We start from the raw sequence: 72,089 nt of genomic DNA on the forward strand, positions 1-72,089 counted from the left end.
AAAATTCGTGCGGGTTGTCACAATATTGAAGAGTTGATTTTATTGTTCCTACAGCTAGAAATTTTAATAAATTATTCTTACCAAAATTCTAGTTTAAGAATCATGGGATAAAAATGGTGGAAAATAAAGATTAGATCATTACTCACAATCGACAATTTTCGTATCCGTAATCAAAAAAATTCTATTAGCCTCCGTTTTTGAAATTGTACCTAACCGTTATAAAAAAAACCGTTATAAGAAAAAAGCATTTTATAACGGTAATATTTCAAAAACGAAGGCTAATGGAATTTTTCTAATTGCGGATTCGAGTTCAACAACCCAAAAACCTCTAGAAAAGTATATTTTGGTTCTTGTGGCAAAAAAATGTTTAATTTGGTTGGCCAATGCTGTTTCTGAGTCAAAGACCGCTAATTTTCAACGGATTTCAGCTATGTGAGAACAGATTCTAGCCTAGTTCTGTGATCATTCCTTCGGCTATCTGGATACTTTTTTTAAGGAAAGTTGGTGGTGCTTTCTTAAAAGCTGCTTTCTTCTAACCAAGCGATCTCTCTCCTTTCATTCAGAATGTCTCTTCGGAGTCTGGTAGGCAGACCTATTTCCTTTTTGACCTCGTTCCTCAAAGGAAGTTTGAAGCTGACTCAAGAACTTTTCGGTAGTGCTTGTAAACATTTTTCCAAGCTAATCTCCAAGCAAGATTTTAGAAATATAATGAATTGATCTTTCTACAATCTACATATAAACGGAGAAAAATATAATCCGTTCTTCCATCACACGCTTTAACAGTTTGCCAAACTTCATGGGTATCGCCATGATTTTTTTCAGGCAACTGTTACTACTTAGTAACTTATTTTTTTTACAACTTCCGCTTCTATCTAATCTGCTACAGCACACGTTTTTGTATCATTTTTTAATAAACGAAACTTATAGCCTTTAAGATGCGTGCTGATAATTCACAAAACAATCAGATAAAAAGTTCACAAAAATAAAAACCCTCTTCATCACCCTGAACAAAAACGAAAGTTCAATAATTTCCATCTGCTCTATTCACTTCTCGGAATTACCTCATTTGTTTCCCCCCCCTTCTTCCATCACTTGCACCAACTTTTGTATTCAATCCTCTACAATTCCAAATCGAAAACTACGGAAACAAACCCTCATTGTGTTGTGCTTGCTACTGCTGCACTCTCTCATATAAATACTCTTCGAGAGAAGGAGTGCAGATAGAGCCCTTTTATTTGTGCATTAGATTTTCTTTTTGCGTTCAACCACTATCCCAGCCTGTTTGCCTCTCTGACATGCTTCCCAAACACAAAATAATGAAGAAGAGGCAAGAGCAAAGGCAGAAACTCCTTGGCCTCTAATGCCAATTTAGGGGTGAACCGATACAAGACCCTTAAGCCCACAAAGGCCTGGCAAATTTTGTTTGACCCGAAATTTGTGTGTGTGTGTGCACACGCAAAAAGTTTTCATCTTTCCCATCTCTCAGCTCTCAAGCTGGCTGGCTGGCTGGGCTGTTGTCTGATATGCCTGGCTTCTTCTCAAGAAAAACACCCCAAAAACAGAGCCCACCCTTGTACAATTTTTCCCACCGATCCGAAACCCCTTTAATGCTTCAACGAACAGACGTATGTAGAGAAAGAAAGGGGTTTTCACTCTTACCGTGTGGCCAGGCCTCGTCACCGTCATCGTCTCCGCAACAATTGGTATCATTTTTGGATTTTTTGGACAGCTCTTTCTCTCTATCTGGGGTTTTGGCCCCAGATGGCGGTAGCGACTGGAACCGTATTTTGGTGCTGCTTGGTGGTGTGGCCAGCGACCAAACCATGAAGGTGAGTCACTCTCTCGGTTTGTACTTGTGGCCAGATTCTGGAAGTTCTGGCTTATTCTTTGGGGTTGCAACTGCTGTTCTTTCAGCCAGGATTTTCAAGCCTCCTTTCATGTGTGTGCTCTATAGATCCGGTCCGGGCTCCTCTCCGGTTCGGTCAAAAGGTGCCTCTATTGCTTGGTTGGTAATGCATTGACTGGTTTAACACACTTGGTTAGCCAGAATGGAAACATAGCATAGAGTCGAGTCGAGTTGGAACTTGGGACTTTGTGGAACTGGGAGCCTTTAAAATAAGATTAACCTAGGACTTGATGTTCGATATATGGTTTTTGGACCTTTGCCACTGTCATCATCATCAACGTAGTCAGTATAACCAACCAACACCGCACCGCATCGACTCTATATATACCAATATACCAATGTGTCGGTTGGTTTTCTAGGCCTAATCAAGAGGGTTGATTTGTTTGATTGAATTATCCGGTCGAGTTGTTTAAAGCTATGTAGAATCATCAAAGGAATTTTGTACAAACAGACACATGAGGAAGGGGGTAGGGATTTCCTGGGCTTTGCTTTCATCATCAATCGTCGTCGTCGGGTCGTTGTGATGCGGTAAAGAAGTGCAGGGGCTTTGGGAGAGTGTGCTCTATTTGTACGCAAGTTGAATCAACTTTTGGGTACACACAATGTGACCATATGGTTCAGGGATTTGAATAAGAGCAGTTGTTTGGGGTTGGTTTTGTGCGATATGTGAGTTTTGGCGAACTTCTACTACTTCTACTTCTCCAGCATAGAGATATTGTTATATTTGGTTAGATGAACTCTAATGCGGTTGTCCGGAGGTACTGTTGTTGAGTATAGCTGAGCTGCTATAGCTATATGATGGTAGTTGCCAGCCGAGTATGTTGTATATGCGGTGGGAAATGATAAGTTGATGACAGTTGTTTCGGATTGAATAGATTTGCTGATGGATGCGATTGTTGCAGCTCAGAACAGCTTTAATCAGATTGCCCAAGCACAAGTTTATTGAGAGATCAACACTTCTGATGTGGAAATATTGTGTAAACATTAAGGGCAATATAAATCCTCTCTCGGTGATTCTGTTTTCATGCCCTCTTTCCGTTGTTTAAACATAGTTTTTGTATGTATGGAATGGTGAGGGTTTTAAGTGTGTGTGTGGAATTTAATTTGTGGGAATTTTATATCCGGAATTGAGTTTTTATTTCAAATAAAAGAAATTGTAAAGAATTGAACAAGGAAGTAAGGACTTCTACAAGAAGGTACAACCTAAAAAAAAAATTAACACGAGCAAATGATTGAATTTAGATTTGATTCAGACTTCGATAAAGTTTCTATAAGTCTTAAAATGGAAGTATATCAGCTCTTGGTAGGCGGATACAATTTTCTATAGGTTTTTTTTTCGATTTATAGTAAAACTGTCTTTGGTCCGAAAACGGTTTCAGCATTTAAATGAAGACATTTTTGTGGGGTACCTAAAATACGAAAATAAAATTCTTTATCTTTACACTCATTAAGCTAGCGACATGTGTGTCGGGAGCCTCAAAAAACCCTTAACTAGGCCTTATAGCTGATTTCAAGCTCCTTTTTGTATCCTACCTTCAAGTGGTAATGCAGAAACAGTAAAACACCACCGAAGAAACGCTAAACTACACCGATTAAATAGAAGACCAAGAAATTTTGTTCCTGGTCCCTTTAGTTAACAACTATGTAGCTAATAAAATGTAACCAAGATAAACAACATTGGCCTTATCAGCTATAAGACCTTCAAGAGAAACAAAACAGAAGGCAAACCTGGAACTGTTTGTTGATTAGACATTATTATGTTTAATCAACAAACTTTTTCTTGTACCAGCGAAGTAATAATGTCACGAGCACCAACTAAATAAATCCCTCACAACCATCAGTATCTCCAACAAATACTTTGCAAAGTTATAAACTTAAGGCACGAACTCTAAATCCTAAGTCCATTCGTCTCCAGATCTGTGGGGTACCTATTGACAGAGATCAAGGAAAAAGCTAAAAAGTAAAACTTTTTCGAAGGCCATTTTCAACCAAATTCAGAAGCAAAAACAAAATGCTTGCAAAAGTTATATCCAGTCTATCAGAAGACTGCTATGTTCAGAAACAAAAATCAAGCAAGTAATTTCGCTCCAGAAGAAATAAAGACATTCTTTACAGAAGCCACCCAAAGTCCCTATTCCGAAAAATTATCACAAAAACTTCTCTGAGCTTAGGCCGCGCAGTGCGGTATTTTGACGTGGTCATAAATCAAATTTTTCAATTTTGCCCCCCAGGATTAAGCTTATGTCCCATAACAGGTAGATCACCAGGCTACTTTTGAGTGAAATCTATCTATAAATTGCTCAACCCAGTTCGCGACACCATCAGTTGCAACTCGCACTATTTGGGTAAACACAATTTTGTCTGCGATTTTTATTAAAAAAAGTGACTTTTCTAAAAAAAAGTGATTTTAGTGAAAAATTTTGATATAAATATTGACAATTAAGGTATTTATTGTATTCTAAAAAAAAATTAATTGTATATGCAACTCTATTTTTTCATACGAATGGGTTGAAGTACACACTTAAAAAAATTGCATTTTTTCGTTGTTTTTTTTTTTTTTAACATTAGTGTTTTGAAATAGCAAAACACGCCGCAACATGTTCTAACCTATATATTATTTAACTGCTAGATATTAAGAACAATAGATATTGCATTTCAAGAGTTTACCCGAGTTTACCACCCCGGAAACAAGGACCCTTTGAAAAAAAAAACTCCTCAAAAAGACCCTTAGTAATAGATTTTTATATTATTATTATTCTATTGAATGTATTATATTAATGAGAAAATTTCTATAGGAATACCTTTAAAAATACGTTCAGAAATAGTACTTCAAATTTTAAAAGAATCAGTGTAGTAGTTTTGAAGTTATGAGGCTTTGAAAACGTTAGTTGTGGGAAGAACGATTTAAAGTTTTGAACTCTGGAATAAAACATTCGTAAGCGAAATATTAAAATACTCATAACTTGGACAATTTGGCTCCAATCGTCCTAAAATGTTGACATAATATTCTTGAAATAAATGCATTCAGATAAAAATTAAAAAAAAAAATGAAAATAAAAAATTTTAATGCAAATTACAATAAAAAAACAGGGTATCCCAGGAAAAAAGTATGTTTCAGTTTTTATTTTTTTTTAATTTTTTTGGAACTTTGTTATTTATTAGAATGAATTCTTTAGTATTTGACTTAAAACTACCAGGTTATTAAATAATGAAAAAAAAAGGTCCATGATATTGCTAAATTTAATACAGAATCAATTAATTAACGAAAAAAAATGTTTGTTTTCTAAATTTAATCTTTAAAACTTAATTTCTCTAAAACTACTCAATGTAGGACTGAATACGTGCATTTTTTGATTTTTAATAATTTTTTTCACATCTAATCAGGAGGTAAGCACTTAATTGGGTTTTACTATACCAAGAAAATGAAAAATTTTCCTTCTAAATAACTTTTTAGTCATTTGATACCTATTGGATGTGAAAAATGTGCCCAAATATTTTTGGCCAGGTTTTAGACCGAAAAACTGCACTATGAGCCGGCCGGCACTGACCCGCAGTTTGGATTCCGTGACATCGAAAATGCTCTCGACAGTGTTAGGATACAAGGACTGATTCAGAATCTCTGTCTACTTCAATTTTCCGATAGTCTAATTGGACAAAATTAGAAGCATCGACATCCACTCGGCTGTCTCAAGTCAAGCCATAATTTAGTATCCTTGGACCTTGGAATACGTTGGGTAAAATTTTTCAGAAATTTTATTTTTTTGTGAAACTGTTTTTTTCAATACTTCCTATGCATTTTCCCTGAATCCATTATCAGATTATAATACATAATTGCATGCGCCAAGTTATTTTTTGCATGCACATACCGTTATTATATGTATGTAGACATTTGTATAGGCTTACTTTCAATATAAGGAAGACTGTATTAACCACTATAATCTACCCCCATTCAGTTAATTATTATCTGTGTGCGGGGAGCCAATGATCCCATTCCCCATACAACAATAACTCATCGTTGTCGAAGCCTTTGACTGTGCGTGTGGGCAAAATTAATTCCACGCATTCCATAAATAGTCAACTCATGACGATGCACCCAAAAACTTATATAGGCAGGAGCCGTTCGCCGCCACCGCTACTGCCGCCGCCGACATAATTATGCAGCGGCTTCGGTTTGATTTAATGCCTGAATTCTAGAATTAATATTCTGCCACTGGGAATTTATGGCACGGTGTGCGGAGGATAACTCGAACCACTTTAGGGACGAGACGAGAGGTGCAATCTCATATTCGCCAGTTATACATAAATATTTTGTGTTGCCTGTGAAATTCCAATTGCAAAGTGATTGGATGGTATTTGCGCGACGCGACGCAACGTGGCAAAGTAATATTCCACACTTTAGGCCAGAAATTTTCTGAAATTCTCTCTGAATTGACTAGCTCGCTGCTAGTAAACAACTATATACACCTTCCATTCGGTAACGAAACAAGGATATTCCACGCATCCCTTTTAAAGAAAATCTACAAATATTTGTTTTTTATTACGCGCTTTTGGATGGTGAAAGTTGGAAGAAGAGGTAAGTCTTATTTCGAAGATTGCTGATGGGAGTTAAAATCAGACTTTGTTTATTCAAAGAAAAGGCTGTCAAGGGGACATATCTTGATGATCTTTGGGTTAAAAGACACCCCAAAGGTAAACACTTTTAATTTCCCATAGCAAAAAGGCCAACGGCGGCGGCGGGCTATAGAAAATAATACAAAAAAAAACGTTAGGTATTGTCAAGAGTATAAATCCACAGATCAAATAAATATACGCACTGTGATTCATTTTCTCAATTGATGATTTCATTTCGATAAAACGATTGTAATTCTTTTTTTCTATTTGTGCGTTTGTATATGTTTTTAAATCGATGTCAACCCTTATAATATGGGATTCGGTTAAAAGGGGAGTGATTTACTTATGGGATTATTCAATCCATGGGAATAACCTCGAGCAGAAAGTTGATTTTTATTTGCATTGCGTAGCATTGAATTTCATTCTGCAACAAAGGTATACAAGGCTTGATAGTTGAAATGACAGGGAAACTAAGAATAGATAAAGGATTCAAAAGGTCTTGTAGCAAAATCGAAACTATATTATCAAACATCATAAGTTCATAATTTGCTTATGGATTTGATAACAGTTTGTTGGCTCAAAAAACATAGGCAATTCTTACGATTTTTAAAAATGTTCCAACTTCCATGTCTAAAACGAACTAAATGTAGGGGTCGTTGCAATTGTTCTTTAAGTTCTTAGACTTGCCTCTCTTTCATGAAGCGCAACGGTGTAGTCGACCGATACCAACTTGTATATGTACCAAAAATCAGCCTTTTACAAATTTCCCGTTGTTTGACTATTTTTCGTCTATTCTTACTTCATTATGGTGTGAAAAAACTGTATGTATGATTATTTCATGAAAAAAATGATCAACTTATTTTATTAGAATTTTCAGAAGTATCAAAAATCTAGGTCTAGGTACTTTTTTAGTTTTAAGATATTCCATAAAAAAATGTTACGTATACGCCACAGTGACTAACTGTGAAACAAGTCAAATTTTCTTGAACATTCCCAGTCAACTAAATATATACATAAATATAGACCTCAGACCTCTTAATTACCAATATCGCAACAAAACAATGTAGTTTAGTGTTTCCCAACTAGTCCATAGAAAAATCATAAGCAAATTATAAAAAGAAATTTAACAAATATTAAAGCCGTTTAAGAGCAAAAATTTTCAAATTACGAAACACGTTTTTTAATGGTCTTAATCTCTAAATTATGTACACCATTTGATTTCTTTTGAAAATTGTTAGAGTCGTTTAAAAAAAAAAAAAAATAATGTTTGTATGTATGTAGGTTAGGGTGGTCCACTTTTTTGGTTTTTACATTTCCGTTGTTCCCCACTCAAAAATTGGTTGAATATGTGTTTTGTATTACACACGTGAAATTTCAGCTTTTTAGGTGAAGTGTAAGTGGGCGCTCAACAGGCTCAAAGTTTTTGCTCAGATGCTGGTATAGCTGGGTCCTCATGCCTAGTAATTAACTCCTGTTTTGATTTATTAAGTGAATTAAGTTATGATGTGGTAAAGTTTTTCATAAAAAACCAATAGTTAAGTGATATTTTCACAGATAATAATTTTTGTTCATTTAAATTCGTCTTTAAGTATTTTTTGCTTAAAGTTATCAAAACAGAATTAATCAATGAAATACGAGCTAATGACTCAAAATCAAAGAAACGTGAAAATCATTTACTTGGTTGTTGGGAACATGCGTGTTTATCATGTTTAATCCAAATTGCAACCTCAAGCCAAGTCCTAATACGATATAATCAGATATTAAGGGTAAGGTAAGGGTAACAAAGTCTAATATTCCAAAGCTGATGAGCGCCCTCTTCCTTTTAGTTTTGAAGGCTAAAACTTTCAGCATATGTTGGTATTGATGTCTGTAGCAAAATAATGGGTGGGGAACTAATGAATTATATGTTTTATTTTTTTGCCTTATAACGTGGACCACACTAATGTAGGTACAAATTTTAAAAAATTTTTTCTAAAAAAAAAATTGGTTCACATATTTAAGGGGTAATCACACTTTGTGAAACACTTAATCGAGTGTCATTTTCATCGGCGCACCCACGGAAATATTGATGATTTAACTGGACGAAATTTGTGATGTTCTTTTATGCTTATTTAAATATTTAACCACGTGCTTATAATGTTTACTCAACTAAAAATAAGTAAAATTAATTTAATAATGTACCGTTATTTACTTTTTTACTTAAAGTATAACTTTTTGAATCTTATATATATTTTAAAGAACAGCCTCTTACAAGTAAGTTCTCAGGTTTTTGGTAATTTTTATATATATAATTTAATAATTATAACGCATTAAATAAGATCTATCAAATTAATTAGAAAATTTATAGGCTACAAAAAAAAAAAACCCCATATTACATATTAAAAAAAACAACATATTACATTTTTTGAGTTATGAATGGTGCAACAAAGTTACCTTTTCTTTATAGTATAGGGAAAATTTAAAATTTAAATATAATGCAATTTGTCCCTAATGCATTGCATGATACATTTACAATAGTAATAGTATTGCGATGTCTTTTGTTTTTAATTAAATACAGCGAAACGTCCATAGTGTTATATTTTTACCAATTTCATTAAATGGCCGCCAAATGTCCAAAATGGCCATTATTACTTGCGATATAGGTACTATATATCAAGTTATGCATTCGTACAAAAATAAAATGCACGACTGGGTCGCACGAACTTGCTCTTAGAGTTCAAGTTGCTTAAATATTTAAGACTTTTTATATAGAAACTTGGGAAATGTAGGTACATATATAAAAAAAAAAAAAAAAAACAAAACAAAACAAAAATTCATTTTTCAAAAAAATAAAACAATATCTGAAATCAAATCGCCCCATTAAACAAGTATGCAATTTTATTTGATATATTAAGGTGCATTTTTAGAAAAAAAATTTTCAAAATCGTTAGAGCCGTTTTTTAAAAAACTAATTTTTTATAAATAATTTTTTGAAAAAAAAGTTTAAAAATAAAACTGGTATGCCATTTTGTAGAAATAACTAACCAACATCTAAAAACAAAATTTCAAAAAAATTCAATGTCCCGTTTTCGAAAATTTGATTTTTCAAAAAAAAAAATTTCAAAGTTTTTTTAAAAATCCAAAAATTATTTTTTTCAAAATTTTATTTTTGGCTTATATTAAAATTGTATAAATGCTTTTTTATAAAAAAATTCGTTGAAATACAATAAGTAGTTTTGCAGAAAATCCGATTTGAAAAAAGCGGTCCTATGGCAGGTTCCGTTAATAATGATTTTCAAAAAAAAATTTTTTTCTTCAAAAGATAGATCTTGTTTAAAAACTAACATTTGAATTTTTTTAACAAAATCGTTGGAGCCGTTTTCGTGAAATTAAACTTTTCCGAAATTTTTGTATGACAGGTACCGTTATTTTTGGTCCAAAAAAATTAATTCCAAAAACAGACTGACAGACTGACAGACTGACAGACTGACAGACTGACAGACTGACAGACTGACAGACTGACAGACTGACAGACTGACAGACTGACAGACTGACAGACTGACAGACTGACAGACTGACAGACTGACAGACTGACAGACTGACAGACTGACAGACTGACAGACTGACAGACTGACAGACTGACAGACTGACAGACTGACAGACTGACAGACTGACAGACTGACAGACTGACAGACTGACAGACTGACAGACTGACAGACTGACAGACTGACAGACTGACAGACTGACAGACTGACAGACTGACAGACTGACAGACTGACAGACTGACAGACTGACAGACTGACAGACTGACAGACTGACAGACTGACAGACTGACAGACTGACAGACTGACAGACTGACAGACAGACGGACAGACGGACTTCCGGGACCCACTTTTTTCGCATTGTCTATCATCGTAATGTCATGGAAAAATGTTATCTCAACTTTTTTTTTTGTACGAATGCATAACATGATATATAGTACCTATATCGCAAGTAAAAAAGGTGGAGATAACATTTTTCCATGACATTACGATGGTAGAGAATGCCAAAAAAGTGGGTCCCGGAAGTCCGTCTGTCTGTCTGTCTTACTGTCTGTAAACGAAGCTACAGCCTAAACGGATAGACCAATTGATGTCAAACTTGGTATGTAGCTTTATTTAGCGACTCTCCAGAGGCGTTTTTGGAATTAATTTTTTTGGACCAAAAATAACGGTACTTGTCATGTACCGATTTTAGTAAAATTGCAATATCTCAAAAACGGCTCCAACGATTTTGTTTAAAAAATTCAAATGTTAGTTTTAAGCTAAGGTCTATCTTCTAATGAAAAAATTTTTGTTTGAAAATCATTATTAACGGTACCTGCCATAGAACCGTTTTTTTTTTCAAACCCGATTATCTTCGAAACCGCTTATTCGATTTCAACGCAACATTTTGTGAAGAAGCATTTATATAATTTAAATATAAACCAAAAATAAAATTTCCAAAAAAATAATTTTTGGATTTTTAAAAAAATTTTGAAAATTTTTTTTGAAAAATCAAATTTTCGAAAACGTGACATTGAATATTTTTGAAATTTAGTTTTTAGATGTTGATTAGTGATTTCTACAAAATGGCATACCAATTTTATTTTAAAACTTTTTTTCCAAAAAATTATTTATAAAAGATTAGTTTTTAAAAAACGGCTCTAACGATTTTGAAAAAAAATTTTTTTTTTAAATGCATCTTAATATATCAATCAAAACTGCATACTTGTTTTGGAGGGCAATTTGATTTCAGATTTTATTTTATTTTTTTAAAAAACGAATTTTATTTTTTTTTTCAAATTTCTATATAAAAAGTCTTAAAAATTTAAGCAACTTCAACTCTTAGAGCAAGTTCGTGCGACCCAGTCGTGCATTTTATTTTGAAATGGCGGTGTAGTTCAGGATGATCGTAAACTCCTGTGATTTCATGGGGCGACCAACTTACTCCAAAATTTTATAACCGATCGGCACAAATTTTTTGTGTAGCTTAACAATTCCCTAGAAAAATAAATAGAATTTTTTTTTTGAAATATTAAAATTTAACGATTTTATGGTCTTTTTTTCACCGAATTCTGTTTTTGGAATAAATGAAATTTTTTCAAACTAATGCCAATTCTTTAAAAATCAATGAATCAAAAAACTACGTACTTCACTAGGGAATAGTATTGTTAATCTTCATAAAAAAATTTCAGCCAGGCCCGTAGCCAGGATTTTGTTTCGGAGGGGCTTGGTTCAAAATCTGGTGAACAATTTTGTTATCAGATCTTTTTTCGGGTTATGGTCAAAATTCTGCCAGGGCTCTTTAAAATTCTGTTTTTCAAAATTCTGCTTTTCATTATTCTGTTTTACAAAATTCTGTAGATGAATTTTTATGTATCAAGAAAGGTTGAAGACGGTTTTTTTTTTAAGTCCTCATCTTGAGTATTCTTTTCATACTAACATCATCAGAAGAATGTTGATTTTGAAAATTACGATGAAAATGGGCTGTTATTAAAACTTAAAGGCGTCACTATAACCTGAAATTCGTTTTTCTGCCAAAAACGACGGAAGTAAAGAGAAAACCCTCAATCAAAGAATAAGAAAAAAAAAACCTGTACAAGACCCCGAAATCTTACAGTAATATCATTATTACTTAAAACGCGATAAAAAAAATGTCAAACTTTTTAAATAAGAACACAAATATTTTGTAATAAATAAACAAAGCCTCTATATTCGAACAAAAATGTATCAAAACAAAAACAAAATCGGTTAACTTTCCGTTAACTTCGCAAGATTCTAAGAAATAATAACCAAACATAATTGTTTTTATCTTCAAAAAAATTACACCTTTTTTATTTATCTTTTTTGACTGACAACGTCAGAAAAATAAGAATGATAAATTTGAGAAAGATGCACGCGACTGAGTGCATAAAAATGTCTCTTAACTTATCTATCTGATGGTTATGACGAAAGAACAACAGAAATTCCCACACATCAGATAGTTGCGTAATTATTCTGTTATCATTATACGGATTGTTATCAAACCTAGATTCCGTTTTCTGATTCACTATAAAAACACTCGTCAGAATCTGATTTTGGAAGAATAAGAAAATTTTATCATTCGTAACCGGCTTTTAAGATGTTAAAGTCTTTTGTTATTTTTACGCTGACTTTTTGGTGGTTGATAATTGGAGGATTTTCTACCACAGACTATTGCATGAAAAATCTTTGTTCGTCAGGACGAAAACATATTGCTTGTAACAATACTGGAGTAAGTTTGTTTTTCACCTGACATTTTTTTGAAAAATTACAAATTAAAAATTCCTAAATTTTTAGGATTTTGCTCCTGCATGTCCTGAAAATCAAACCGAAATGGTTCCCATGACACAATCACTCATCGACATGATCCTCGATAGTCACAATAGCAAGCGTGAAATACTTGCCAGTGGGAATCTTCCAGGTTTCGAGCCGGCAGCAAAAATGTATGAAATGGGTTGGAGTGATGAATTAGCTTATCTTGCATCTCTCAATGCTAAAAGATGTCTTTTTGCTCACGATTATTGTCACAATACAGAAGATATCAAATCGAGTGGTCAGAATTTGGCAAAAATGTGGTGGAAAGGACATTCTTTTACGGACGATGAAATAATTTCCACTCGAATTGATACATGGTGGGCGGAGTATAAAATTACTAATATGTCACAATTACAAGCATATCCTAGATTTACAGAGTAAGTTACATGAAATTTGTATCATTTTGAACCATTGTTCATGTGTATTTTCTTTTTAGAAAAATGATTGGCCATTTTACAGTGATGACAGCTGAAAAAAATAAATTAGCTGGATGCGCTGCTATAACCTATCCCGAAAATGGTATGTCTTCGATGACACTTTGTTGTAATTATGCGGCAACAAATTTCATTGGACAACCAATGTATACGCCAGGGCCAACTGCTTCAATGTGTACGTCGGGAACAAGTTCAGTGTATCCTTCATTATGCGTTTAGTGGTAACTTAAAGTGGATTTTATTATTATCTAAAAACTATAATGATTCCTTCTTAAAATATAGTCAAATGAACAATAAATACATATTTATTAATTGAAAAAAAAATTTTGAAAAGGGTTTTTTGTGAGGGTTATTTTTTTTTTCTGAAATGTTTGTTTTTATACCTTTACATATATGTACCTATTTTGTAGTTTTAAAAGTTTAGTTTTACATTCAAAACTATAATGGCTGCTTTTTCTATCTGACAAAAATCATGATTCTTTTTTAACGGAGTCAGCATTGCGCATACGATATTCAAATGCTGATTATTATAACCGTTCCATTTTTTCAAATAGAACAATTGCAATAATGGTGTTATTATTCTCTTTTATTTTGACGTGATAACGTTTTATAAATTGGTGAATCATGGCAGCATTAACGAGAAAGTGACGCCATTTTCTTCCGTTCCACCTGAAATTTTTAGCAGCGCGGCATACATTTCAATTCAAAACCAAAAATAAACTATTGGAGATACAAAATCTTCTATAACTTATTTGAAAGACAATAACCTAAAGGAATAGGGGTAAAACAAAATTGAAAAAGTGACTTTTTTCGATACAAATTGTGGAAAATTTCAAAAAACCAAGTTATAATTGGTTTTTTATACCTAACTTAAAAATGTATTAGAGCTTTGACAAAGTATATAGGAATATAGGTAGAGAAATTTTATTTTCACGTGATAACGTCTTATAAATCGATGAACCATGGCAGCCACCACAAAAAAGTGACACCATTTTCTATCGTTATATTCTTGCACTTTCGCAGTGCGGTAAAAAATGTCAATTCAAAATTAAAAATAAATAAATAAATTTTGTAGGTATAGCTTATTTGAAAGATAATAACTTAAAGCTTAATCCAAATGAAGGATTTCTAAAAATTCCGTCATTTAATAGGGTAAACAGGGGTAAAACGGAAAGATGAAATTTGGGCTAAAATCTAAACGCAAAGTTGTAGAGCGTTGATTTTTTTTTGCTATAGATAGATGAGACTAATTTAAGAATAACTGCATTTAAGAAAAAATTCTTAAAAATTTTGAAACTTAGCTATAAGGTTTTGTTTGAACGTTGTACACGTGTTGGGGCTATGACAAAATGATGATTTTGGGTATTGAAAATTTTGTTTGACAATTCTAAAGGTGCCAAGTTAAAGATGAGGGAAAAAAAATTAGGAGTCTGATACGGATCTTTTTCCAACACTCTGCGTTTCCAAAATATGAATTTTTGAAAAACTCCTTGTTTTTTACGATTATTTTTAGGTAGTTTTTGATTTTTATCTTTGTTTTGAGAGTTCAATTTCAAACTTATAGGACATTTTGGTTTTGGCCTTATGCATACATGTGCAAATTTTTGGAATCGTTAAGTGAGTTTTGACTGAATAACGGAAGAATTAAATTTAAAAAAAAAACGCGTTGTTTTACCGTTTTTAACCGATTTTCATCGTTTTTTATTTTTATCTTTTTTTCTTTAATAGATACAGGAATAAAGTATATGGAGTAATGATAGACCATGACCACGACTAAATGTGTGCGAAGTTTCAATTTGGAGATAACGGTAAAATAAAATCTTAGAATTCAACAGGTTATAACTTTTGACAAAGAGCAGATAAAAATTTTATTAAACTTTTATGAGCATCCTGATACAATTACCTTTCATTTGGTACATCACACATAACGGTAGACTAACTACAAGCTACACAATGTTAAATCAAGAAACTTGCGAAAAACCTCAAAACACCAGTGGAGATCTGTTGCCCCCCGAACAGCCACAAGTGTGGCAAGTACCGTAATCTCATTCTGGAAATTCGACATGGTTGACTTTAAAAAATTCTAACTTCTCTTGTAAGCATCATTTGAAAGGTGAAATAATAAGCTTTCACATGGTTAATTTGTTTACAGATTGTCAAACAAAAAAATTGATTCCATAGCCTGAGAACATAAAAATAAATGTTTTTTTGCTTTTTTTAATGAAATTTGATCGAGTTCAAAAAATTCTAGCTCTTTTTGTAGATGTTTCATAGACCTGATCGATATATTATATATTTTGTGCTAAGACAATAAGCTTTCAGATGGTATAAAATTTTTATAGGTTGTTAGGGAAAAAAATAGAATTAAGATAAAAGATAAAAATTCATGTTATTTTTTCTTTTAAATTATGATTGTTTAAAATAAGTTAACGTTTCAATTGACTCATTTTAAACAAAAGCACACAACCTGTTTTCTGACGACGTTATCACGTAAAATCGTCGTCCGTAAACCGGCTTTACTTCATTCAAAAGATAATAAAAAAGGGGTCTATTTCAGTTTTTTTTAGTCTCTGCGTTTCGAAATATGAATTTTAAAAAAAACACCTACTTTTTTAGAGGTATTTTTAACAATTTTTTTGAGCGGTCAAAGAATCTCAAACATAAAGGACATATACATAGATTATGACCATGCGCATGAGCATGTGCAAAAAATTGGTAATCTAAAATGATTTTTGACTGAATAACGGGAAAAACAAAAACAAGGAGATCTGTTTCCCATGACCAGCCACCAGTGTGGGAAGTACCGTAATCTCAGTTTGAAATTTCGACATGGGGCATCGTAGAAATATGACTGAAGCTTCATTTATGAAAGGAAAAATAATAAGCTTTGAGAATATTTAAAATTTATTATAGGTTGTCATAGAAAAAAATTGATTTAGGTAATAGTGTGAGAAGATAAAAAAAATTGATATTTTGCTTTTTTCTTCAAAAATGATTGTTTTCAATAAATTATTTATATACTTTTTATGCATTGTAAAAATTTAAGTATGGTTTTTTTCTTTAGAAGAATAACTAAACTTTTTAATGGTGTAATTTGTTTGCAAGCTTTTTTATATAAAATAATTGATATAATGAGAAAAAATGAAAAAACGTATTTGTTTTTTTTAACTTTTTCTTTAAGATTTTGATTGGATTTATAAAGTTATTCCGTTTTTCTACAAAACATACAGATTTATTATCCTTTTTTTAACAAAAGTACACAAAACACAAAGGTTGTATTAAAAACTTCGACAAAATTTTTAACCATGTAATTAAGGCTAAAGAATCTAAGCAGAGATTTGATCTTCTTTCTTAACTCTACGAAGTCGATCTGAAATAATTATCTAATTTTTCTTTTTAGGATCATTTCAAAGGCCTGATTTTTACTGAATACCAAAATGTAGGTAGTTGTAGTTGAATTTATTCAGCAAAAGATTGTTGATATTTCTTCTTAATGTATTTTCCGAATATGAAATCGGAGGTTTTCATCTTCCAAAACCTCTATCTTCTTTCTATAACTCTTTTGAATGCTTATTATTTATCCAGACTCTTCACAGGTGTAGTTTTTAAGTTCTGGGTATTTAGATCAAACGACTCTGACGTAGATTGCTTTTCTTTAGAAACTACTTTTGTGCGAAGACAATATTGTATTTTCCAATTCCCCCTTCGTTCTGACTCAGATGCTGAACAAAATTTTGAAAAATTTCCATTTCATAATACGAAAAATACCCGTGTCGTACTGAATAACTGTTTATTATGTTTTTAGAGCAATTAGAAGACTATTTGTACCTAATGTCTAAAACTTGAACTAATATTTACTTATTAAAAGTCATATGGGTGGTATATTTAACCTTTTTTTCGGGTTTATTTATGGAACAAAAGACTTTCATTCTCCGAAAACAAACTTTGACGTCATTGCTAAAGTACATAGAAGGTTTTGAATAAACGAAATATTTAAAAAAAAATATTTCATTATAAATATAAGGTTTTGCAACTGGAATAATTAAAACAGAAGTCATTAAACAGTTGAATCAGAATGAAGTCAGTTGAATTATTAGTATTTTGCATTGGATTTGTAGGTCTTGTAGCTATTTCTCAAGTTACAGCAGCTACTGATTATTGTGATAAAGCACTTTGTGGAAAAGCCGAGCACATTGCTTGCAACAATACTGGGGTAAGATTGAAAGTTTTATCGAAAAAAGTGAAAAAAAAGTACAACTTTGGAAGAAAATTGAAAAAAAAATCTATTACATTTTTTTTAAATTAACATTTTTTTCTTTTAGGAATTTGCAACAACATGTTCGTCGGACAAAAAACTTATCAAAATTTCACCCGATTTTCGAAGAGCTATGGTAAAACAACACAATAAGCTCAGAAATCAACTAGCTAGTGGTGATATGAAACCCTTTGAACCATCTCCAAGAATGGCTTCAATGCAATGGAATAACGAATTAGCTGATCTTGCTGAATTAAACGTTAAAACTTGCAAATTCGCTCATGATGCATGCCATAATACTAAAAACTTTAGCACTTCTGGACAAAATATTGCTATAACTTGGTCAAGTGATCCAATAGAATCTCAAGCAGAATCTATAATATTGTCGATGATTGATTCTTGGTGGGCAGAAAAAAATGAGACATCAATGAAGGAAATTAATAGCTATCCGGAAAATTTCGAGTTCGTATTTATATTGATAATTTTTGGAGTTGCTTTTTTAAATTTAAATTTGTTGGTTTATTTTTAGACATGTTATTGGTCATTTTACGGTGATGGCTGTTGAAGAAAATAACAGAATGGGTTGTGCTGCTTCTTCTTACAGAGACCCAGAGCAAGAAAATTGGTTTACGATTTTATACACATGCAACTACGCAAAGACGAATATTTTTGATCGTTCAATTTATTCAACTGGCAAAAGTGCAAGTAAGTGCACAAGTGGAGTAAATCCAAATTTTAAGTCATTGTGTGCACAAAAAGAAGTATATGGAAAATAAACTATGTAAAACGGAAATAAGAAAATGCTCGACTACAAAAAAAAATGTTGGTAAATGAAAATAAAAAAATATTTAAAAAAAAAAGCTAAAATTCGTTCTTCAATTAAAAAAAAAAAAAAACAAATCTATAAATGAAATTGAGCTCCAAGAAAAGTATGCAGTTTAAATTAATAGTTAGAGACGTTTTATTAAAAACTATTTTTTGAAATAATTTTTTGAAAAAAAGTTTTAAAATAAAAATGGTATGTTATTTTATGGAAATTATTAATCAAAATTCGAAAAAGAATTCAATTCAAAAAATCGATTTTTCAAAACAAAAATTTTCAAAGTTTGTTTTTTAAACCCAAATATTATTTTTTTTCAAAATTTTGTTTTAGATTTATATTAAGGCAATATATATTGAACCATTTATTTGGGAAAAGTCAAAAATAAAACAAAAAAAAAAAACGTTTAATACCGTTAATAAATTTTGAAAAAAAAAAAAATTCACTAAGGGATAGAACTTGTCGCAAAAATAATGCTTCAATTTTGCGATGAAAATCCTAGGAGCCGTTTTTGAGAAAATTTAGTTTTTCCAAAATTGTTATATGAAATGTATTGTTGTTTTTGGTCTATAAAAATCAATTCCAAAACAATATACAAATTTAGCTGAATTTCTGTCAAAAAAGTGCTCGATTTTGATTTTAGGTATATAATTTTCCATTTTTAATGAAAACAATTCAAAAAATTTGAAAAGTAGATTTACTCTGACACGAAATGTGCGAAGTATTAAAAAAACATATAAGTATGTCTTCACGTTTCGAAGATAAAAACGCATTCTGAAGTTGTTATTATCTTAAACAAACAAACGCACAATTTATCAAGTAAAAAAATATGTATGCATATTGCGCCAACAATTTTGTTGAATGTCACTACTGTCGTAACAATAGGATTAACATAAAAAATTGATTAATTTAATAAAGCCAACTCGTGTTGTACACAAACTAAGCGATTTAATTTGTTCAAATAGTTCTACGCAATAGAGGTAAATTTAGGTTAAATAAATAAGAAAAATAAAACAAAATTCATAGCTTCTGAATTATTTTTTTTTTAATTTTTTCAAACTGAATACACATTCAATCTTTAACTGCGCTATTATTAACAATTTTGATTAAGTCGTTTTATAAATTTTTCAAGATTAAAAGTAAAAGGCTTACCTAAAAAACCATAAAAAATATTTTTTTGTTCAGTGTATGTTAAATTGTTGATTTATCACTGTGTTTTTTTTTTTTTTTTGCCCAAGGTTAGCTAAGACTTAACCACCATTTACTTTCGTCGCACCATTTTATATTTGTTGTTACTTTCGAAATAAGTTTGAATACTAAGCATGTAGCTTTTTTAAGTGCTCATATGGCAAACCAAAAATAATAATCAATGATTTTAACTCTTGACAAAATATTTGTAAGTGATTTTTAAGGTGAAATAATACAATAATCAACTTATTCTTCTTAACAGGAATGTTATATGAACTACATTCAATCAAGTTAGAATTCTAAGTCAAATAAATAACATTTGAGGCGCAGTGCCCACACCAGTCTATTTACTTTTTCTAAATTAAAAAAATATAAAAGGTCACTGTGGTGTATACGTACTATAATTTTATTTTTTTTTTGAGGTGAATAAAAAATAATGTTTCTATAATTTGTAAACTAAGGGTAGGATAGGGAAAATAATAGTTGTGCTATTCTGGGCTTATTTTGGACAGACAAACGACGGTTTTAACAAACGATTTTTTCAGGGGGTAAGAAATTATTTTTTTTTTTCGGTTTCTGATAGAAACAAAATTTTTCACTGTATCATTTGAAGAAATGGTGGAATAAAGAAAAAACAAAATTGGGCCGAAATTCAATTCACTTAATCGAAAATGTAGTGCAAAACTTATGTTTAAGTTCTCCGATTAAGTTTAGTATACTTTTTGACTGATAACCGTGACGAAACTTCGATTTTTAGCAGGAATATGCCAGAATCCATAAAATCCATAGAGAAACAATTTTTTGGTTGGAAATAAATTCTATTAATTTAATGAATTGGCCAGCATGCTCCCGCGATGTAAACCTTATTGAAATTCTTTGGAGAGTCCTCGTTAGGAAAAAAAAAAATCAATTTCAAATCAAATTTTAATAGTTTCCATTTTTCATTTATTTTTATTACCGGTTTAAGTCATGGGTTATACTCTTGAAACACTTGAATTTTAGTATTTTTTTGTTATTGAGAATTTAAAATACACTTGTTAAGTTTTCAAAATTAATTTGTTGTTTAAATAAGTTGCCTTGACTTATGCTTTTACTTCCTATAGTTTTTTTTTGTTTAGCCGAGATAAAAATTTACAATTTTTGAATTGGGTTATTTTTGTAGCGGATCTAGTTTGGATTAAAAAACACGAGCTGATAGAAAAATTTAACATATTCAAAACATCTAGAAAAGTATTGATTTGTTCCTGAAACAAAACCAGTGTAAATTAGGGCAATGCTTAAAAAGTACACGACAAAAAATCGATGAATTAGATTTTATAATGAGAATAACTCGAAAACGCGAGCTTAAAGGAAATTTTTAACTTTTAATTTGATTTCAGCATCTCAAAATCCTTGTGAAAAGTTCATCAAACTTCACATTAAACAAAACCCGTGTTGCCCAGTGTTATCATTTTATAAAGGCCCAATTTATATAATCACACTCAATTAATTTTAAAGTAGCAATTTAAAAAAAATTTTAAAATTTGTATGCTATTTAACAGATTGTTAATTTTTTTTTTAATGGTGACTTTAGATATAATAACAATAAATAAATAAATTGGAATAAAAAAAAAACTATGTTTTAAGTTTTCTGCATTTCTTTATTGTCCATTTAACACAAATATTCTTAAGCAATTTTTATTTAATATACTTCCTTTTCAGAACATAATCCCTTAAAACTTGGATTTACTCCAGCCTTACATCCACTAGCGGTCTTACCAGAAGTATAAATTGTACCGTTTATGATATTTGTTTTTGCATAATTGCATGTAAACAAAAATGCAAACCAATCATCCATAGCTGGATCATTGAAATATGAAGCAGCACATCCAACTCTATCATTGCCTTGAACAGCCATAACTGTGTAATGACCAATCATATGTCTAAAAAAAAATTAAAATATATTGTAAAATTGTACTTAAAAGATCACAATTTACATACTTTGGAAATTCAGGATACTTTTTAATATCAGTCATGGATGCATCTTTCTTTTCTGTCCACCAAGTTTGCAAGCATGATTTTACCATATTTTGTTGAGTATCGGTGTGTGGTTGATCGGATGCCAATTCGCAAATATTTTGTCCGGATGATTTGTACTTGAAGGTATTATGGCATTCATCATGGGCAAATAAGCAACGTTTTACGTTATCACCAGCGGATAGAGCTAGTTCATCATCCCATTGCATTGTAGCCATTCTTGGACATGTATCGTAGCCGGTAATTTTGCCACTGGCTAAATCGTTTCTTAATGCATTGTGTCCTTTTACTATAGCTTTTTTGTCATCAGCTGTGAAAGTTGCAAGTTTGGCAGTTTTCTTACAGATATCTGAAAATTTCTAGAAAAAAAATTATAAGTTTTGGTATTTGTTTGAAATTTTATAAAATTGGTTGTTGGCAACACTTTTTGTTAAAAGATATTTTAAGATCTTTAAATATTTAAGCAATTTCAACTTACCCCAGTGGCATTGCAAGAAATGTGCTTAGCATTTCCACAAAGAGCCTTATCACAATAATTGACAGCAGCTACAAAACCAACAAATCCAATAAGGACAACTAATAACTTGACTGAGATCATACTGATTCAACTGTTAAAGTATTTTTGTTATCATTTCAGCTTAAAAACCTACTATTTATTCTGAAATTTTAAATTAAAATTCTTCATCTTTCTAAGATGTTTGAACATTTGACACAGTAATTTCAAACGTCAAACGCCTTAATGTTTGCATAGATTTGTTTGGTGAAAGACAAAACATTCTTTTGTTTTCATAGAAAAAATAGTCCACATTCTAATAAAGAATATTAAATATTTGTTAACACGCTTCGTTTAAAAATTAACTTTCTTTAATTCACTTATTGGAAAAGAATTATAAAAATATGTTTATAGTACTTATTTTTGTACACGCTTAAAATGTTATAATCAATGTTGATATAAGTGCTAAGAGAAGAGTAGTTATCTAACTTCTATGGTAAACAGTTTAAATGTGCCAATTCAGGGTGAGTCACTCAAAATAATTTTTTTTTAAATTGAGGAACTTAAAAAACACAAAGGGGAATGCTATGCAATATTCTGAAGTTCAAATATTGGAAGTAGGTACTATTAGGTAAAAAAAAACTAGCCAAAACAGGGATTTTGAATCGGACACAATCCCAAAATTCTGTATCCCGAAAACACAGAATCATGAAAAATCCAAATCCAGGATCCCGAAATTCCGAAAGAAACAATGCTGAAAACCCAAAATTAGGAAAACCCAAAAGCCAGAAAGGCCAGACTTTAATCTTAGGCTTATTTTATCGAAATCCCGAAAAATTTTATAAAATTAAAAATCGGCGCAAACTTGCTATTTTATATAATTTTTCTTGAGATTCGCATTTTTGATTTTCTGTATTTTAGGTTTTCGGAATTTTGGGATTTCTGGATTTTCGGGATTATGGGCTTTCGGGTTTTTGGATTTCTGGATTTCGGATTTTCTGGATTTTTTTGATTCTGGGTAGGACACGATATTTTTGGAGGACGAGGACATATTTGGGTTTCAACTATGAAAAGAGCAAAAGGTACCATTTTTACATGTTTCACTCGATGGATTTAGAGGCATTTTTTTTTTAGTGCATTTTTTTCGACATTGGGTGTTAACTTTGGATTTTTTTTGAAAATCTCAAAAAAAAATTGTTACATGAATTAAAACAATATGATAAAGCAATGCTCTCAAAAAGACGTTTTTGTGATTAATACAATAGATTAAATTGTCTTATTTAGGAAAATTAGAAGAAAATATCCCAACTAGCTTTTTAAGTAAAATATATTCAATCGATAATGCTTATTTTATTAAACTAATGAACTAATATTAAAAAAATACCTTTTTTATTTACGAAAATATATTTAAAATAAAATGCACGATTAGGGTCGCACGTACTTGCTCTTGTGCTTAAAGTAACTCAAATGTAAAAGCTTTTTAAAATTTGATACATATTTTCAAGAAAAAAAAAAAAAATATAAAAATAACATCTTTTTTTAAATATAATTTTTTATATATACCTACATACAAATTTTCTAACATTTTTCAAAAAAAAAAAGTTGGTATGCCATTTTGAAGAAATAAATTAATTTACAAATAAAAACGAAATTTCAAAATTTTTCACAAAACCCGTTTTGAAAAAATTGATATTTCAAAAAAAATGTTTGAAATATTTTTAAAAAATCCAAAAATGTGCTTTTTGAAAATAGCCCAGTCATTTTAGTCATTTTTAAGCCCAATCTGCGGAAAAATTCCTACTGGGCTGCATTTTGGTATACAGCTTAATGACGGCTTTGTTATGAAGATGTGAAAAATCGACATTGATATCGTGTCCGCGTTAAGAGTTATAGGGGTCAAAAGGTCACAAAAACTATTTTTTCACGACTTTCAGCAAAACGGTAAGTCTTATCAAAAAATTTTCAATGCAAGAATTGTAGACCAGATTATTACCTATATATAAAAAGTGTCATGACACTTTTTTTCCTAAGACCCACCGTTTCTTAGGTATAACGATTCAAAAAGTTGAAGTTTAGTTGTAATCGTCATAATCCTATTCCTGAAAAAAAACTCCTAACTGAAAAGTTCCTGAAATTTCATTATTTTTTTAGCTTGAATTTCGTTCCTCAACTGTTAAGAATATGGGGAAACCAAAAAAAAATGGAAATTTTCGCCATTTTTCCGATTGAGGCCCTTCTCCCGAAACCATTTCCCTGGGAATTTTTGATTAGAATATGTCTGAAAATATACAGGGTGTGCAATAGAGAATGGACAACCCTAAAACGGCTTATAGCTACACTTATGATTGTTCTAAAAACAGATAGAAAAAAGTTCTATCGCAACCAGTTCATAAAATATGGACTTTTTTTCGTTCAGTGTATTTTAAATTTTATCATCTTATGTTTTCGTTCACTACAACCACGAATGAATGAATTTTATTTATTTCTTTTTTTAATAATTTTCTACAATAATTGGATGAGTACATAAAAGCTTTAAAAATTTCATAGCTATTGCACATTTTCGTAAAAAAAATTTTGAAATCTGTTTTTTGATGCAAAATGTAAAAAAAGTATTTTATGAAAAATTTTAAACACCTGTGGTATAAAATAAATCTATAGAAACCTAGGTGGCCAACTTTCTTAAAAATATTCTGGTATAAGGAGAATATTTTTAAGAAAGATGGCCACCTAGGTTTCTATAGATTTATTTTATACCACAGGTGTTTAAAATTTTTCATAAAATACTTTTTTTACATTTTGCATCAAAAAACAGATTTCAAAATTTTTTTTACGAAAATGTGCAATAGCTATGAAATTTTTAAAGCTTTTATGTACTCATCCAATTATTGTAGAAAATTATAAAAAAAAGAAATAAATAAAATTCATTAATTCGTGGTTGTAGTGAACGAAAACATAAGATGATAAAATTTAAAATACACTGAACGAAAAAAAGTCCATATTTTATGAACTGGTTGCGATAGAACTTTTTTCTATCTGTTTTTAGAACAATCATAAGTGTAGCTATAAGCCGTTTTAGGGTTGTCCATTCTCTATTGCACACCCTGTATATTTTCAGACATATTCTAATCAAAAATTCCCAGGGAAATGGTTTCGGGAGAAGGGCCTCAATCGGAAAAATGGCGAAAATTTCCATTTTTTTTTGGTTTCCCCATATTCTTAACAGTTGAGGAACGAAATTCAAGCTAAAAAAATAATGAAATTTCAGGAACTTTTCAGTTAGGAGTTTTTTTTTCAGGAATAGGATTATGACGATTACAACTAAACTTCAACTTTTTGAATCGTTATACCTAAGAAACGGTGGGTCTTAGGAAAAAAAGTATCATGACACTTTTTATATATAATAATCTGGTCTACAATTCTTGCATTGAAAATTTTTTGATAAGACTTACCGTTTTGCTGAAAATCGTGAAAAACCAGTTTTTGTGACCTTTTGACCCCTATAACTCTTAACGCGGACACGATATCAATGTCGATTTTTCACATCTTCATAACAAAGCCGTCATTAAGCTGTATACCAAAATTCAGCCCAGTAGGAATTTTTCCGCAGATAAAACCTAAAATTACTGGACTAAAATTTTCTAAAATTTTAAAACGACCTTTACTTTAATGCTTTTGTATAAAAATTTTCGTACCAGGTACCTACTGATAGTTTTGGTCCTAAAAAAAAATTCAATTTTTCCTCTAGTAAATCACCCAAAACTGTTAACTTTTTTTCAGTTTTTTTAAAGTCCGAAGAAAAGCAAAACTATTCCAACAGTGAGACGTTTTACCCGTTTAACTAGAATGAAGCTATTCTGACTGTGTGGATAGCTCGTTATCTTTCGGAAAAGTCCATCGAAGGGGTCCGAATAAATCACTTAACACTGTACAAGCCATTTTGATAGTGATTTTGTGCTATTGTTTCAAACCAAATTGTAAACCAAAAAGGTACATAAAATAAATGAATTTGTACATTAAATGAATTCAAAAATGCAGGGCAAATGAGCCAAAGTACAGATTAATTAAATTAAAGAATCTCTTTATGAAAAAAAATCATAAGGGAATGAATCTTTCATTAAACTAAAGATAAAGTTCTTAATTAATTCTGTTCATAAAGTTATTCTAAAATTTTCAAATATATGCACATATTTTAGTAAATGCTTCTTAGATTTAAATGATTTAGACCCGTTTGCTGAATCGAAACTTAAGCATTTAAGTTCTACATAAATCCTTATGTGACAGTTTATGTTCAACATAAATTATTTAAGTTTCGATTCAGCAAATGGCCCTTAATGATCAAATTCAAATTAATTTAATGATTTTTTTTTCAAGTTTAATTTTTTGAAAAAAAAAAAAAATTAAATAACATGTTTTTTAAATTTTATGAAAAAAATCAATAAATTTATGAATTATTCCTATAATTTTGTATAGTAATAATTTTCTTTAAAAATTAAGTAAAATGTTTTTTAAATTTAATGAAAAAAATATTGGATCTATGAATTATTTTTAAAATTTTTCATAAAATTTAAAAAGTATTTTTTCTTTAAAATGTATGTATAGCATTCACAGAGTAGCAGAGTAGCAGCTCTTCTTTGCAGTTTACAAGGTGAACCTATTCTATTGTCAAGCAGTGTATTTTTTTCATGATTTCAGTTATATTTATACTGAAACAGATACATATGTCCCTAAGCATTTTCTGTTTGAACATCTGATCTCATTATGAAACGCAAAAAACCCTTATTATTTGTATAGTTTAATTTTCGAAACATTCTTCTGCTTTCTAAGTAAAACTAGAACACACGATTAAAAAAAAAATTACACACATTTACATACACATACCATACATACTGTGAATATTTCTGTGGTAATAAGTTAAAAGAGCTTATGTCGACATAAGTGAAAAACGATTTTATTTGCTTAACATGTTCACCTTTTGTTCAGCTTTGTTTTAGTCTGGGTCTCATTTCTCTACGCAAAATATAAACCGTTAAATTAAAAAAAAATCATAATAGCTTAAGTCTTTTTGGACAAAAACTGCATTTGCAAAATAGCTTATGTATAAAATCGTCAAAATCTTAAAAATAATAAACTTTTTTAAATAAGCTTAAGTCATGACATAAGCTACTATGACAATTTGAATTCAAATATATTCATCGCTTAGGTCAACATGAGCTATTTTAAACTTGTGGTCGAGTGAACCATTTGTGTTCTTATGTCGACTCAAGTCATTTTAAAAAAATGCATTTTGAACCAAACCCAATTTTGCAAAACAGCTTAAGTAAACATAAGCTGTTTTGTTCCTTGAAATGTCTGCAAAATTGTATACTTAAGTCAAAGTAAGTTATTTTTTCAAATGTAACGGCCGTCCCGAACGTTTTCAAGGAAAAATATACATATGAAAATTAAGGGTATAACAAGCCTGTACCCAGAAAAAAAAATTGTTGGTTTAGCGGCAACAGTTTAAAAGTAATCACAAAAAAAGTAAAAAAAAATCTGGTCCACAAACTTTATTTGCTTATACTGAAAAATGATAAAAATTGACTTAAGCTCTTTTAACTTATTGACACAGATTTGTTCACGTTCCGTAAAAAAAACTTACTTTTTTTTGTTAAAGTCTTACCAAAAAACATGTTGAAAGAACATTATTTTCGAGCACGTTTGATATAAAATCAATACAGACAACCTCAATCCTGTTAGTTATAGAAATATATGTTTATCAACAAAATATGAACCTAAAATTATATTAGGTATAAGGTCAAATTCTGAAAATGAAAACTACTGTAAAAAAAAAACACATCAAATTTTAATCCTGAAATCCTTCTTCAACAATTTGATATGTCCTTATCATTGTGGTCACAGTTCAGGAAAGTCCAAAAAAGTGACGCCATTTTCTCCCATTCCACTCTCGCGGCAAAAATTTCAATTCAAAATTAAAAATAAACTATTAGAGATACAAAAATCTTCTATAGCTTATTTGAAAGATAACAACCTAAAGCTTAATCCAAATGAAGGATTTTTAAAAATTCCGTCATTTAATAGGGTAAACAGGGGTAAAACGGAAAGATGAAATTTGGGATAAAATCTAAACGCAAAGTTGTAGAGAGTTGATTTTGATTGCTATAGATAGATGAGACTTATTTAAGAATAACTGCATTTAAGAAAAAATTCTAAAAAATTTTGAAACTTAGCTATAACGTTTTGTTTGAACGTTGTACACGTGTTGGGGCTATGACAAAATGATGATTGTGGGTAGGGAAATTTTTGTTTGACAATTCTAAAGGTGAAAGGTAAAAGATGAGAGAAAAAAACTTAGGCGTCCGATACGGATTTTTTTCCAACACTCTGCGTTTCGAAATATGAATTTTTCAAAAACACCTTGTTTTTTTAGAGGTATTTTTGGGTAGTTTTTGATTTTTAGCTTTTTTTGGAGCTTTCAAAAATCTCAAACTTATAGGACATGTAGGTTTTGGCCTTACATGCATACATGTGCAAATTCATATCGTTTAGTGAGTTTTGACTGAATAACGGAAGAAACAAGTTTTTAAAACACACGTTTTTTTACCATTTTTGACTGATTTTCATCGTTTTTTGTTTTTATCTTTTTTTTTTCTTTAATAGATACAGGAAGTATATGGAGTAATGACCACGACTAAATGTGTGTGAAATTTCAATCATTTTCGTAAACACAATTTTGAGATAACGGTAAAATAAAATTTTAGAATTCAACAGGTTATAGCTTTTGACAAAGAGCAGATAGAAATTTTATTAAACTTTTATGAGCATCCTGATACAATTACCTTTCATTTGGTGTATCACACATAACGGTAGACTTACTACAAGCTACACAATGTTAAATCAAGAAACTTGCGAAAAACCTCAAAACACCAGTGGAGATCTGTTGCCCCCCGAACAGCCACCAGTGTGGGAAGTACTGTAATCTCATTCTGGAAATTCGACATGGTTGACTAACTTCTCTTGTAAGCATCTTTGAAATGAGATTGATACGTCATATGAAAGGTGAAATAAAAGCTTTCACATGGTATACAATTTTTTATAGGTTGGCAAACAAAAAAATTGATTGAGAACATAAAAATAAGTGTTTTTTTTTTCTTGATTTTTTTTAATGAAATTTGATCGAGTTCAAAAAATTCTAGCTCTTTTTGTAGATGTTTCATAGACCTGATCGATATATATATTTTGAGCTTAGACAATAAGCTTTCAGATGGTATAAAATTTTGTATAGGTTGTTAGGGAAAAAAAAATGGAATTAATGACGTGAGAAGATAAAAATTCATGTTTTTTTTTTTGCTTTTTTTGATGAAAATTATTGTTTTCAATAAATTATTTTTATACTTTTTGCGCATAAAAATTTGAGAATGGTTTTATTCTTTAGAAGAAATACTTGGATTTTAAATGGCTTAATTTTTTTTGTAAGCTTTTAAAATAAAAAAATTAATATAATGAGAAAATAAAAAAGGTAATTTTTTTTTAGCTTTTTCTTGTAAATAATGATTGTTTGAAATAAATAAACGCTTCAATTGACTCATTTTAAAGAAAAGCACACAACCTGTTTTCTTACGACGTTATCACGTAAAATCATCGTCCGTAAACCGGCTTTACAGACAACCTCTTTTTTTTTTATTTTATATAAAATGTTTCGATTTTACTGTTTTTTGTAACCAACGGCAGCGTTGCAATTCTGATACTAACTACATTATTCCCGGATTCAGAGTGTACTCATAAATTTTACCACTCATCTCGCCGACCCGGGGTGTACCAACCGAACAACCAACGTACAGCACTAACAAACGTGATACGTATTTCTAATCCATGAACCCGGAGTGTAGAGTAAAACCTTACAATCCATCGACCCAAAGTGTGCGTCCATAAAACATAATCCACATTATCAACCTCAACTAGATTTATCAGCAATTTACCAATTTTTTCATACATTATTATCTTTTGATTTATATAATTCACATATTGTTTTTACCGTAAATTAAGCTAATTTTAAGCAAATGTATTGGAAATAAGATAGCTTGCTAAATTAACAATTTTTTTTTGTGAAGTTTCTTACTAGTTTTTCCCTTGACGGGAGTACCCTTTTTCCTCGTTCTGCCCCAGCTTTCACAAATCAAATATGGGACAAGTGGACAGTCATTACTGAGAATAGCCTTGAAGGTGCCTTAGCTGAAGAAAAAAAAAAAAACCCTACGTCCCACACAACAGAATGAAAAACAATCAAATTTCAACACAGAGGAAACAACCATACCTATTCCAAACTTCCAGATATCGTCAACCATTTGACCCATCCACTTGAGCCAACAGAACAGATAAAACCAAAGAATACATCTTGGATCTTGCTAATGCATTCAATGATATTAGAGCGCAGTTCGTTAACCTGGATGAATTACTGACTGTGAGCGAAAAGGTCGAGTCTGTCAACAATGATGTCCGAAACTCTCTAGACCCCCTGTTCCAGCATCGTATGTCATAGATGAAAATTATCTTTTCTTGTGGTTAAAAGTATGAAATTTATTTGTTAAATACTAGAATTATTTTAGTCAAAAATAGATTTATCTATGAAATACAAAATAAGAACAACAAAAAAAACCGTTTCACCTCATTGTTGTATGGGATTTATGATCTGTGAAATAGGCCCCTGGTTGTCATTTACTCATCAAATATATTTATTTTTGTTTACGTTAAGAGAAACTTGTTATTAAAACACACTTGCTAACCAATTTCGATCTTTCATAAATGAGTCAGGCCAAAAAAAAAAATATAAGCCACTTATACAATCTCACTTTTATTCACATTTTTATTTATTTTTCATCGTCATATACAATATAATTTTTGGCGTTTTCTCGAAAAATTCATTTTTCATAAACTTCGTTAACCGAACACAATCCTTTGTAATTTGGATTTGTGCCTGTTTTACACTTGGAAGCAGTTGGTCCAGATGAATAAATTTGACCATAGTATTCAAATATCTTAGCATAATTACATACAAGATAATACGTATACATGTTGTTGTAATTTGTATTTCTGAACTTGACAGCATGACAACCAACTCCATTACTCTTTTCAATACACATTTGTGTAAAGTGACCAACAACTTTTCTAAAAAAAATTATATAAAAATATTATTTGTCAGTGAATTAAATTAAAAAAAAAAAATAATAAATACTTACGGTGGATTTGGAGGATAACTATTAATGTCCTTCATTGATGCATCCTTATATTCATTCCAGCAAGTAGTAACAACACTCTTAGACAGATTAATGTTTGAATCTGTGTGTTTTGTACTCTGCATGTTCATACCAATATTTTGACCAGCTGAAGGGAATTGCTTAGTATTGTGACATTGGTCATGGGCATATACGCAAGTCCTTGTATTGTACATAGCTAAAAAAGCTAATTCCTCATTCCATTGCATTGTGGCCATTCTGGGGCATGGATTAAAACCTGTCATATTGCCACTGGCTATTGAGTTTCTATAAGTATTGTGCATGTCAACAATGGCCTTTTTATGTGCTTCATCCATGGGTACTATCTCAGGTTCTACGCAGTCGGCTGCGAATTCCTAAAAAGAAAATAAAAAATTTTAATTAAAATTGTAATTTTTTAATATCCTTTATTAAAAAAAATTAAACTTACCATTGTATTATTGCACCCAGTATGTGGAGAACCATAACAAAGACTTGGATCACAATAATCACTGGTACTTGTAGCTTGAGAAGCTACATAACCAACAAATCCAATTAGGACTAAAAATAATTCTACTGACTTCATTCTGATTCAAGTGTCTTGAGATTTTTGTTATATTTCTGATTAAAAACCTCTTATTTATAGTCAAATTGTTAGTAAAAAAAATTATAATAAATATTTAACAAACTCATACTAATCTTGGTGTAGACTTTTATATCTCTACATTCATAATAACCTGTGTTTTCTGTATTTACCTTTTTTGACTATGTTATTAAACGTGAAAAAGCTTATTTTTCTATTGTTTTATTATTCTCAAACAAATAATATTTTGGCACAATCTGTTATTAAGACAATATACACATGAAATTATTGTCAATATTTGCCCACGCTTAAGAAAATTAATTTCTCTTTTACTTATGTATGTAAGATTAAAAAAACAAATTAAAAACAAAAATTTGGAGATTATAGCCCTCATGATTCTTGCACGCTTAAATTGTTTTACAAAAGTTTTGCGTATTAATTTTTATGTTGGTTGTTGACTGTTTCTACCTTCATGACTTATTATAATTGTCATAAGGATTACCTTAAAAAAAAAAAAAAAAACACCTAAATTCATAATAATTCTTTAAAAAAATCTGTCCGTTTGTAGTACGTCCTTTGAGCTGCATCTTAAGTCAAAAGAGCGATTTTACTTAAAAAACATTTCTTTCATTATTTCGTAGTAGAAGAAATAATATTTTCTATGAAAAAAAAATGTTATGAAATCAAAACTTGTCAAAAAAATTGGTAATTTTTTTCAAATAAAATACAACTTGGTTTTAAACGGGTTAATTTATAACGAAAAAATCACCGCCATGAGTTAAAAAACAGTAATTTTTAAACTTAAATAAAATAGATAACATTTTTACCACAAAATTGAGCTTTTTTTTACTACTAATTTTTCATTTTACATAAAATAAGTAAAATAAAAACCAGTAAAACAGGTTAATTCGAAACCGATTTCTAATCCAAAACAAATTTGGTTGCATTATTACCAATAAAATAAGCTTTTTTATAACCAGTTTTTCATTTGTAAAAAAATTGGTAATTTTTTAGCCAACAAAGTAGAATATTTAATTACCAATTTCAAAACTGGTTTATTTTTAACCTATAAATTCAGTTATTTTGAAGCTCGTTTTGAACTTAGGGCTAGAATTGGTTGTAAATTTACCAAAAAATTAAAAAAAAAAAAGTTAATTATTGGTAAAAATATACCTGATTTAAAACCCTGGTTTGAAAAAGTAATTTTAAAGCCTATGTAGAACCTCGGGTTTTAAATTACCGAAAAAAAAGATACAAAATTATCAGAAATAAACTTTGGGTTTATTTTTGGGTTCATTTTTACTTTTTTACCCAGAGTTAAAAAACAACTAATTTATAGCCATTTTATAACCGCGGTAATTCTAGGTAATATTTTTACCTCGGTAATTTTGCTACCGAAGTTGCTAATTGTCGCTTGGGTAGGTATAAGTAAAATTTGTTTGTTTTATGTAGGTACATTTTACTTTAAATGTAGTTCATATAATGTAAGGAAATCGAGGTTAACAAACGACAGAGGTTTGAATTTAAAAAAAAATATCTTTTTTTTTTAAGATTTCAGAGGACTTTAAAATTTTCAGTACACTGTGGTGTATACGTAACTTTTATTTGAGAATTTTGAGGACTTCTGTATTGTTTAGTGCAAATTTTGTATTTTGAATATTTCTTAAAAATCCTATGGACAAGAGATGATTTTGGGAATGTATCAAGAACTCGATCTGGACAAAACGAATGCAATTGGTTTTATACATCTATCTCAATCAATTTGATCGTTTTAGGCTATTATTAATGTTTCAAACTTCCTAAGGAAGGAATTTGTTGGAATTAATATGGTTAGTTGAGAAAAGGTGTCAGAACGATAATCTTCACACTACAATAGAAAAAATGATTTTTAACAGGTTGGTAATTTGAAAAAAGTTTTTCTGTCATAGTTTTTGAACTAAGGGTGGGCTAACAAAAAACAAAAGTAGGTCCAGGAAAAAAATCATAATTTTTTCGGTTTCTCATATGAATTTTTGTATCTTTTGAAAGAACAGTGGAATAAAGAAAAAAAAGTTGAGCTATCCTGGTCTAACGTTGGGCAAACGAACCAGGTGGATTTAAGAAAAAAAAAAATTATCATTTAAGGCTGCCAACTTCACGTAGCCGTGATTCTCCCGGAGCACCCTGGACATTTTCTGGAAATTTTAACAATTTTTTTCAGAAACTTTAGAGAAGAAAAAATATTAAACGGGTTACTGTAGCTTTACAAAAAGGATACATCAGTAGGATCTTAAAAGGTAATCCTTTGCAACGTCTCTCCTTTCCAACAAATTTCACCCTCGATCAACTGAAACCGGTTACTCAGCGGGTTTTTCTAAAATTCATAAGCAAACAGCGTGCACCAATCATAAATGTCTGTATCAACAAATTTTCTGCGTTTTTTTTTTATTAAACTGACATATAAATAGGTACCAACAAAAAAGATTAATTTTTGAGCCAAAGCGTGGACAAATATTGACACTAATCTCATGTGGTCTTATTGTCTTCTAAACAGATTATGCAAAAAAAAAAAAACTGTTTGTTTGATTAAATTTCAAAAATAAAACAATAGAAAAATAAACTTTTTTCACACCAAATGATATCGTCATAAGTAAATAAAGAGAACACGCTTGATGAAAAGATTATACGAATGTAGGATAGAAGTCTACAAAGTGGTTAGTAGTAGTTTAACAAATATTTAATATATTTTTTTTTTTTTTTGTTAACAATTTGACTATAAATATGAGGTTTTGAAGCTGAAATATAACAAAAATCTCAAGACACTTGAATCAGAATGAAGTCAGTAGAATTATTTTTGGTCCTAATTGGGCTTGTAGCTGTTGCTCAAGCTACTCTTGATTTTTGTGATAAGGCTCTTTGTGGAGGAGTACCGCACATTGGTTGCAATAATACAATGGTAAGATGGTTTTAAATTAAAAAAAATTTAAAGCTTTTTTGACAAGTCCTTAAAAATAATTTTGTTTCTAGTTGTTCGCATCAACCTGTTCGGCTGATAAAAAACTAGCCTTCATGGATTCCGAACATAAAAAAATTATCCTTGCAGCCCACAATAATAATAGAAATCTAATAGCCAGTGGCAACAATACGAAATTTCAACCTGCCTCAAGAATGGCTACAATGGTATGGGATGAGGAGCTAGCTACTCTTGCAACTTTTCTTGTAAGAACTTGCAAATACACCAACGACTGTCACAATACCGATAATTTCCGTAATTCGGGACAAAATATAGCCATGTCATTGTCCAATATGCCACACACATGGGCAGCAAAGAATATTTCAGAACAAATGGTCAATACTTGGTTTGCACAAAGCAATGACGCAACCATGGCTGATTTGAACAGTTATAATCCTTCGTATGTATTTATCTTAAAAAAATTTTTTTTTGGTTTACATATATTTTTATTTAATTTATTTTTTTTTAGAAAAAATATTGGAGGATTTGCAACAATAGTTATCGATAATAATTACAGAGTTGGTTGCGCTGGTGCCTTTTTCCAAAATCCAGACTACAAAGACTATCCTTTTGCTTATTTCTTTGCATGCAACTATGCCACGACACCAGTCCCCAACAAACCAATTTATAGCTCTGGACCAAGTGGAAGTAAGTGTACGACTGGAAAAAATTCAGCTTATAGCGCATTATGTTCGACAAAAGAACAATATTAGAGAATATGATTAAGATTCTCCATGATAAAAAAAAAAACGTGTAAGCTATTATGTTTGTGACCAATTGACCGACCTTTAGAAATAAATCAGTTATAAGAAAATTGTATAAATTGAAATTTTATTTCAGAAAGAAACAAAGATTTTAATAAATGGATAAGTTTACTTAGGTAAATTTAGTACAAAGTAACTTTTTTAAGGCAACCAAAATTCTTGCATTTATGAATATAGGCTATTTAGTACAGTCTAATTATAGGAAATTTCCAGCTTACGGGGTACATTAAAAAATTATTGACAAGAATTACTTCGAATATTATTTATTGGTCCTTGAAGTCTTAGCTTCCCTATTTTCGAAAACTAATTTTTTGAAAAAAAAAAAAACCTTTTTAAGATATGTCAAAATTTTTGTATCTCTAAGTTCAAAATGTCGAAAGTAAGGACCGAAAACAAAAGAATAGTCCCCCTTTTTTTGATTTTGTAAGTTTTAATTTTTGTTTTTTAATTTTTAAAAGTGTTCTTGGCTTTGTAATTGTCCCAATTAAGTTCTTATCTAAAAATTATAGTTTTTAAGATATCTCTTTCGAAACTTTTTTTCAAAAGAGTTTTAACTCGAAATTGCACTTTCAAAGTACGCTTACAAAGCACATGTTTTTATATTTTCAAAATTGTATCTTATCTTTTGTCTTAATCCAATTTATATAATCTATTAATCCAAATCAAATTATCGGTAAGAAAAATAAAGAACTAGAGATGTGTACAGAAAAAAAAAACCATTTTATTAAACTCTTACTCCCCTTTTGAAAATTTCAAAAAAAAATCCTAATTGTAGATTTAACCGTAAATAAAAATAATTTTTACGATGCCAATTTTAAAAATTTTAAAACAAAATTATTATAAAAAGGCATTTTTTGCTTTTGGTCTTTATCTTTCGAAAGGTTAAAAAATTTGGAACATTGGCAAGAAAAATTTTTAAAACCTGGAAAAATTTTCAAAAACTTTGAGGGGGCTAAGTCTAAAACCATTTTTGTTTGCTCTTAAACCGCTATTTTTTTAATTTTTCAAAAACAAATTTGAAACACTTCGCAACAACTTCAAAAAAGGGCGACTGCCTATACTCTCCAACCATTAACATTGAAATCACTTCGAAAGGGTAAAATAGAAAATTAGTGAAGGCCTACAAATTATCAATTATTTTGATCCTTGCAAGATTGAATTTAAATTTTAATATTGAAACCCTAAAAGGTCTAAGTATTTTGATAATTTTTCTAAATCGATATAAAATGTAGGTAAGAAAAAAAAAATAACTTACGCAGTAGTCTTTTTTTGGGCTAGTAGATAAAGTTTCTTGTGGGTAAATAAAAATTTTCAAAAAATATTTTTAAAAATTTTATTAATGGTAAAAAAAAACTAAACGGCAATAGCATAAATTTTTAATTCATAAAGTCTTAAGTATTTTTCATTACTAGCGTTTAAAATCAAAATCATGAAAATCCGAAATGTTCATTGTTTATGATTTAGTTCATTCACGATTAAAGCAAAAAGTCAAAGATCCAACCCATAGAATCCATCGCTTGTGTTACCTCGAAGTTTTCAACTGTTTCAACCTCACAAAAAAAAAACACACACTCTGTTCTGTAAATTTAAATTTTATGTCCCCAAAAGTGATCTGCCACATATTGATTTGAACATACAGATAAAACCTAATATAGAAGAAGAAAAAATCTCAATCCCGCACACAGTAAAACACTAAACATATAACATTCAATCCTGAAAAGATCTCTCTCTATCTAAAGCCATAGATTGAAAAAGTTAAACGACATTACCCAATGGCGGTGTGGTGGTATCAACTTTTATTTTATATAGCTTCGGATGGAATCATAAAATGATACTATAGAATATACCCAAAGCCCCCTTCGAAAACCCCAAACTCATTGGCAACCAAAAAAAGAAGGATATCAAAGCTAAAAGATTGAAATAACTGATAACTAAAAGAGAGTAAAGCGATATAGAAATAGAGACATCCCCAAGTGAATCTCCAAAAAGGATATAGGTTAGATCCTGACGAGTATATTAACAATCTACCTATACCTTGGGAAGTCGGTAAGATATACAAAACTGTATTCCACACACTATCTCGGTGTTCATCTGTGTCATCCTTTTTTTTTTTTTGGGAACCCACCACGCTTTGGTGGTGTATATGTGGGGCAATTTAAAATTTTATTCACTCCTTGATGCGGTACTAAAATCCCAATATATGGAACCCAATATCAAACCGAAAACGATACCAAACATGGTAACCACCGAGAAGACTCCTCAATAGCACATATATGCGGATGTATACACGTACAAAAAAAAAAATGGCACATTCACGGGTAAAGCAAAAATCCTTGCGGCGCGCCTTATATAGCATACCATTTCATTTTATCTTGCTCCTTTTGTTCGTTATCTTTTATGGAAAGTAGTATCTTCGCTTTATGCAGAAAGGATTCGATTTTGATAATATCACTTTTCCTACCAAGTATATGAAGTGATTGAGAATAGACATTGCGCAAGGATATAGTAGGTACATATTTTGGAAGCTCTAAGTCTTGAGTCTGTATAATGTGGGGTAAGGTAGTTATAACGTTGGCATGTGCAAGAGATACAATTCCAATTCAAAGATACATTACGGTTTTCAAAATTTATGGGATTTAATCAAAACCGGGGATATTGCGAAATTTTATTGTGAATTTCGAAGCCGAAACAAGAAAGCCTTAGAAATTGATGGGAGAGTAAAAACTCCGAAACAAATGCAAGTATTTCGATATCACCGCCGACACCGTCTTCTATAGATACCCTCTATTAGCCAGCGTGAAGAAGCGTAACAAATTCATGTGTGTATATAATTTTCGGATCAGAGCCAGAGACTAATGGAGTTGTTTGTCCAGGCTGGTTATGGATTTATAATATGCAATAATATTGTCGGCCTGCTATCATGTGGATGGGATGGATATGAATTCCCTTCTTTAAAAAGGCTCACAAACAAAAGATATGGCATAATTTGTCGGTAGTATTACGTTAATAATCTGTCAGATTACATTTTCGATGGTTCGGTGGTAGTTTGAGAAGAATTGGAAGAATTTTTTTTTTGTTCATTTTCTTCCTGTTGTTGTTGAAGTGAAGAGGATGTTTAAATTTTGTATTGATGGATATTTTATTGAGACTTAAGGATGAGAATTTTTTTTATTACTTATTATATAATGGCAAAGTGGTCTATTAGTAGCGATAATTTGGTTGTTGTGGAAAAAATTGCCAAGTGGACGCAGGTGAGGGCTAAAAAAAAATAATTCGGAATGCGGAAAATATTAAAATCTAATGGATACGGTACCTATATTGTTGGTTTGGGTGTAATCAGCCGCATTTTTGTTGCATAAGAACAATAAGATGGGAAAAGTAGGTAAGATTAAAGAAATACTTTACCTTCATCAAGGAGTTCAAACAACATGTTTGAAATTAATATTTTCAACTCTAAACTAAGACTTACTTTACTTAAACATCATTCAAATGGTTAGATTAGCAAACAAAAAAGTGTTTGAGACCTTCTTTAAAATTCGTACAATTTCCAACAGTACTTAATATGTCAATTTAATACGCAGTGTAATTTTTTTTTTATGAGACTGATGTAAAAATGGAAAAGTTTGATGAGGCGAGGATCTTCCCATTAATATAATAGGTACCAATATATAGCTTATACTCATAACTTTATTTATTTATTTATTAGCTTATAGACCAGTGCCAATAATTTTTGAAAATAAAAAAATTATTAGCAGCATATGGGTGGTGGGAAAATTTAGGATAAATGGTATATGAAAGGGGAAAAATAAATTGCCCACAAAAAAATTGGGGCAAACTGGGTGGGTGGGCGAAAAAGTGGGGTGGGTGTCAAAAATCATGGTTTTTTACGATCTCTGTCAAAACTAGACGTCCTATCGAAAAAACTCAAATGCAAAAGTTGTAGGTAGTAAAAATGTCTACAACTTTTACTCAAACAATTTTTTTCTATAATATGTATCAAAAATATTGGAAAAAATGCAAAAAATACGATTTTTTTGATTTTTTAATTTTATCTTTTACAAAAATGGTTGGATTTTAACAAAACTTAGTTAAAAACTACTTTGTTATGTTTTCTATCTATTAAAAATGTTTTTTGAGCAAAAAGTGAATTTTTAGATTTTTGACGAATTTTAATTTGAAAAAATAGCCTATTTTTCAATCAAAAAAGTTACCGAAAAAGTTTTTGATTTTTGAAAAATTTGAAATGAAATTATTTAGATTAAAACCTATTATTTAAGATTGTGTGGAAAAACTATACTTTTGTTTTAGAAAATATTGAGAAAAATTGAAAAAAAAAAACAAAAAAACGATTTTTAAGATCGATTTTTTCCGTAAATGACAGTAATATTGGCGAGAAATAATTTTCCATAGAAACTAAATTATACTTTTCTAATGGCCTTTGACCTTTTTTTATTGAAATCTAGCATTAGAATAGCTCTAACGTGAAAAGTTTTTGAGATATTGAATTTTGAACGTCCAAAACACTATTTTTGTGATGTTTTGCATGGTAATATCTCAAAAACGTGATGCGATAGAATTTTTCTGACTTTGGATTCGAGCTCAGCGCACAAAAAACCATTAGAAAAATATACTTTGATTTCTATAAAAAAAATTTTTTGACTAGTGAATTCGAACAGGGAAGAAAAAATCGAATGCCGAATGAAAACCGGATTGGCACTGGTCTATTAATACAACCATAAGCATAAAAACCAAACCAAAAATTTGTACCTCGCATAGTTTTTGAATTATTGAATTTTCCGCTAAAATAAGTCTGAAGTTAGCGGACAAAATCTGAAATGATTGAAATTAATGAGTTTGATTGACCTCCAAATTTGTAGCTTTTTAAATGCTAATCAATTCCATAAACTTAGTTTTTGTAGCCTCAACAGTTTTTTTGATATTCAAAATTCCGCTAAAATAAGATTGAAGTTAGCGGACGAAAGTAGGAAAATTAATATTTTTTTGATGTAATAAATTTTAGCGAATTGTAAGTAACCTTTAAAAATAAAAAAAAACTGCGAAATTCCAAAAAAATTTTTGCAGAAATTTGAATAGGAAGACTAAGACGAAACCCAAAAACCTTGATTTTAAAAAGAGTTGGATTTTTTAAATTTTTTTCTTTTTTCGAAATTGTAGCTTTGCAAAACAAAAATTTGTTGCGCAAAAATGAATTATATAGTTCACCTTAGTCATTTTATATCTCAATTTTAGGTTTAAAAAGTTCACTTCCGGTTTGATGTTTTTAAACTTAAAATTGAGGTATAAAATGAATGAGGGGAGAAAACTAATCGATCTGCAAGGTTTTTTGGTTTCGTCTTAGTCTATGTTACTTCAAATTTCAGCAAACATTTTTTTGGAATTTCGCAGTTTTTTTTTTTTTTTTGATTTTTGAAAGGTTACTTTGAGCTACCTATCTTTTTTAAACGTAATCTTGAATATTTTAAAAACGGTTTAAGCTACAAAATTGGGGCTTATATCAAAAATAATATATTTACAAGCTACAATTAATGGCAAAAGAAAAAACTTAAAAAAGTTATTTTTTTTTAAGATGTCTCCACTGGCCTGATCAAACTTCTGAAACTTTAAGTTGAAAGAAAAAATGACTGGGTGGAGATACAAAATTAATTTTTGCGCAACAAATTAGCATTAGCTGAAATTAATGAGATTAATTTTTTTTGATTCCGCCACAAAGTGTCCGTCATAACTGTGGTATTTCATAGCGATACAGAAAAAAGTTGTGTACCAGAGTTGTAGAGAATTTTATGGTGAACTTTGCTTATGCTTTTTTGTTTTGAAAATTAGTTTGTTCAAGGCTATAAGTAGAACTTGATCATATAAATATACCGCTACAAAGCACATCCAACACACTTAAGAAAACCAATTTGCATAAAGTCACTCAACAAAAAGCCACATTTTTACATCTAAACACATTTGATACTCACTAAAACAAAACTTGCATTCATAAAAATGTATTAAAAGTTCTAAATTGATGTTAGAGTATGCCTCATATGCATCTAATATCATCGAACTAGAGTCAGTTCGTACCTTTTAGAAAAAAATTAAATGAAAAAAAAAAAAAAACTTTACGATTAATTCTGATAAATTATCACTAAAATCAATGTCAATCTCAATTCACTCAGGAAAAAAAAAAGCAATTTAATATCAATAAAAAAATTATATAGCATAATATAAATATGGAAATATGAATTGCACCGCCCGCCATGCTATTTGCATCTTGAAAGACAGACCATCCGACGACCGACGGACGACCTAAATCCCTCGCTCCAAAGAAGAAAGAACAACAAAAAAAGAAACAAAAACAACTTTACAACCAATTAGTATTCCACTAAAATTATAAAACTTTTCACGCATGATCATCATTATTCCAATGATGCATCCCAATGTCCAAACCAACTGTCCCGCAAAGCGCCAATGCATTCGATTGTATTGGTTTGCTCTGTTTAAGACCATTCACAGCAGGACACAATCATTACCATATCACTTTGTGAATTTCGGTGAGAACACCGCACATTTTAACTGGCAAGTCTCAAGAACTCAAACTCCATATAAAAACGTTAAAAAAAGAACGAGGGCCCACCACGAATTTAATTAGTTAGCAATCCACTGAACACCAATTTCAATAATATTATTTTTTTCTGAAACGTTCAGTTTTTTTAGGGCATTCAATTTTTTTTTACCGCACATCGAAATGAAAATGGTCACGAATAAAAGAAAAACCCCAAGTAAAAATAAGAAAATACGCCATTAGAATGATGATTGATGCAATTTGTTCCGGTAGAACTAATCATCATCCAAATGCGCGATAGAAGTTGGGGACTCTGAGCCAACTGTTGTGTTTAGAAAACCCTAAACATCGTTGATTTTGTGGATGATCCTGTGTCAAAAAAAAAAATTGGTGTCGATTTTTTTGATCATGATGAGACCATTGATCGGCTGACATAGAAAAACACCGACACTGACAGAAGACTGACTTGTCGACGATGATCGTACAAAATATAAAAACGACGACGACAGGTTGGATTATTGTTATGGTTACGATTATGGTTATGATTATGGTTATGAGCTCTTTGATCGGCTTCAAAAGAGTTCCGCCACCAAGCAAAAGCCACCACAGAGCTAACAGCAAAGCGGCATTTGTCAAAGGGTTACAGATTTTTTTGTTTAAGTTTTTTTTTTGAGGAAAATCATTGCCATCTTAGCAAAAATGTTAATTAAAACATATTTTTTCCAGACTATTTGTAGGGTAACAAATAGTTACAAAAGAGATACAAACAAGAAAAGGTTTTCTTTTTTTTTTTTAAATAATTTTGTGTTGGTGTGGTCGATTTCTAACAATGCAAGTTGTAAAAAAACACGAATTTTCTTTCTAAGGATTCTGAATGTTTTATGGTTTTATGGATCTTTCAAAAATATATGACCTTTTTTAAAAAACTGGATCTCGTGTACACTTAACTCTTTTTTAACCCTTCCAAGGATAATTTAAGTCGAAGACGTCGCCATACAGTGGGAAAAACTGGGACAAAAATCACAATAAAAATTAAAATACCTAAATGAAGTACAGCACAGTACCGTTTAGTCCAAAAAGATGACCTTAGCGCCTTAGGCTCTTGTTATTGGAATTTGAATTGTTTTTTCAAAAACATTGTTTTTATCAAAAATTAGACTTTAAGTGCAAACATTAACGAACACAAACATTTGTTGCATATTTGACAAGGTTGCCCAAAAAATTAGTATGCTCATTAAGGCATATCTAAAGACACTGTATCAAAAATCAAAAATGGATCAAAAAGTTTTACTTTACAAAATCGAAAAAGGACAGTGGTGTATCTAGGCCTTTGGCTGCCCTGTATCCAATTTACATAAATCAAAGTCGAAATAAAAAGTGAATAAAAGGGATTAAACCACAGAAAAATCAATACAACACAGAGTAGGCACCTTAAAATAAAATGATGTCTACCTTAAATCAAACCCTCTTAAAATGTCCGCTTAAAATAAGGAGAATCGTTTAAAATTCTGTTGAATTAAATATCAAATTCATTTCATTTTAATAACAAAAAATTTAAAAATTATCGTCAGACTTCAGCTTTAGTTAAAATTTATCATACATACACATTTCCAATAGTGAGATAGGCTGATGGTAAAGCACTTCCTTAGTAAGTAACCGAACAATTTAAGGATCAATCCGCAGTGGCTACGTTGTTTTTTTTTATTTTATAAAAACCAGATGATTTCCCGCTTCAATTAAGTGGATTTCTTTCAAATTTGCGCTTACAAAAAATTAAGAAGATTTCGTGGGCACAACGCCAAAACCACGAATCTGCATAATTGTAGTACGGCTTCAAAGTTTTGGAAACTCATGCAATCTTTTTGAAATTCGTGCAACGGAAATTGATAGTTTAGGCTTCTAGCTTCTATTCAACTGATATAGGATGGGGATCGCGGATCGACGCAGTAAATAGAGGGATAGGTAACAAGTAAAATGTAAAAGTGAAAACGTCCAAAAATCCAAAATCGCGGTTTTGGTGTTGTGCCGACGGACGATTTGTTCGCTTAATTTAAGACGGTAGTCATCTTGGAAAAAAAAAACCATGCAAAAATCCGACTGTTTTAAAGTGTTCCTTTTTCCATGCAGTTCTTTTTAAAATGTCTGCAGGATTTTAATAAAATATAAGTTTTGTATGATACATTCAATTTCACGAAAAATTATATATGATTTCACGCCATAAAATTATTAGGTTTTTTGAGAAATTTTAAAACAAACGTTGATTTGTGTTAACTCTTTTTTGGTGTTTTGCAATTTCTTTGCTGCAGAACTATTTCTTCGTAGTAATTACATAATGTAGATTCATTTAAAAGGAAACTAGATTAACTCAAAGTTCAACCTAAAACAATCTCGGTACAGAAAATGCAGCTTTTGAAAGTTAACCATCTTTTGGAAATCGAATTTTCAGCAATGTGTTAATGCAATTAAGTTCTGGTATAAAAATAGTTTTGCCTGAAAAGCTGAAATATTAATTAGAATTGCCTTATATAAATTTAAAAAACCCAAACATTTTCAGATGATGTTAGGTCACATCTAAAAGAACCACCATTACCCAGAAGCTTTGTAAATTTGTTCTTTTTTTTTAAATACCCGATTTTAGTGACTTTTTGTCCCACTGTGTATTCCACTAATCCCAAACACTCATAAACCAATTTGAACCTAGATTAGTTGTTGTCAACCTTCTTAACCCCTTCGGGGTTCATCAATATTATTTAAACAAAAAAAACACATTTCAATTGCCCTGTTTTTTTTATTTTTTACATTGTTATCCGTTAAAGAACGAGGTCAAAATGTCCTTATTCATAAAAAAGAACATATACCTACCTACCTTTTTTTATGGCACGGTTTTTTTTTTTGCGAACGGGTTGATGTATACAGACAGATGCATCGATCGTAAAAAAATTGTCTCTTCATTTTTACAATCTATTTGGAATCCTTTTTTGTCGAGACAAAATCTCGCGACAATTATTTTACGATGCCTCTGAATTGTTTAAAAAAAGGATTAAAAAAACGAATGGGTTATAAAAGGGTTAAAAAGAATAGGGATGTTTACACAAATCTCTATATATAGCGGCGAATTCTCTCATTCTCTATAGGAGTATGAGTTTTGTTCCTTTGAATGAAATTATTGAGTTTGTTTTCCTTATTTTTTTTTGAAAACTAGAAAAGGTTGCTGTTTGTCGAAAAGGATATGCCTTAATTTTGTGCTCTCAATAAACAATTAATGTTTACAATTTACATTTGGTCCTTTTTGCCTCCGTGTTAGTGTTAAAGTCGATGACAGAGTCGATTAGTTTACATGCCTACCTACTTTGCAATTCCAACTAAAAAGGATCACTCTGTACAAATAAACGAGAAATCCTTTTTATTTTCTTCTGTGTAATCATTTTTATAGAACTGCATTCGCGTCATGTCAGTAGGAAAAAGATGTTGATTCTCGGAAGTAAAAATGCCTACCAACCATCAGCGAGTGTGTTTCTGTTTACGGTGAAGATCAGAGTGTTTTTTTTTTTTGGGATCACTTTAGTATTCAAATTGTTTGGTTGAGTTAAAGAATGAATTTATTGGTCAAACCATAATAATAAACAGGATAACCCTTTTTGAATTTGGTTGGTTTCGTTGATGGTTGCTGTTGGTTTTTCGCGTTGCAATAAAAAAAGAGGCATTTGGTTAGTTTTGAATTATATTGTTGCTAATGGAAATTTCTTCGAATTGAACGCGGAAAATGTATTTTTTCTTTTTGTTTAAACTAACAGGTAAACCAAGCAATATTTTTTGTGTTATTTTTTTTGGGAGTAATTTAGGTTGGTGGTCCCACAAATCTGGCCAAAAAAGGGTTATAAAGTTGGGAAGGCATTGTGTGGTGATTTTTATTATTTTGGCTTTCTAGGACATTTTTGAAAAATTCGATTTAAAGGGTTAACCTGCTAATGGTGGTGAGTGCGGTTAGATGTTAAGTTATTTTCGAATTCTTTCAATTAACCTATAGTAACTATTGAATAAGCAGCAAGTAATGGATGACCTTGGTTTTTCAAATTTCAAGCTGCTAGTTAAATTATTCTTTCGAACTGCATGCATATGTACATTTATTGAAATTTCATAAGTTTATAAGTTTTGCAAAACATATTTTACAGATTTTATGAGATTTTATCGTTAAAATTAAGGTGATTAATTTCAGACGGTTAGGGTCTTCAACTAATAGGTTAGTTTGAATTTTAAAATTTATTGATTTTGTGAGTAATTCAAGGTATTTTTGGAAACTATTCCAAAACTTGATTTTAAAATTTCTGAGCGATTTTAAAACTTCGTCAAGTCAAGTCAGATAATACCAGATAGAAGGTATTTTGATATCTTAATTACCTTCTCAGAAACATTTCACTATAATAGGTATAAGTCAAGAGTATTTCTGAATTATCCAGAGATTATATTTTCTTAGAACATAAAAAAAATGTATCCATAACTTCAAATAAAAAATAAAACTAAATAAGTTGTTTGTATTATTTCAATATTTTTTTTTTAACTTAAACTAATTTTTAAACTCAAAAAAATTGCTGTTATTTGACATACAGCCTTCACTACAAAGAAAAACTCGAGGCTTCTGAAATAATTTTAATTTTGAAAACTTATGAAATGGAACTGCAAAAGAAATTTTATAACTACAAAAACTACTACTACTCATAAAATTAATAATAGTCCAAAAAAAAAATTTTTTTTTAGTTTTATTTAATTTCTTATTTTTTGTTTATAAGTTTTGGAAAACAAAAGTTTAAAAATTTTAAGAAAATAGAATAGTAGTAAATAATAGAAATCAATGATATTTCACAAACTGTGTGAATAAAATGATTTCAAAGTAAAAAAAGTAGAAAAAAAAACCCTTAAAATGATTTAATTTTTATTGAATATAACGGGAAAACCGTAAGATGAACAGTACAAATTTGTGGGACGAATTAGGTATATTGAAATTAATTTTTGTTTAAATAAAACAAAAATCATCATCAAAAAATTTGAAAAAAAAAGAATTATTTTGTAGGTATGTATGGCATTTTATTTCTTATATTACAATGAACTTTTTGGTTTTTTAAAATCACTGTAGCCGTTTCAAAAAAAAAAAAAATATATCATTTCTAGGTATATTAATTTGTAAACATTTTCAAACATTTTTGGAAATCAAATAAAAGTTGTTCTGAAAAAACTATAAATCGACATATTAAAAAAAATCAACAAAAATCATGCAACCATTAAAAAAAAAAATGAAAATTTGTAAAAAAAAATTTCTTTTGTTGCATACTCTGCTTAATCTTGTTATTAAAAGTATTCTTATTTCGTTCGCTTCTTATTTCGTTGAAAAAGGTAAAGTATTTTCGATCATATCGTAATTTTAAAGCAAGAACCTTCCACTTTAATAGCCTTCAAACGTTTTAGATTACACGATTAATTTTGCAAAAAAAAAAGGGTTTGCGATGATGTAACTCAACGTCATTTAAATATTCAAAAACAGCGTTTATGACCTGTTTCTCTATGTTGAAATATATGAAAAAAGATTTTGATTTTTTATTCGAAAGCATACCAAAGATATTTTTCTTATTTCGATGAATTGATAAAATAAAACATGTCAAAATTTGATATTAAACGTTTAGGTATATGAATTAAGCGTACATTTTTCGGATTGTTCATATATGTACTTCAATGCTAAAACCTTAGGGGGAAGTGGTCACCCTCATGGGCGTAGCTAGAGATTTTATCTAGGGTGGGCCAGATGTTATCATCGACCTGAAGCCATAACCATGAGTGTGCAATTTTTTTTACTAGGTCTTAATCAAAAGCAACATTACGATGGTGGAGGATTAAGAAAAAGTGGATCTAGGAATTCTGTTCGTGCGATTTTTATAGAATTTTGAAAGTTTTTTTTTTTTTTTGTTATTTTTCTACCTTAATTAGAAAGTGTACCCCCATACAAATTCTTCAAGTTATACCTAATAACTGGAAAACGGCTGTAACGATTTTGATTAAACTTTGCAGGAGTAAAACTGCATTTTTAGTTTTTCTTAAAAAAGTCTAATAACAAAAAAAAAAAATGATTTAACAAGACTTTGTCCTGAATGTCGGCTCTTCCCCAACATCGACAAAATTTCTTTGAAATTTATATAAAAAAAGCCCTTTAAATCTGTAAACTAACATAAGTGTTAGTTTACAGCAACTACGTGACACAATCGTGCATTTTATTTACTTTGCTCCTTTAATTGGCAAATAATTCGCCACTCTCTGTTGTTTTTAATAACTTAAAATTAGCAAAAAGTTTATTTTTAATAATATATTCGATCGGTATTTTTAATAATATATTCGATCGGTAATGTAATCGGTAACTCATTTTTTTTTTAAATGTGTGTTTTTTGTTCAATGGTATTTTGTTAATATCTTTCAATATAAAAAGGAATCAACTCCAAATACGCAATATATTTTTGATAGTTACTGGTTTTTCTTTTTATATTGTTTAGTGTAATATGGTATTCCGTTTTTTAAAAGTTTGTTATATCGAAATGCAATTGGATGGAGTTACATCACTTTTATTTTGAGCGACACAAAAGTTGAATTCAGTCGCAATTTATGACAGCGATTGGCTTTAAAAACTGACCTTACCAAGTTTTCAATTTTATTTGCTTTATTTTTTTGTTCAAGGTGCTCTTGAAACTTAAGCCAGAAGTGTAGGTACATAAAAAAATAAAAATTTGTAATTAAAAGTTGTTGTATGCGGGTGACTATATGACTCTAAGGCCATATTTTAAATATTTAGCAGAGGATACATTTTTGACATTTGAATGCCTGGTGAATAAAACATTATCTTTAGCTCAATTTTTTTTCTGCAAATCGAAAGAAATAATGATTTAAAAAAAAAGTATAAATATTAACAATTTACAAACTTCCAACACGCGTTGTCATGTGAATTTTATATTTGTGTTGCCATTAATGGGTAACTAACAATTTTTTTCATCATCAATAAAATGAAATATATTATATTGAAAAATATAAATTTTTCTTAATATACACTCATAATTTTGTACTACTTTTTCAATTTTCTTTCTTTATTTTCAGTTTTTGATTAGTTATTGAAAAAAATACTCAAAAAATTCTGCAAAAAATTTATTCTCTGAAAATAAAAATTAAACCGGCTCTTAGAGCAGGATACATTTTTGACAACTGAAACTATCCTTTCACCTCAAAAGTGTCAAAAATATATTCTCGGCTTAGTATTTAACCCGATTCACACACGGTCTACGGCCGTGTGTGAATTGCGTTAAATAGTTAACAACGTGTAAAATTTTTGACACTATTGAGGTTAATAAAAAAAATTTCAGCTGTATGGATTATTATTGTTTAGAATTTTGTCTGCCTTTTTCTGCTATGATACTCCTTTTTAATAAGAAAAAAAAAAAAACAAAATAAAAGCATCTGCAAAAAAAATTTAACTCAAATTTAACCAGGTGCCAGAGCCCAATAAATTTTTAACAGCTGAAAATTTTGTATTAACCTCAATAGTGTAAAAAATTTTACATGCTGTTAACTATTTAACACAATTCACACATTGAAAAAGCTAATTATTGAATCTGACCTTTTAGACTGCTCATATAAACGGGGTATTTATACATATCGCTGACTAAGAAAAATATACATAAACACAAGGCTGGTTCAAAAAAATCGAATTTTTTTTTGATTTTATACTCCGATAGATTGCCAGACATCTCTAGAATATACTCACCAAATATGAAATCTTTGTATTAACGGAAAGGTCCTTCGCTTCGCAATTTTCCATTTTTTTATATTATCCTTCTACTAAAAAAAATCATGTTTTTATAAATCGGCTTTTTAGCAGGTTTCTTTACATATTCTTGTAGGAAATTGAACACTGTACAAAAAAGGCCTTTGACACCATTTTCGTTTATCTAACCGTTTAAAAGATATTTGACGTCCAAAAATCTTAATTTTGTAAAAATTTAAATTTAATTAAAAAATTAATTTTAATTCAAAAATTAATTAAATTATTAAACATACATACAGCCCTATAATTCTCAGCAAGCGATATTAAAAAAAAATGTTAGTGGGAGTTAAAACCAGACTAAAAGTTCCGTAGAACTGTCGGTTTTTCTAGGGTGGGCCTGGCCCACCCAGGACCCCCCCTTCCTACGCGCATGGTCACCCTTCGTACACGGTCACAGTGAGCTTAAAACAAAAACTAAACGGTATTCAAACACGTGTTTACTAGTGTGCATAGACATAGTAGGCGCCGAGCTGCTAGATAAATTTTGAATCCTAAGTGCAACGGATTCGGTCGCCACAAGACTTTTAGTGTTTTTTAGTGCTCTGAGTAATTTTTTTATGTACATTTGATGTCATGTTGTGTTTAAGTTAAGTATGTTTTTGGCTAAACAGTAATGAAGAATTCTTGTTTAAAGTGTTAAATTTGTGTTTTAATTATAAATATTGCAAAATCTCAGTACATTTTTTCAAAAATCGATTTTTCTGCATTATGTACAGCTTGGGGAGCATTCGTACAGTCAAACATGGGGCACATTCGTACGCATAAGTATGCCCGCCAGTAAAATTTCTTGAGCAGATAACAATCAAAACACGGAATTACAGTTTTAATGAAATGAAATTTAAACCTCTATAATAAGTTTTTCGCATTCTATAGTAAATTAAGGTTGGTATTTTTATATATGTAAATAATAATTTGTTTCAGAATCGTCGAATCGCGAAAAATTAAGTTTTTTATTTGTTTTTGTTTTTTTCTGAGTCAAGTTCAATTAATTAATAAATTAATAAGTAATTAAATGTTTTAAAACTCAAATTTGGCATTTGACAAATCAAAAGTTAGTCAAATTAACGTTTTAAATATCCTGTACGAATGTACCCCACGGGTGGGGAGGATTCGTACAAAAATCTAATCCCAGTAAAATGGCTATAACTATTTAAGCCTTTGACTTAGAAGTTTCAAATTTTTTTGTAAAGTGTAATAATATACACATTACAAATAAAGTCCATTTTCTCGAAGCTGGAGTGAGTAAATAAATAACTAAAAAAAAATAAGTAAAAACTGTACGAAGGGTGACCACTTCCCCCTATGTGTATTGTCTTAAGAAAAAAAAATTTGCAATTAAATGTACCTACCTTTTGCGAACTTCTTTTCTAGTTTGAATGTTATTATCAAATGGAGGCGAGGAGGACAAATTGGTTCACAGGAACGACATAGAATAGAAGATAATACATACTTAGCACTTGCCTCTTTCAAGAACTTGCTAGTTAGTTTAAAAATAGATAAAATTTAGTTATCGTTGTATCTCAAATTTATGATTTTTTTTCACAGCTTTGTTATTTCTAGATTTCAGGTACCAAGTTGTCACAAAATGGTATTTTTCAGTTTTTGAATTTTTAATCGAGTAGGATTAAGTTCTCTTTTTACTTCTTTGGTTTGGGTACATAAAAATTCATCATTTATTTTCTGGAGAAATATAATTTCGTCGGCACAATTTTTTTTCGGTGCACTGCACTGCTCTAAAATCAAATTTTCTAAGTTTCGACCTTTAAACTAGTTTTTGACAAAATGGTTAACACCATTGAAAATTTTAAACAAATTAATTTTCTCCAAATATACCTACCCCTAAGTGTCAGTTATCTTTATATTTCGCCATTTTTAGGATAGATACCTTGCTCCGTACCTATGTAACTACCATATAAAAATTACCAAACATTTTTAAAACAATACTAGCTAGTAGTATATCATTCTTAAAAATAATGTTTTAAAAATATATATGTAAACTTCTTTTTTCAACAAATTGATCTAAGAATTTTTTTTTTTTTTCAAAGTATATAGGTGAAATCGATTAAAAAAGACTATTTGCTCAAGGAAATTCACTCTTATTTAATTTTCAAACAAAAAAAGATTTCCCTGGCACACTGAACCACAAAAGTAAACGCACTTTTAAATATTAAAATAGAAATGTCGTTTTAAAAAACGTATCAAGCGAACAATATTACAAAAATTAGAAAAAATCTTTACAAAATAATTTTAAACTCGATTGCCATTAATATGTGATCAAAAAGTCATGTGTTTTTTGGTATTAATTTTGTTTAAACCTCTTAATTTAATAAAACAAAAACATTAACAACACAAATTCGTTTTTATTTACGTAAAAAATATTTTTTTTTTTTTTATCTTTTAATGTCAGGTGTCAGAATTGTAAATATTTTGGTTCATTCCTCTATTTTGCGTCAGTTGTATAAGCATGCTTCTATATCACATGTAGCAATACTGATAAGAAAAAATGATTAGTAGGTAGTATAATATGGACGTGTGCGAACCTATATTGCGTGTTATTTTAAGAAACAAAAATTTGATCATTTTTCTTTATTTAACCACCTATTTCAATTTCGAGCAGTGTAGACATTTGAATATAATAAAATAATATTGTCTCGGAAATTTTGTCTATCTTATTTCAGTTTGATCTTATCAACAGAAGCAAGATTATATTTAAAAAGCTGTGTAATTTAATTAACGGGATATTGTTGTCAAGTTTCCTTAAAAATCAGTTTACCGACTAAATTTAATTTTTTGACAAGAAACATTTGTTAATTGTGAAACAAATTTGAACAATTTAAAAAAAATTTAATATTTTGACATAAATAAAAATGAAGGTAGGTAACCCATAAACTTGTAATCTAGTTGGAGGGAAATTTTACTTGAAACTATTATATTTCTGTATATATTGGGGTTAAATCGGTATTTTTGAAGTATACCTATACCTGAAAATAGCAAACATATTTCTATGTAATAAACAATAAAATACCTTTAGCTCAAAGTTCCAAAAGCTAAGTCTGGAATTTTAAAATTTTTTTAATGTAAATATCGATTTATTGATCAAACCTATAGATTTTTTCAAATAAAAAAAAAAATAAATATTGTATTAAAAAAAAAATAATACCAAACAACATTAATTTTTTGTTTTGTTTTCCAATAAAAAGAATTTGAAAAAAAAATGCATAAAATAAGAGTAAACGTTAACTTAAATAATATTGAAAAAAATCTTCTGTCTTGAGGTAAATAATGTTTATTTTTTAATACTCGAACACATTCCCAAAGTAAAATAAATGTTTCTTAAAACGAAAATCAATTTTTCTCCGTGATGTTGTTATTCAAAAATCAATAAAAATGCATTTAACGATCTTATATAGCGTTCGCATCATTAATATCGTTCTATGAGTTTTTGAATTCTTAAAGCAGACTGGCGTCAATATGATGAAAACACACATATTTCCCACATTATAACATCCATTTTATATATCTATAGATACTATATAGTGTACCAAATATTTTTAAATGATCGTCCATTAATTTCCCCCCAAAATAAAACAAAACACGAATAAAAAAATATTCAAAGCTATTATATAGGTACACATTCGAGCCATCTTCTCCACCCACTACTCAAAAAACATTATTTTGAAAATCTGAAAGATCGAAAATACCCACATTAGTCTGCCAGAGATGGGAGAAGTTTATGAGTATTTTTGTGTTGTTGGAAACGCTATAGTTTTTATGATGCATGCCCAACCGATGCGGAGTCTTTGGTCAGATCATTGGCGCAAATAGTGTGTGCCTCTGTGCATACGAATTGGCTTTGGTGTGATTATTTTGAACAGATTAAAAGTGGCGCCAACGGGCTAACCATATTAAACACAGACAAACACTATACCTCAATTAAAAGTGTTTTACAAACATATTTATGTTGGGGCTAAGCGTAAAGTAGCGATGAAGTAAGGTAGGAGTAGAAATTTCTTAGAATTAAGTTAATTTCAGCTGATGAAGATGTATCGAAAGAAATCTTATGTTTAGCATAGTTTTAAATTATTCTTTGTTTTTGGAAGTTTTATATCAGTTTTTAATTCTACTAAATTCAACTAAATTTTACTAAAATTTAGAAACAATCCATAAGACATCAATAATTTTAGTTTTTTGTTAAAAATTCTATGGAATTAGGCCTTCTTCAATACAAAAAAATAGTTTTTAGTAAATCCATTTTATTACACACTTTTATATAATAATAAATAATAATAAAATAATTTTTTTTATCATTATTCAAATATTTTTGTATTAAAAACCTTATTTTAAATAGAAAAAGCAATAAAATGTAGTCATATAAGTAGGGTAAAGTCGGGTGATATGGCACCCTTTCAATATCTCCCACTTAATGACTTCTTTTCAATGCAAAAAGGGCAAAATAGAATTCAGTCTGACGTAAGCTTTCAGTGGATGCATTCGGATCCGCAGTAACCATTGCCACTTAAATTTAAAAAATGGACAAACAAAAAAGTGAGTTCAATTTGAGCGAAAAGTTTTTTTGTGTAAAATTGTTGTACGTGTGGTTCCAAAAGTATTTGACTCCGAGGGTTCATTTTAACACAAAAAGAACGGTAACGGTTGTATTTTCGTGTTTGCTCATTGCAATAACTAAGCAAACGCGATTATTCGTGTCATTTGAAAAAAAAACAGAAGTGTAGTCAATGGGGGGATATGGCACCAAAAAACTTCGGGATATATGGCACCGGTGCCATTTCCCCCGCATCTATTTTTGAACCTATTTATTTTTCAACTGACAATTGTATATACAAAAAACTTCAGCAAAGCAGACCAAGTGGACTAAAACCCAGAACACAGCAGCCGTTGGCTGCTGAATGTCAAAAAAAGCAGGACTTAAGCATTTTGCGATTCCCTTCACACTTCACTACATTAAAAAAGGCTTCTTAAATGACCAGAACCTAAAAGTTTGCCAAATAGCTTTCAGATTGGCTGAAAAGTGCGGAATAAGGCAGTAATCATAATGTCACTTTTAGTCTCATGATTCGTGTACGTCTTTCAACAACACATGCAACAAGTGTCACAAAAAAATACCAAGAAGAAATAGGGTGCCATATCACCCTTGATTAGGTGCCATATCACCCTCCATTTTTTCAATTATGTTTTTTTTTAATGTTTTTTATTTTTGCAAAAAATAACAAGAAACTATCTTTGAATTACACTTATGTACCTATTTTGTGTTTAAGAAATAGTTTTAAAATAAATCTGCTTTTGTTTGAAATTGATATCTTCTTTATTTCTCAAGTAATAACGAAAAACGAAAATGGGTGCCATATCCCCCGACTTTACCCTAGTAGTATAAGAAATTTAAATTAAAAACTTGTTCTAAATTCTTACTTTATCTTGATAAGAATTAAAGATTTTATCCATTTTCAGCCGTATTAAATTTGTGTGACATCATGGTAAGAGATAAAGTATCTTCTTTTTTTCCTTCACATGTTCAATATTAGGTGTATTTTTTTGTTTATCTATATAGATTTTGTGCAAAAAAACGACATCGGGATTTTTGAAATCCGTGCAAACATTTGGCAACACTGTACTATACTTTGGCAGCTGTCTGTCAAAAATGTTGCTTTTGTTTTTATTTTATTTTAATTCCGAAGTGGGAAGGCCATTACATCCATGTTGGATGCAAAGAAAAATTTTCATATGGCTATGGCATCCATGTTGGATTCAAAATTTTTTTTTTTCACAAAAAACCAAAAATGATCTGTATATTCTTAGCTTCATTTTAAGACCATGACCATTAACGTTAGTTGCGTCGTTCTTGTGTTATAAGCGTTTGAAGGTAGCCATATTGAATTTTTTTTCGATTTTTTAAAAATCAAATGTGGAAACTTTTTTATTTTTATTTCTAATTTTTCGAAAAAACTTTGGTAATTTTATATACATATCTGTTGAACAATCTTATCAGGATCCATTTAAGACTTTTATCTGAAAAGTGCATTGCGTATATCTCGAGATATTAACATTTCAATGCAACCATGTCAAACAAATTTTTGATTATTTTTTTCTATGAGAGTTTTTTTCAAACCTCGTTTTCTCCGCTTTTTTTTTTTTGTTATTATTTTCAGATATTTTTGTATGAACACAACAATTAAAATACCTTGGCAATACTGTTTTCTATCGAGAGAAAGTAAAATCTGGATAATTATCTGGATTTTTGAAAAATCTATACAGATAAAGTTTTTGTTGTATTTAACACGTAAATTGTTTCGATTTCAAAAATCTCGATGTCGTTTTTTTGCACAAAATCTATATAGATAAACAAAAAAAACACACCTATTATATCTTATATGTATAAATGCTCAAAGCGTAAAAATAAACTTAGTAAAAACATCACAACTTTTGTTTTTCTCTTGTTTTAAATAGTTTTTCCTTAGTTTTTTTTATAATACTTTAATTTTTTTTTTTGTTTAAATGTTTAAATAAATATCAATAGGAAATTTAACTATCTACAAAAAGCTACTTCATAAAAATTTTGAAATTTGATCGTTACGAAAATGGTCATATCTTTAAAAGTTAAATACATAGATTTTAAAAAAAAAAAGTGTCTTGTTATTTTTTCCAGGAAGTGTTCTCCACATACAAAAACTAAAACTGTAAGGTTTTTAAAGTTTTTTTTATTTTTTTTTGTCAAAAATTTCCTTTGAAAAATCGATTTTTTAAAAATGTTTTGATACATTGCACTTAGGCCCATTTGTTGAAACGAATCTTAAATATTTATGTGAAACCTAAATCCTTAAGTTCTACATAACGGTTTGCACGAACTTCAAACTGTGTCATAAATTCCTCTAAGTTTAACCTAACTTTGGGGGAAAAAATTGTAGAACATAAGCAATTTATGTTCACTTAAGCAATTTTATTTTACAAAATACGAAGGAACATGGCTTAAAAAATGCCACGGGTAGTAAAAAAAATTATTTAAAATTAAACTTAACTTACGTGCAAACATATTATTTTCCATATTAATCATCCGTGGAGGGTAAACTTTTCTATACAAGATTTTGCAGCACACAAATTTGACAGTTTATCCAACTTATTCACTACTTAAGGTTTATGTGACGTTTTTAATTTTATTCTTATGTCAAATACAATTTTTTGTAATTTTTCGAAATATTAGTAATTTTTCCAAAAAAGATAAAAGGACACACACAAACAATTTAATATTTAACTAACAATTTATTAGTATTTAATCAAAAAATTCAGAAAACATAAAAAATAATTGAATTTAAAATTTCTTTGACATTTGAATTAAAATTCTCAGGGATTTCTAGCATGAAATCAAATCATTGCTAGGTTGAACATAAATATTTCTTAGAAACTTGGAATAAACTAAGTAAAACGTAAGAGCTATGTTCGACCTAGCTATGAATCAAGTTTATGATCCGTATGACACAGAAAAGTTATTTTTGTATTTCTTGTATATTTCAGGTGCCGGTTCTTTTGTTCAGACTGGTCATTTATTACTTAAAACTGGAAAAACTGCGACAAAAAACTTTGAAAAATCATATGTATCTCGAAAACGTATACATATGTACATGTAATTTTTTTGGATGTAACCCAACTAACAATTTTACTTCCACAAGGGTCTAACGAAGCTGTTTCGATTTTTGAAATATTGCTTGTATACGACCATAGAGAAGCCCATCTGGCCCACCCGAGAAGCTTGATAGGCCTTAGAAGAGTCATATGCAAGTTGATTGGAGAGACTCATAACATGTCTTTAATGCCTTATAGAAACAACCAACGTTTGAAATTTGAAAATGTGTATTATTGTTGCAGGCTTTTATTTTTATTTAGAAGCTCTGAGTAGACTTGTCGAAGGATTGCGAAAGTCTAAACGAGGTATATCCCAAATAGAATAAAGAAAAAAAATATTTTTTTTTCATTTTTTCTTTTTTTTTTGTCCTATTACATTTTATTTTTTCATTTTCTTTTTCAAGTTTTGCTTCTGAAATTAAATTTCCAAACACAATTAAATTGAGAAAAAAACTTCTTACTTACTTGACGCATTTTGCTGGATTTGAACCACGTACATGATGATTGATAGTCCGGTACCTTACCCATCGAGCTACTCAAGTATATAATAAAAGAGTTTCAAATTTGGACTAGTTGAAACCAGAGCTTCCTAAGGGCTTCGATTTAACTTCCTGATGAGTTGCACTATCTTAACGAATATGGTGACCATTTGTGTTTTTTTTTTTCAAAGTTATTATTTTTGGTTATTTTCTGTTTTTTTTTTATCTTGTAAAAAATTATATAAAGACTAAATAATAATAATATACTGATTGTCAAACCATGTCATTATTGAGAAGATGAAAGAAAATAACTTGTTACTCAAGAACAATTTTTTCTGGAATATCTGAAAAATTCGTTTTTTTTTTAGACTTTAGAGGTTTCACCCGGATGCCGTTAAGCCCCATTTCTCCGAAGAAGAAAAAAAAATCTTTAATTTTTTTAGGCTTTTGGCTTTTTCTTAAAAATTAGAGAATTAACTTTGTTTTGAACTTAGATAAAAAATCTAAAATGTCCATCACTATTTTTTATATAAATAAGTGGAGAAGATTAAAATCTTGTTTTCCTTTCTTCTCCACTTACTTGAATATGAACTCCGAATTGGTCAGTAAACCATTTTTAATATCACTATTTTAAACTAATTACCGATATGAAAAGATTCACTTTTTCATTTTTTTCTTTATAAAAATGAATAAATAAACCAAAAATGGTCACCATAATGGCACTTATCCAAATAAAACTTATTCTCATGAGTTTGCCTGACAGTTTAAAAAATTTAGCTTGTACTCACTTTCACAGGGCTTCTAGAAATAAAATTAGGGAGCCTAACTTCGCTTAGGCAAACTTATAAAATTAAATGCTTTTTACAATGTTTTGCTTGTACTTTAAGGATTTCTACAAATATAAATAAATATCCCCTAACTTCGCTAAGGCAAACATATAAAACTAAAAGTTTTTCGAGCATGCGCCGGAAATTGAACTTCTTTTTTTCTCACACAGTGATGCAAAACATACAATTATGTAAGTCGTTATATTTGAAAGTGATATTAAACATAATTTTCAATCAAAAACAATGATTCAACAATTTTTTAATTCAAATATTAGAATGGAGTAACTATAACACATTTATTTTGTGGAATATTTGTTGAAAAAGGCAAAACCGTTTAACTGCGGTTTATTTGAAATTCAACGTAATTTTTTTTTTAAATGAATATCACGACTCATATACACTCCGCTTCAACTGAATAAGCACACAAATTTTCAAAGCTATTTTGTCCATTTTTTCCTAAGATTGATCTTTAATGTAACATTTGATGATGTTTACAGTTAGCTTACGATGTTGAGAAACCAAATCAGAAAGAATAATTCTCAAAGTACCGCTATTTTTTTTCGTGTTCTCTTACAAAGCGCCCCATATGGAAAAATGCAGTTTTTTTTTGCGTCACACAGTGTGTCGAGCCCATACAAAAGTTTATCATAAATACTTGCAGCTAAGTTTTTGGAGTTTTAATATCTTTTTTTGTGTTTTTATGGCAGGAATAGAAAAAAAAAATTACAAATTAACAAATTAAACAACCTATTACTATTTTTTTTAGTATAATTTATGAAATTAACATTTATTGAAGAAGCCACTTGTGAGCAGAATTAATTTTTTTTTATATATAAACAAAAATATACTTTTCGTAAGGTTTTTGGTGTGCTGAACTCGAATCCGAAGTCAGAAAAATTCTATCATATCGCGTTTTTGAAATATTCCCGTTAGAAAATCTGAAATGTCGTTTTTTAACAGTTTTTGAGGTTATGTTCTTGAACGTGGTGATTTATTTTAAATAAATTTGTGACAGTTTCTAAAAGAACTAAATGTTTTCTTTTAAAGCCCGTTCAAATCTTTTCAATATCTTTTTTCTACTTTGAGAAATCTTAAGTTGAAGTCAACTTGTTTTGTTTATCTTCTCTATACAAAAAAATCGTATGTTTATTTGCGTTTCATAGCAAATCTCGAATAGTTTTTTGTCAATCGCTTTCAAATTTTGAAATAACGTTTTATTTGCATTTTCGTAAATTCTTATATCGATGAGGTTGGTAAATACGCTATAATACACAGTAGAGCGTGGCCGGGTCAAGTAATTATATTAAAAATTTAGTATGCAGAAAATTATAATTTTTTTTTTTGTTGAAAACAATATTTAAAATATTTGTAATTACATAAACAGCTTTTTGTTACTTGCATATGGCTAAAAATTATTAAAAACATCGATTTTTTCATTTTTGTGATCCCCTTGAAGATGTTTCTCAAAAAATGAATTATTTTGAGTACTTGACTCGTAGCACATAAATGTGAATATCTCTGGTAATCGCAAACAGAAGCAGACCAAACTTTGCCAATATTAAGTATAGGCATAAGGAAAAATAATATAAAAAAATTATCGATATGATTTAATAAGTATTTTTTTAAATTAAGTTTAAAAATTAATTTTTTTTTTTTGGCCATTTATCAAAGAAATTTTAATAACTCATATATAATTTTATAAATTTAATTTTTTTTGTTATACGTTTTACAACAACACTCAAATAAACAAAATAACATTAACAAAATTTTTCAAACAATTACCAAACGTGAAATATATACTCTCAAAGATTCCCATAAATTCCTCAAAATATTTTCGATTTCCGAGGTACTCATGTTTCGGAGCTTATTTTGAATACATAACCTGGGTTATTTTGTAAGATAAATATATTTTCATATGAGTTGACACTTCTAAATTATATTTTAATAGCAAAAATATTAATTTTTAACAAAAAAAAAAGTGATTTATCATAAGGGGACGACACACTGTGCGTCAACTGAATAGAACCACGGTCTTTCAAGGTCAATATCTTCGCTGTTTATGGGAGTTTTGAGGTGTTTGGCATACCAAATCAAAGGCTGAAATTTTCTCAGTGAGATTTTGTCATTTAATTAAAATTAAAAAAAAAGTAGTAGATTAAAAGCTTTGAATACTGTCGACAGAGCTAAAATTAATTTGTTAACGGAACAAGTACTGACCGGGTCTGCTATCTATAGCTACCAAAATTGATCGGAGTTTTAGTGTGTTGCCTATTCGTACCTCAAAAATAAAAGTTCGTACAGGAAAAATATGAATTAAGGTAAAAAACGGCAAAAATAGCAGTTAATCGACGAGAAATTTTGAGATCTGCCTCCAATTCATTTGACTCTGGGGCAAAAATCAAACAAAAAGCTGGTGTTTCTGCAAGTGTTTCAACACTCCGCAGAGTAATTAACAGCACGGATCATTTTAACCCATTAAAAGTCCAAAAGAAACCAACTTTAAACAAGCAACAAAAAGGTATTCGTTTAGAATTTTCTAGACTCCATATGAGCTGGAAAAATGAGTGACGCAAAGTGGTTTTTCTTATTTGAAAAAGTTTAATTTTGATGGATTCATAATTGAAGTCATCGGGGCCATCAAAATTGACCTTTTTCAAATGAAAAAAAAACCACTTTGCGTCACTCATTTTTCCAGCTCATATGGAGTCTAGAAAATTCTAAACGAATACCTTTTTGTTGCTTGTTTAAAGTTGGTTTCTTTTGGACTTTTAATGGGCTTAAATGATCCGTGCTGTTAATTACTCTGCGGAGTGTTGAAACACTTGCAGAAACACCAGCTTTTTGTTTGATTTTTGCCCCAGAGTCAAATGAATTGGAGGCAGATCTCAAAATTTCTCGTCGATTAACTGCTATTTTTGCCGTTTTTTACCTTAATTCATATTTTTCCTGTACGAACTTTTATTTTTGAGGTACGAATAGGCAACACACTAAAACTCCGATCAATTTTGGTAGCTATAGATAGCAGACCCGGTCAGTACTTGTTCCGTTAACAAATTAATTTTAGCTCTGTCGACAGTATTCAAAGCTTTTAATCTACTATTTTTGAAGTTATACTTCTTATGGGAGGGTGGGTATGAAAATTTACTTTTTGACAAGAATGTCAAAGGGATTATGACGCGATCACCCTGGGTAGCAGGGCTGTCGTTTCAGCTTTAGAGTAGGCAGTACTTTAGTATTTAAAAATGCAGTACGCCGCAGTACGGCAAACATAAAACACACAACACGTTGCAAGTTATATGTTTCATGTGGCAAGTTGTATGTGGCAAGTTACATGTGGCAAGTTGCATGTGGCAAGTTGTATGTGGCAAGTTGCGTGTGGCAAGTTGCATGTGGCAAGCTGCATGTGGCAAGTTGCGTGTGGCAAGTTGCATGTGGCAAGTTGCGTGTGGCAAGTTGCATGTGGCAAGTTACATGTGGCAAGTTGCATGTGATAATTTCCATGTGGCAAGTTGCCCGAGTTGCAAAAAGCTCACATTTCAGCTCAGCTCACAGCTCAGCTCAAATTTGAGCTAGGTACCATAGCTAAGCTCATTTGAGCTGAGCTGGAAGTGAGCTAAGCTGAAAGTGAGCGCCCTAACTTCCAACGCCTATATCTCGAAATTTTGAAGAAAATGAAAAAAAAAATTTTGATGCCAAAAGGTAGCGGGGACTCTAACCTACATTTGGGTACAACTCTCATCCCTGTAGGTCCACGCGTTCTCAAACCGGGAGAACTTAAAAGTAAAAAAAAAAATAGGCACGATTCTGAAAAAATAGGCATGATGTGGCGGTTTAACATGGAAGGCGATTTTTTAAAAATCTGACAATGTGCAAAGCGTAGGCCCATGACACAAGCTATCATTTGGCATCACTCCCGAAAAATGCTCTCAAGCGGTTTAGCTTCCAGGAGCGTTCAAAGATTCGGGGATTTTTCGAAAAAAAATTTTACCCCAACTTTCAAACGCGATTTTCTCGGAATTTTGAAAAAAATCGAAAAACCGGATTATACAACTATCGGGTAGCTGAGAATATAAGCTTTCATATGGCACCACTCCCCTGTCTCTAGATCAAAGCGTTCCAACGACTATATCGCGGAATTTTGAAGAAATTGCAAATACAATTTTTGATGCCAAAAGGTAGCGGGGACTCTAACCTACATTTGGGTACAACTCCCATCCCTGTAGGTCTACGCGTTCTCAAACCGGGAGAACTTAAAAGTAAAAAAAAAATAGGCACGATTCTGAAAAAATAGGCATGATGTGGCTGTTTAACATGGAAGGCGATTTTTTAAAAATTTGACAATGTGCAAAGCGTAGGCTTATGACACAAGCTATCATCTGGCATCACTCCCAAAAATTTTTCTCAAGCGGTTTAGCTTCCAGGAGCGTTCAAAGATTCGGGGATTTTTCGAACAAAAATTTTACCCAAATTTTCAAACGCGATTTTCTCGGAATTTTGAAAAAAGTCGTAAAACCGGATTGTACCGGAATTTTTTTATATGATAAAAAATGAAATATTTTACTAAAAAAAATAGAAATATATTTACTATTAAACAAACCAAGAGAAAAGATCACGAAAAATTATCTGTTTTATTTATAAAAATATCCATGTGTTAAAATAATTCCATTAATAACTAGAACCAAACATCTTAAGCTATGGTGTTTTATAAAAGTTTAAAATATCTTCATATTTCATTATACTTTCCAAATAAAAATCAATGTATCCTCTCATCCATCACAGCTCAGCTCAGCTCACTTTACCTTAGCTCACCCAACAGCTCAGCTTAACCATCAGCTCAGCTCACTTTCAGCTCAGCTCACTTTCAGCTCAGCTCAAATGAGCTGAGCTATGGTACATAGCTGAAAAGTGAGCTAGCTCAAAATTTGAGCTGAGCTGTGAGCTGAGCTCAGCTCACTTTTGAGCTTTGTAGCAACCCTGCAAGTTGCATATTGCTACCACTAGTGCTGAAGCACACACAATTCTCATAAAATTACCATATCGCACTTTTTATGCGCAATTCATTTACTTTCGTTAAGCGTATACCGTACGTGTTCTGAACCGCAAAACATAAGTAAATTTCACAGAATAAATTGAAAACTACATGGACGCAAGGAGGATGAAAGAATTAATTTATTGTTTACTTGATAAAAATGTAAAAAAACGAATTAATTTAATAATAGAAATTAAAAATATCAAATGAAATTCATTTACATATACTGAATGAGAAGTATAACTTCAGTCGCGTGTACATGTGTACACACACTTTTTTTTTTTTAAATTTTAATTAAATGACAAAATCTCACTGAGAAAATTTCAGCCTTTGATTTGGTATGCCAAACACCTCAAAACTCCCATAAACAGCGAAGATATTGACCTTGAAAGACCGTGGTTCTATTCAGTTGACGCAAAAAAAAACTGCATTTTTCCATATGGGGCGCTTTGTAAGAGAACACGAAAAAAATAGCGGTACTTTGAGAATTATTCTTTCTGATTTGGTTTCTCAACATCGTAAGCTAACTGTAAACATCATCAAATGTTGCATGAAAGATCAATCTTAGGAAAAAATGGACAAAATACCTTTGAAAATTTGTGTGCTTATTCAGTTGAAGCGGAGTGTACTATTGACATAATTTTGGTAATATAGAACTATAATAATAAATGCATTTAAGGCAATTGTATAAGTTGTAGGTACTTCTACCATACTAAAAAACCTACCTAAGTAATTTTTGAGTCTAATAATTTTCGAATTGGATAAAAAAAATACATAGCATTCATAAAGATTTTGTAAGCAGTTCTAATACAATTTCTTTTGCAAAGCCATTTAAAAGAAGTCAGTTATTGTCTTTTATTTCTTGTGCTTCTACAATGGAATTTCATGTGGCCATATTGAAATTTAAACGAAATGTTTTCATTAATGCTTGTATAAATTTTTAAATTCCACTTGCACTAGGTTTCTAGGAAGCGGTTAACGAAAGTTAAGCCTCGGAAGTTTGAATTTTCGATTCACAAACTAAATACAAGCCCTGTAGAGATATTAGCTGCAAGAAATTAAAGATCCTAACCTTGTGGAATTAAAATTGTTAGTTGGGAAGTGATCAAAGTTCGTTAGAAAACAATAGTGGTTTTGAGTGTAAATTTTGGCAGTAAGCCAGTGTAATAGATGATTCTGAAAATATTCATTCCACGCTTCAACTTCCAAGGCTACCAATTAAGATATTTCCAATTCTAAGCGAAGTTTCAATTTTCATCCTGATAAATCATCGTTCTTTATACATAAACATAGATACCTTTAGTCTTTAAAAGTTGAAAGATGTTCAAAATATTTAGGTAAGTATCAAAAGGAAACATAACAAAAAAAATATTTTACAAATCTCGAACCCCAAAAAACCATACAAAAAATAAAGACATCAACACACATGTGCCTCTTACTTATTTTCTGTCATTGAATTGAATCACTCGATGTCACCCAATTACAAAGAATATTAAACAACAAAAAACAAGACCCCTTAAGCCCAGCATCAATGTATCTATATAATCGTTAAAAAAAAAAGTAAAACAGATGATGATGTCCTTCCCATAAAAAATATCTCTATACAAATAATTATATTCTTCTAAAGAGAATAATTCCAGAAAAAAAAAAAAATGCGTGATGCGTTGACATTAAAAAAAGCAGACAAAATAAAAAAAAAAAAAAAACATAAAAAACCCTTCGACCAAAACAAATTGCAACTGAATAAAAAAAAAAAAAATAACCGACAAAAAATAAAGCAAGAGGGTTCTCCTGATTCAATATGACCAATGCAAGAATGCATTTTCATTCTCAACACCGCACCGCTACGAATTGATATACCACTATATTGAGGCTTCCCTATACTAACCCAGTGCAGTGCTATCATCTATCATCCCTTTCATGAAAAGCAAAACAAAAAAATATAAGGCACCAATGTGTCTACCGATGTGACTCTCTTCAATATCAATTTAAAAAAAAAAAAAAGTATAAATGTCCTTTCTGTTCACATTTATACATTTTATACACACACAGTTGACTGAACAACAACAATATTGTCAAAAAAAGAACTCGCGCCCTTTGCACAAAAACCTATATCAAGGGTTTGCCTCTAAGCCCACGCTATCAAATTCCCAACTGTATCTAATGTACGTGAAATAATTGAACAAGGATAATAAATTAAATATCCTCAAAAAGAGACACATTTTTCTAACGATCCAATCAATGCACGTGTAATGGTTCTTGTTCACTGAATCGTTTCATTCCCATATCAATATATATATGATGTCCTTTTTTGAGTTCTTCACGATACAAGGATACAAAATTATAAGAAAAATGTGAAAGGACATAACATCTTCCTTGTTTTTGCCGCAAAGAAGTGTAAATAGAAAACCTTCTTCTTTTCGTCCAAATCGAGTGCATTTGATTAACAACTAATTCAAATAAATTCGTCCTTTTTTTTCATTCATTCAAAAAATGGACACATAAACCATTAAGGATATGTTTGTGTCATCAGAATGCTTCTATTCTCTCTTATTTTTTTTGTTTCACAATGAAGATGTTTCAAAAATTCGATGACAATTGTTTTTTTTTGCAAACAATGTAATTTCTAAAGGATCCTTTGTTATCCTTGTTTGGTGTGATTTATCCATTTACACCTTAATAGAGTTATTCCTTCGATCTTTTTGGGAATTTTTATTGTGTTGACAAAAAAAGTCAAAAAATGTCAACTATTTGTTGTCGTCCTTAGTATAAAGGATATATACAAACAAAATGGGCAAGAAAATGTCCTTTCAATTGTTTAGTGTTTGATTTTTTAGTTTGTTACACAGTATTTGGTAAACATCCTTTTTTTTTGATAGAATTTTATATAAATATAAATGTTTTTCGTGGAATCACACCTCTGACCAGTACAAAGTCGGCTTATTTTATTGTGTTAGCGGCCAGGCGGGTACCCAAAATCAATTTGTATTTTTTTTCAAAAAAATCAAATATTTTTTTTTTTAGTCTAAAATGGGTACAACTGGCAGACAATACAAAAAATTCGAAATACAAAAATAAATTCTCGAATTCGAAAAAAAAGGGAATTTCATGCGGACGGGTTTTATTTTTACACAAAAATTCAACACACCATCAGCAAAAGAGCAAAGACTGAGAAGATGTACGAGTTTTTTTTGTATAAAAGCTGAAATATGTTACAAATTAATGGAAGCTGGCTGGAGAGCGGCCTATACAACGGGTGCCTATATCGACTCAGAAAAGAGTATCAGCGCGGGTATTGTTTTGTATATTGGGTATTAAAGAATCGTTAAGAAAGGATGTCAAATGAAATATTTGAGATATTCCTTTGATGATTTGTGATTGAGTTGAAACGTGACTTTTGTTCGTTTTTTTTTTTTTCGTTGTGTTTTCTGTTGGCTTTGAGATTTTTCAAACATCAGAATGTTAAATGGGAATCTGGAGAAAAACACCAATCCGCTAGTAGCAAAAAAAAAAAAAAAACACCAAAAGGGAAAACAAAACACATGTATCAAGAATGTCAGGCGTGCCGCAATAATCTTTAAACGTAAACGTTGTTCACCCCCGCCGCCGACGCCTATTGGATTTGGATTTGGATGGTGAGCAGGAGCACATCACGCGCGCATCTATATGTACCTAAATCGTGTCGTGAGGTATTGGAAGAGCAACATTTCGGTTGGCAGATGATGAGGCCAATATACAATGTTTAACCAGATGTGGATGTGGATGGGGTAAGTAAGTGGATGTTGTCTTGTAATTTAGTTGTTTTGGAGGCATGAAGAGGGCACTCGATATTATGGTCTCGTTTGGCGTGTGCACCTTTGCCACGAGCTGCGGTACGTGATGGTTGCAGATGACTTGAAATGGCTTTATGCATCTGAAATAGCGGATAAGTAGGTATTTTAGGAAATACGACCGATGATCATTCGGAGTAAATTGGCTATTCGCAAAAACAAAAAAAATTATTTATTCTCAAAAGATGTACAGTGGCCGTATAATTGAACATATTTTTGTTCCTACACTCAGAGAACAAAATAGTTAATATCTTGAAAACTATTAAAATGGTTAAAAATAAAATGCACGACTGGGGTCGCACGTACTTGCTCTTGCAGTTTAAAACACTTTTATGTTAGTTTACTTGTAGATTTGAAGAGCTGCCTCTATATAAATTTAAAGAAATTTTTTTGATGTTGGGGAAGAGCCAACATTTAGGGCAAAATTTTGTTAAATGAAAAAAAATTTTTTTATTTGACTTTTTTTGAAAAAAATTATCTTATCTTATTGCAAATCTGCAAAGTTTAATGAAAATATTTGGTATAATTTGAAAATTTTGTATGGGAGGTACACTTTTTTGACTTTTTTGACTTTTTTGAAATTTCTTCGAATCGTCTGCAAAGTTTAATCAAAATCGTTAGAGCCGTTTTCGAGTTATTTGGTTTGAATTGAAAAATTTGTATGGGAGGTACACTTTCTAAGTGAGATAAAAAAAAACAACTTTTAGAATTCCATAAAAATCATCTGTACCAAATTTGAAGAAAATACGTCCACCCGTTAAGGCTGTGGAAATGTGTACAGATGGACGCACATTTTTTTGCGGAGTACTGTTGTTACAAGGATTCGTGGTAATTTAAAGGTAGGTAGACTCAAAACTTTACGTAGGTATGATAAATGCATATCAAGGGTAGTAAGAAACGCTTTTGGAAGACCAGTTTCGATGTATGGACAACGTAGTTTGGTGTGTTAACAGGTAGATTAAAGCATCTTTTGACGCAAAAACCTTTGAAGTTTTTCGCATTGTGTGTACTCTTGGTACCCCCACACTTGTGCAGAGTAAAACATTATGGATCTAACGGCCGCATCATGAACTTTTAACTTAGCTGAGTGAGGCACGGATTTATTTTTTACGAATTTGGACCAGGTTGCGTTTATAGCATTTTTTGATGTTGACAGCCTCTTTGTGAGACGTTCGGACCAGGACATGTTATACGTAAAAACGACACCAAGATATGTACTTATACTGGTTTGCAATTTTTATTTCAGTACCATTAAAATACCATTTTCCACAAGCTGCTATTCGACCTCCATTCCTAAAGATAACAATTTCTGACTTCTCAAGATTAACTTCAAGGTTCCATATTTATAGCAATAGCTACTGAACTTGTTTTTAATAGCTTGAAGTTTTGTAGGACTCTCAGCCAAAATTACTATGTCATCCGCATACAATATAGGACATTTATACTTATTCCTTCTACAAATATTCCGATGGGGAGTTCAGAGTGGAGATCGTTTAAAAACAAGACAAAAAGTAGAGCACTCAGCACGCAACCTTGTTTAACACTGCAACTATATCTTTATTATAGTAGTTTGATGATTTGAACCAATCAAGAGTAAAAATTAAAAAAAGAATATTTTTCTTTAAAAAAAAACCTCATCAAAAAAATTTTGATTGAAGTCTATATCTAAAAAAATGGCCTCATAAGTCAACACATATATTTCAAATTATAAAAACTTTAACCCTTTTGGGGCGCCATCTATTGTCAAAATAAAAATCTGAAAAAATTAGTGGATTTTTTTTATTTAGAAACAGTTTTTCCACTTAGGAACTTGATTCTCGAAAAAAACCTAAATAACGAACGCTCTAATGTACATACATTCTTCGATGGGTGTTTTAGTTTTTAATATCGTCCTCTTTGATGATGGGTGGTGATTAAGCACCACTTGTTCCAAGAAAATGGAAAAGGAGCCCTTCGACTCGATTTTTCACTTAAAATCCCGCATCTTTGGACAGTGTGCCATTTTACCCAGGTAAATTTGATCAGTGAAATTTTTAGACGTCTAGAAAATTAAAAAATTTAAATACTTTTTGGAATTTTTTTTAACTCGCTAAGCAAAAAAATGTGAGAAAAATATATTAAACTTTGAAAAGTATACAGCATTTAAGTTTGAATGTTACTTCTTTTCCAGATATGGGACATTTTTCTTAATGAATTTGGATTTTTCAACGCTGAAAATTTTCAAAAAACTTCGCACACTGTATCAAAGCAGGAATGATTTCAGTTTTGCCATCGGAAAATTTGATATAGAGATTTGTGAACGGCACTTTGAAGATTCGGAACGCATTTAAAATGGATCCACAGGGCGTTTCGTCAAAAATCATCTAAAAAATAGTGATTATTAGTTCTAGAACAGTATTTTCTATTTCTCTATTCTATTTTAAATGAGTTTTTCACTTTCTAGAGAGTTTAGAATGCAAGGAGTATGAAAGTATCTATCGGTAGCTAATGTGCTGTAATGTTGATTCTGAATGAAGAAGAAAGTTTCCCTCTCATGTTGAAAGGTAGGCAATTGAACAATTTAACATGATGAATTTTCTTACATAACTTTTCCAAGAATGAAATGGATTTTCCTGAACAATTAACTTAAATTTATTGTAAATAAAAAATATCTGTATGGCCTTCTTGAAATTCATTCATAGATACTTGTTCAAATCAGTTTTTTTTTTTGTATACAATGCGAACATAGCATTTTCTTTAATTCCCGAAAAAAAACCATATTGTACACAAACTATCACATTATCTCTTCCATCAACTGCAACTGTCACATCGAGGTAAGTAGATTAAAGATGTCATGTTTATTCCCATCATCATTTTGAAAAAAAAAATGTTAAGAAAACATCACATAAGTCGTTTCCATTGCAAATGCGGATGATCCTTTCAAACACCATTCAACCTCATCATCAGCTAATGCATCATCCGATCAACTTTTAAGTTCTCCACAGAAAAAAAAAATAATAGATGAAAAAGAAGACATCCTTAAGATATAATAGATTTAACCGTGCGTAAGTTTGTCATCCACAAAAAAGGAACAAAGCAACAAAAATACACACCATTCACCTCATCCGCTTATAACTATATCATAGCAAAGATGAAATGCTCTCTACTTTCAAGGCATGGGAAATCTATTTTCAAGGTAAATCCTTGCGCGAAGTCCTCGTAAAGTGATATGTGTCTTGTAGAGTGTATTGTACCTGTTGTGAAAAAGAAAAGCGGATGAAAAAAAGGAGGAATGTCCTGGCGGCGGGTTTAATGCAATCACAAATTCACATGATGAAGTACTTTTTTTTCTTGAATCGGTTTTCTACAAAGGACATGAAAGTGAATTTTCAAAAAAAAAAAGGAAGTTCCATTTCTTTTTCCTTTGGGGTTAGATAATATTGAATCCATCCATATTCTGCTTCAGAACTACCACCAAACTGATGCTCCTTGAACCGAATCCATTTCGGCGAATTATTTGATAAGAAGAACACAAAACCCAACCCTTTTCCTATTATATTTCTACTTAGCACTTAGTCATTTTGTTTTGTATGCTTGTTACTGTTATAGGCAGATGGAAAATCTGGCAACAACAATTGCCACATCATTCATAGGCAAATTCGAAAAGGCATCACACTTTTTTATTTCAAAACCAAATGGGCCAAGGCACGACCCGCTATAAAACAAAAACCCTTTCTCGTTTATAATCATTTTAAATAGATGAAATCATGTACACTGAGAAAAAAATTGTAGCGAATCAGTAAACAAAAGATACGACTTCAGCGACTGGCAAATAATTTTAGAATTAAGTACCTATATCAAACTTACAGAATTGATTTTTGTTAAACTTAATATTTTAATTTTTTTTTATTTTTTTATTAACTTTTCTGAAAAAAAGGAGCCCACTAAAAGGTTATCAAAAAAGTGGTTGTCTGTAAAGTCGGTTTACGGAAGATAATTTTACGTAATAACGCCATAAGAAAACAAGTTGTGTGCTTTTGTTAACAAACAAAATTACTTCCATCATACAAAAATCCATTTTTTTATACAACAACCTATAATAAATTTCAAACCATCTGAAAGCCTATTACTTCAGCTCAAAATACTTATATCGATCATGTCTGTGAGATATCTACAAAAAGATCTAGAATTTTTTGAACCCAAACAGTTTCATCAAAAAAAAGCAAAAATATCAATCTTTTTTATCTTCTC

The 72,089-nt window shown here is 30.4% G+C and overlaps 5 protein-coding genes and 1 long non-coding RNA gene across 7 annotated transcripts; 4 read left to right on the forward strand and 2 right to left on the reverse strand.

Annotated features, from left to right (window-relative positions):
- Positions 1-12,611: 12,611 nt before the first annotated feature.
- LOC129910864 (antigen 5 like allergen Cul n 1-like) lies at positions 12,612-13,572 on the forward strand. The gene is made up of 3 exons (XM_055988452.1): positions 12,612-12,769; positions 12,835-13,229; positions 13,289-13,572. Exons 1-3 carry the CDS (start codon positions 12,638-12,640, stop codon positions 13,503-13,505), a joined length of 744 nt encoding a protein of 247 aa, XP_055844427.1. The 5' UTR covers positions 12,612-12,637; the 3' UTR covers positions 13,506-13,572.
- Positions 13,573-17,356: 3,784 nt separating this feature from the next.
- LOC129912536 (antigen 5 like allergen Cul n 1-like) lies at positions 17,357-18,355 on the forward strand. The gene is made up of 3 exons (XM_055990826.1): positions 17,357-17,499; positions 17,609-18,003; positions 18,071-18,355. Exons 1-3 carry the CDS (start codon positions 17,362-17,364, stop codon positions 18,315-18,317), a joined length of 780 nt encoding a protein of 259 aa, XP_055846801.1. The 5' UTR covers positions 17,357-17,361; the 3' UTR covers positions 18,318-18,355.
- A 2,813-nt stretch (positions 18,356-21,168) lies between these two features.
- Positions 21,169-22,163, reverse strand: LOC129909561 (antigen 5 like allergen Cul n 1-like). The gene is made up of 3 exons (XM_055986635.1): positions 22,044-22,163; positions 21,530-21,924; positions 21,169-21,471 (listed from the first exon to the last, which is right to left on the reverse strand). Exons 1-3 carry the CDS (start codon positions 22,161-22,163, stop codon positions 21,231-21,233), a joined length of 756 nt encoding a protein of 251 aa, XP_055842610.1. The 3' UTR covers positions 21,169-21,230.
- An 8,796-nt stretch (positions 22,164-30,959) lies between these two features.
- Positions 30,960-31,907, reverse strand: LOC129911810 (antigen 5 like allergen Cul n 1-like). Its single transcript, XM_055989753.1, has 3 exons — positions 31,758-31,907; positions 31,292-31,683; positions 30,960-31,220 (listed from the first exon to the last, which is right to left on the reverse strand). The coding sequence occupies exons 1-3, from the start codon at positions 31,890-31,892 to the stop codon at positions 30,974-30,976; spliced, it is 774 nt and encodes a 257-aa protein (XP_055845728.1). The 5' UTR covers positions 31,893-31,907; the 3' UTR covers positions 30,960-30,973.
- A 2,780-nt stretch (positions 31,908-34,687) lies between these two features.
- Positions 34,688-35,706, forward strand: LOC129911811 (antigen 5 like allergen Cul n 1-like). The gene is made up of 3 exons (XM_055989754.1): positions 34,688-34,824; positions 34,896-35,281; positions 35,351-35,706. The coding sequence occupies exons 1-3, from the start codon at positions 34,702-34,704 to the stop codon at positions 35,592-35,594; spliced, it is 753 nt and encodes a 250-aa protein (XP_055845729.1). The 5' UTR covers positions 34,688-34,701; the 3' UTR covers positions 35,595-35,706.
- Positions 35,707-67,066: 31,360 nt separating this feature from the next.
- LOC129912569 (uncharacterized) lies at positions 67,067-70,471 on the forward strand. 2 transcript variants are annotated; one of them, XR_008771854.1, is made up of 3 exons: positions 67,067-67,796; positions 70,030-70,232; positions 70,303-70,471. It is a non-coding gene; the product is annotated as an uncharacterized LOC129912569 (long non-coding RNA). The 2 variants fall into 2 exon arrangements; XR_008771855.1 differs by lacking the exon at positions 67,067-67,796 and adding an exon at positions 69,733-69,870.
- Positions 70,472-72,089: the final 1,618 nt, after the last annotated feature.

This window comes from Episyrphus balteatus, chromosome 2 (genome assembly GCF_945859705.1).
Source record: "Episyrphus balteatus chromosome 2, idEpiBalt1.1, whole genome shotgun sequence".
Lineage (NCBI taxonomy): Eukaryota > Metazoa > Arthropoda > Insecta > Diptera > Syrphidae > Episyrphus > Episyrphus balteatus.

Bases quoted from the DNA above. Each gene is read 5' to 3' on its own strand.
- LOC129910864 (XM_055988452.1), top strand. From the start codon at position 12,638: ATGTTAAAGTCTTTTGTTATTTTTACGCTGACTTTTTGGTGGTTGATA. The intron at 12,770-12,834 runs GTAAGTTTGTTT...CTAAATTTTTAG, and splicing joins TTGCTTGTAACAATACTGGA to GATTTTGCTCCTGCATGTCC. The intron at 13,230-13,288 runs GTAAGTTACATG...TTTTCTTTTTAG, and splicing joins GCATATCCTAGATTTACAGA to AAAAATGATTGGCCATTTTA.
- LOC129909561 (XM_055986635.1), bottom strand. From the start codon at position 22,163: ATGATCTCAGTCAAGTTATTAGTTGTCCTTATTGGATTTGTTGGTTTT. The intron at 21,925-22,043 runs GTAAGTTGAAAT...TTTTTTTTCTAG, and splicing joins TTTCTTGCAATGCCACTGGG to AAATTTTCAGATATCTGTAA. The intron at 21,472-21,529 runs GTATGTAAATTG...ATTTTTTTTTAG, and splicing joins AAGTATCCTGAATTTCCAAA to ACATATGATTGGTCATTACA.
- LOC129912536 (XM_055990826.1), top strand. From the start codon at position 17,362: ATGAAGTCAGTTGAATTATTAGTATTTTGCATTGGATTTGTAGGTCTT. The intron at 17,500-17,608 runs GTAAGATTGAAA...TTTTTCTTTTAG, and splicing joins TTGCTTGCAACAATACTGGG to GAATTTGCAACAACATGTTC. The intron at 18,004-18,070 runs GTTCGTATTTAT...GTTTATTTTTAG, and splicing joins AGCTATCCGGAAAATTTCGA to ACATGTTATTGGTCATTTTA.
- LOC129911810 (XM_055989753.1), bottom strand. From the start codon at position 31,892: ATGAAGTCAGTAGAATTATTTTTAGTCCTAATTGGATTTGTTGGTTAT. The intron at 31,684-31,757 runs GTAAGTTTAATT...TTTTCTTTTTAG, and splicing joins CTGGGTGCAATAATACAATG to GAATTCGCAGCCGACTGCGT. The intron at 31,221-31,291 runs GTAAGTATTTAT...AATTTTTTTTAG, and splicing joins AGTTATCCTCCAAATCCACC to AAAAGTTGTTGGTCACTTTA.
- LOC129911811 (XM_055989754.1), top strand. From the start codon at position 34,702: ATGAAGTCAGTAGAATTATTTTTGGTCCTAATTGGGCTTGTAGCTGTT. The intron at 34,825-34,895 runs GTAAGATGGTTT...TTTTGTTTCTAG, and splicing joins TTGGTTGCAATAATACAATG to TTGTTCGCATCAACCTGTTC. The intron at 35,282-35,350 runs GTATGTATTTAT...ATTTTTTTTTAG, and splicing joins TTGAACAGTTATAATCCTTC to AAAAAATATTGGAGGATTTG.